Raw genomic sequence first — 72,089 nt, 5'->3', positions numbered from 1 at the left:
AAGTAATAAGTCTTTACTAAAGTACCTTAAGTCAAAGGATGGTCTTTAAAGTTTAATTTCAGTAACTTAATTTATTTAAAGTCCTTAAAAAAATTTTATACTTTTGGTTTTAAGTTTAAGTTTTCTAATTCGAAGAAAATAAAAGTGTAGTTCACTTACGAACCATTTGAATAATATACTATATCACTTGGAATACTTTTAAGTTTGGAATAATGAAAGTAAAGGCAAAGAATAATAAACTAAGGCATACGGGTTCTTATACAGCTATAAGATTGGGTATCCTGCGGGCGGTACAGATTGTCGTAGAGTCATGTACATGTACTTAGACTAGGACTTCGCACTGCGTGGTAAGACGTGTCCTATTATAGCTTGTTGTCTAGTGAGCGAACTTGGAGTTGGTCACCTTTGCGTGACACTGAGTTCCCGAAACTAGTGTAAGATGCTGCGGTGTCAAGGAGTATAGCTATATCTAGCCTGAACTATATTATTCCCATTCTATCATTTGAGGAATTTTGCTTTTAAGCATGCAGCACGTTGGTTAACGTGATTTGGTAATCATATTTTGTTACTTATGTTTTATAACGTTTCAATTTACTTTGATATATTATTTGCATCTGTAACATTTATATCATGTGATATGCCGGGAGAACGTCGAGTTACTCCCCATCGATTGTGGGTTTATTATGTTTATAACATGACGGTATTAGCTTTGTTTGGGATTCTCTGTGTGAGCTAGCGAGTAGTTTGCAGATCCTACTCTGTTTTCTGCTTTCTTTTATGGTTTTTAGTTTTAACACTTTTGAGGAATTTTATTTTCGCCCTTTTTATAAAAGTGGCGTTTGTTTAGACTTAACCATTTAATTTTGTCCTTGAGAATTTTATACATTCTCAATTTATAACAGTTAGAACTTTTATCTTTGTGTATTTAATCCCATTCGACAGTGTTTCTGCCACTGTTTTGCACTAGATTTTATAGGGGATTACAAAGTCTCATATCAACTTTCATGCTATACAACTAATGCCACCATGTTACTCAACAACGTGATTCGATTACAATTCATTGCACCATAACTATTTCTTCATGACCGCCCATTGAAACTGTAACACCCCTGATTTTCGGCTAAATTAAAATTAACTTTTACATACAAAAATGGCCGAAATACAGAGATATTATAATTAATATACAAAGTCTCTATTACAAAATTTCTTTTATACAAATGAAAACAAAATGGAACAAATCTTTTACAAAGTCTTTAATTAAAAACTTGACTCGAAATCAAATCCTTTTGAATAGCCAAATGAAGCAACTCGAAAATAAGATCGAGAAGGAAAAGGAACTACCCCCATGACGAGTAGCCCCGAAGGGAGAAAACACGTCAGCCGGAAAGCTGAGTAACAGATAATACCTCAATATAAGCAGAATAGTTTTTGGTCATGGCGTGGAAACACAGACATGTAAAAATAAAAATAAACACAGAGAATAATAAAAACACTCCCCGTTAACTAACTAGTAACCCAAACCAACTCCGTTCTATTTCCACAAAATAACACGCTCTCTTATCTCAATAATTAGCTCAATCTCAACTCAATACTCCATCTCACTCATTACTCTGTCTCACAATATTATACTCCAAAGTAACCAAGTATCATATTCTCATCGTCGAACCTAAGCCAGGGACAAGGGGTGAGTGAACTGGCGGATAAAAACCGCGAAACAATACTTCCATCTCAATATCGATTTCAAATTCAAATAACTCAATAACCATGGTCACTCAGACCGCAAACACAAGATGGCACAACGGCCCCATAACTCAATACCAGTAACCAATTTTCATCTCAATTTCAATATCGATATTGTCAAAGATTCAAAGAACCGTGCTCAACACTTAAAGTATAAAACTTTAAGCTACTCACCCGCAAGTCAAGGTCAAAGAAAACGACGACAAAAACACAATACGAACTTTTCACAAGATCCATTCAAAATAATGTTCGCTGACAATAGCGCGTCGTCGCACTAACCCAAATACGCAGCAAACCGACATACTCACACTAATATGCGCACCAACTCGTGAATCCCATATGAAACTAGCTAATTTACATAGCCATGCATCCACTCATCCTTAAATATTCATTATATAAATAAGAACCCACAAAGGCCCAAAGCTTATGTCTTTAAGCGTGAGATTTAATTGCTTTCAGAACAACAGACACACCAAATCCAACTTCGTCTTCGCAAACCCGCTAATAAACCAAACCCATCTCACAAACAATGATAAAGAATAATTATTACTATTATGATGAATTCATATATTATAGCACAAATTAGCATCAAATACAAAAAAATAGCACCATATAGTTTCAAATACGAAAAACAGTTTAACACATATTTCATACAACCCCGAACAATAATAATTATAATAGGATCGGTAGAATCGTGTTACCTTGAAATTTGGTTAGACCGACTTAAAGTATTGAATGATAATCTACAACAGCGAAAGAAGCAGACGACGACGATCTACGATAACTAAGGACGCATGATGGGTAATTGACCAATATCAAGAGGCAGCCGCAGGGAAGCAAATAGCAAAGGGATGATGAAAGGGTTTCTCATTGTTTTATAAATAGATCATGGAAATATGGGTTTTGTTTCACAAACAACATAATGCAAGTTGGGCCCCCAAATCAAATTAATTCTAGCTTTTACGGCTTAGCAACAAAGGACTAAGATTTTAATATAAAAAAAATCAAAATTAAATTATTAGTCAACTTTATTATTACCAAATAGTAATTATAAATACGTTTGCTAAAATATCGCATATTTTGGGATATTACAGAAACATACAACACATTCACTTTAAAGAACTAAAGTAATCACATATACCTCGGAAATTTTGTAATTAAAGCAAAACATAATACCAACAAAACATTATAAACAAGCAAAACATAATTCAAAACAGCCTTTTCCTTTCGCGACATTACTCTTCCCCTCTAAAAAGGAACTTCGTCCCCGAAGTTCACCGTCAAAATCACAAGTCACATTACCTATTACTTGTAGCATTACATTAGTTAAAAGCTATATTATTTGTTATGGACATTACTTACTAACTATGTGCTCGATAACCTAGAAATCATACACAAATCACCGGAATAACTAGTCGCCGTTGATAAAGCATGTTAACATTGTATGTCCAAATGTAAGAAAGGATGTAACTTCAAAGGATAGATGGAAATACGGCATATGTAATATTAAAAACAACAAGAAATCGTCATCACTTCACTACTTGTTACAAATAGGCACTTAGAAAACTCAAGCACGGCCTCCAACATATAAAATTAACGGTTCCCAGATGTTATTAAGCACTAACAACCACGTTAAATATCAAACTTGTAATTATAAAACAATTGCACACTTTTAATTTTGAAAACCTCCCCAGTAATAGTGCTACTCGATCGAGTATGTGAGGGTACTCGATCGAGTGCCTTGCTACTCGATCGAGTGTCTTGGCTACTCGATCGAGTAGCCCGAGTTCAGAATGCTTTCTCTCTTCCTTTCCTGCAGCTACTCGATAGAGTACGGGGTACTCTGTCGAGTACCTACAGGCCAAGTTCCTTACACAACCTGTCATAAACCAACATATATATACATGACTGTCACATAAATTGAGTCGGGATGATGCCCCGACTCCCAATCATCCTGCAATAAGGTCAAATTAGCAAATCCGGCCTTATGGCCAACAATACAAGTTCATGAACCGTGTCTCAAAAAAAACAACTACGAACATCTAACAATACTACCAACATCAACTACCATAAACAAAGATAAGAATAAGGAGTATCACTCCTCCTGCTGCTGCTGCTGCTGCTGATCAACCATCACCTCATCATCACTCCCACCACCTCCAGGCATACCCACACCCGATGAACCAACACCCGCATCAACTCCCCGCTGCTCCGCTCCCGTGGCTCACATACCATGGGGTCAATCCACCGTAGGCGAAGGACTGAGGTGTCCCCCACGTCGACTGTTCCACCCCGTAGGAATGGAAAACCCCTGTGTAGTCCCCAACTCCACTCCACCAAACCGGATGCGGCCCCTCGGTCCCTATCCCCTGAGTGTACGCCATCTCGTGCATGTTCCTGAGTGTCAAGGTAGATGACACTCGCTCTGCTAAGTAGCTGGATCGCGTCTCCGGGGTGTCGAGGTAAGGGTAGCACGGGAAGGGATGCTGCTGCTGCTGTGGCGCTATCGGCTGTGGCCTAGTCTCCGAGGCCCTCTCCCTCACTCGACGAGGTCCTCTCTCTGCCTGACGTCGACAAAAACAACATCGGGGTACTCCGAAACTGCGGGTACCACAGGTCTACTACCCTCTCCAGGTTCGGGCTGTGAAGCCCTTCCCCGTTTACTCGACGGTTCCCTGTGGTCGGTCTCGGCATCTGTTTCGGCACATGATGTAAACAACTTTGTATAAAACATGTAAACATATACTTCATGCAATTTGAGTTCTATATATACTCAGCAAAGTTCACTAACTCATCAACCAGTTTGATATTTGAAGCACATAATTCATGCCATTAAACTTGAATGCTCAACTAGATATACACATTTCACCAATAGTTTCCTCAATTTTGACATATAGTTTCAGTTTGTAGTCACTTATAAACCGTAGTTATGAAAATTTGGCTTGTGAACACATTTACTCAGCAAATTCGGGTATCCTAGCATGACTCTAAGGTTGTTCCAACACACTCCTAAACACATGTGAGGCAATTATACAAATTCATGGAGAAATAACTTAGAAGATATGATCATCATCTTCAATATTAGAAAAAGAAATTAACTCAGGTAAGCTTGTCAGACGGTCTCTCTACAAATTGATTATTTTGGCATGTTCTTCATCATTTATCATCACTACTATCATATTGAAGTTCAACCTACACTTAAACATTCATATACTACACTGAATTCCAATTATAAATCACGAATTTCCACTTAAGGCACTTTTAAGACGGAGTTTTAAGGTAACTTTTTAAGGTGAAAATCATCAAGATTCATCCTTCAACATGATATAAACAGTACATAAGACTCAATTCCATCATCTAATCATTGTAAAACAATAAAAAAAAATCAATTTCAATTTTGTAACCCTAGAAATTTCGGCCCCTAATTGTAAATTTCTAGTCTAATTTACAGCAATTAATCACCAACAAACAAGGAAAGAAGGCATGTGAATCGTATTTCAACCATTAAAAGTAACAATCTATCCATATAAATCGAAAATTTCAGATTACATAACCATCCTCAACAAGTTTAAAACATAAAAACATAGAAATAGAGAAGAAATCATACCTTGAATAAGTAATAAAGTAAAGGAACGAAATTAAACAAGAAAATCAACCCCCAAGAATCACTACTAACCCAAGAGTTTGAGAGATTTTGAGAGGAATGAAGGTTTAGGTGTGTCGAAACATAGAGGAAGAATGAGGAGAATGGGAAAGAATTGGGGCTTTAAGAAACCCGTATGTCTCACTGTACAGTAACCTACTCGATCGAGTGCCTAGGGTACTCGATCGAGTACCACCCTACTCGATCGAGTAGGAGCCATTTCATCGAGTGTCTGCAGAAATTTCCACATCCCGACGTCATAGCTTCCTAACTAGATCAAGTGAGGTCTACTCGGTCTAGTAAGCACTCGCACTCGGTCAAGTGTAGTTAAGTACTCGGTCAGAAGAACTAAGTAACTTTGAAGATACCTGCAAAACAACACTACGTGTCGATTCCAAACTAAGTTCGAGATTTGGCACTAATTATTACATTCAATCACGTTTTACAATCATTACTCACGCATAACATATCGCCTTACTAGTAAGGTGTATGCCACACTACGCTACACAATTACCCAACTTGGTTTACCCGCGGCCGAGTCATTCATAAACATAATCATGCCATCATGTTATACTTGAACTTACCTTATACATTACTACCCATTTGCGTTCATTCAACTTGAAACATGTAAATAACATTAATTCATTCTTTCACATGACATATAATTGCATATACTTCATAACAAATTAATCTATCACTTTCCACATTCAATCATAAATAAATCATCTTACACAAATCAATTATTACACAGCGGAAAATTTCAACCAATAAACAAGATACTAACGCATTACTATATGCCATGCTTCAAATTACAACTCGACTATTCTATAACTATCATCATAGCAATTACGGTATAACTCATAAGCTCGTATATGACTACCGTAAACTTATAACATATACTAACACTTTCACTTTTCATGTCCCGACATTCACTTCCACATTCTCGCGCATCTCTACTACGTAACTTTCATCACGTATCTTATAACTATTATGTAAGCTTACTAATCACGCTAAGAACTTTACGAATGCCACCAAAGATTACTTGACACGGCCCAAATGCCACTATCACACTTATTAACTCTAGCAACGACTTAACCAGAGGTAACTCCGGCTCAGTTATCATACATATCACACATACACACACGGACTCCACATTCCCATACCATGTGACTGGCTTAAGTGTCACGGGGCCAAGATTTTGAAATGAGGGCGCCTACTCACCCAAAATCTAGCATCAACGGGGCTCCCATTACACATACACCAGGTTCATTTTATTAGACTCACTACGTTCGTTATTTTCATTTGTTACAGGTTCCAAAATCGTCGCTCTGATACCACTTTGTAACACCCCCATATACAGAGGAGCCTTAACTAGGCCTTCCTTAGCATATAAAGACGTTACCATCTCGGTTGCCCGAGGGCAGTAATAATCAAGTGTCGATAAAAGAACTATTAAGTTACTTTACAAGCCATCTATCCAACTAGTAATATAAAAGGTACAACTCAAAGACTACTTGCTATAACTATTAAATCTCGTGGCGACTCATCCCCGCCCGACTCCGGCTAGCAACCACATCAACACCGCTAAGACAGATTTGCTCACCATAGGGGATCACGGCGGATACATAAACAAACAAGACAACCACACAAGGTCGATCGAGATAAGACACAACCAAGTTAACCACAACTAACAAAACAACACCACACAATCAATCACAATCGGTACTCCACTCCATCTCCGTCACCGACCGTCCACCGGACCACCACGCCATGGAGGACCGCAGCCGTTCCCACCTAAGCCCCGCTCATCATACCGAGCGATAACCCTGTCCCATTAATGTGCACATCCCCTTCCGTGACGGGTTCCACGAAGGGCAAAACTAGGGCGTGAAGCCACTCCCGCAAGTGACTCCACTCAGCCGAGAACGCATCTCGAGAACCACAGACAAACAATCACAATCACAATCACAATCGTCTACATACCGTCACCCAACCGCAATCACAACACAACAACAACGATACAACGATCGACACACTAGACTATCTACAGAAACTGAGTAGGCGAACCTACCTTTACGCAACCGCAACCAATCCACGCCGACACATGTCGTAACCAGCAACCAAGCAAAGCCTATAAGGGCAAAACAACTATCTATTACTATCAAGCAAACCCTAATCACAACGATGGGAAAAGTGATGATGATTATGACATACCTATAAGGAGAAACCCGGCAAAAGACCGCTACCCGACTCAAGCTACGCTCTCCTAAGGCACAAGGACCTTAAAAGGGCTTCCATGGAGGTTTTGTGGTGAAGGGAAGGGAAAGAGGCGACTAAAGGATGGAAGGAATGAGGCGGAAATGATTTGCGGATTTAACAAAACGCGATATAAAACCCTCGCTGCAAACTCGATACTCGATCGAGTACCCAACCTACTCGATCGAGTAGCCCCATACTCGATCGAGTAACTAAGCTACTCGACCGAGTAGCCTCTACTCTATCGAGTACCACTCCCAACTCGTAACCCAAGATAACTTTGGTACGTCTTTCTAAGACTATTCCCGCTCCCAAGGTCGGTCAACACTGGTCAAAGGGTCTCTAAAAGGACGGGTATTACATAACATACTAAGAACTACACAATTTTATATATGTACAAATTATATGAAATCTATACGCTAATGATAGTATTTTTACCACGAATCAAATTATGTTATTTTCATAATTTTCTTAACGATATTATTTTGCGAAATGAAATGTAAAAGTTTTTATATAAAAATTAGAAACATCACTTGAATATAATATAGGAAATAATATTATAATAATTAAAAGATTATCCACTTTATTTTTTACATCAAAAAATATTATTTATGATACTTTCCTAAATTAATTTTTAGGATACTCCACCTTATGATAATTTTCTGATGTGGGATAATTCAACTATTTATATGTAGTATATTTACCACACCTACATTATTTTTCCAATGTGGGACAAATAACACACAAAAAAGTACACCATATTTTTTGCACCTATTTCGATATCCAACCCGATTTAATAATGAGAAAATACTATACTATCTATTATATTCGTACGTTTTTTTTCCATTTTTTGTCATAATTAAAATATGTACAAATGATATGATTTAAATTACATTTTTTTTCCTAACACGATTTTTAAGATGTAATTGAGGGAGCAATAAAATGTATAAACAAATGTAAAATATTTTCTTTTCTGGTGCAATTTTGATTAATGGTTAAAAATTATGATGTGTTTTAGTTACTCAAATGTAATGAGGCATAATTATTACCTATATTTGAAAGTTATAAAGATTTAATTCTACTATTTATCAAAGTAAAAAAGCTACTTACATTATTTTCCAATGTGGGACAAATAACATACTTAGAAATATATCATATTTTTCGCACCTAATTCTATATCCAACCCAATTTAATAATGAACAAATAATATACTATCTATCACTATTCGTACGTTTTTTCTCCTATTTTTTATCATAATTAAAATATGTGCAAATGATATGAAACATATATATACTCTAGTGATAACATTTTTTTTACCACGAATCTAATTATATAATTTTCATAATTTTTTTTACGATACTTTTTTGTCAAATAAAATGTATAGGTTTTATATAAAAATTATAAAGATCACTTGAATTTAGTATAGAAAATATATATCATGTTCTGGAGATAATGATAGAAACTCTTAAGAGTTATCTAGGACAATATTTAAGAGACTCAAAAGATGTTGGATTGATAGTTAAGTTCCAAGGATGTCTTCTATTTATAATCATATGATCACCACATCTTATGCTAATCTTTCGATGTGGGACAATTCTATTATTTTTATGTAGTATATTCACCACACCTATATTATCTTTCAATGTGAGATACTGTATATAACATACTAAGAAGTACACAATCTTATATATGTACAAATTATATGAAATATATACTCTAATGATAGCCTTTTTTTACCACGAATCAAATTTGTTATTTTCATAATTTTCTTAATGATATTTTTTTACTAAATAAAATGTAAAAATTTTTATATAAAAATTAGAAACATCACTTAAATATATTATAGAAAATAAATATTATAATAATTAAAAAAAAATTCACTTTATTTTTTAAAATATTATTTATGATACTTTCCTAAATTAATTTTTTGGATCACCTCACCTTATGATAATCATTTGATGTGGGACAATTCAACTATTTTATATGTAATATATTTACCACACCTACAATATTTTTCAATGTGGGACAAATAACATACGAATAAGTACACCATCTTTTTTGCACCTATTTTGACATTAAACCCAATTTAATAATAAAAAAATATTATACTATCTATTAATTAGATCCTTTGAAAGCAACCTCTTATAGTTTTTAGCGAGGTCGAGAGGTTTGGTGTACATGCTAACATGCATCGCCCATAGTGCGAGTTTTATGGCCATAAATCCCTAAGGCCCTAATTTAATAAAGTCGGGTAATTCCTTTACCTATTTATATGTTGATTTGTTACCTTGCAAACCTAAACAAATTGATGCAATGTCAGGGCAAGTTCGTGAAAATTCGACATAGTTGAGCACTTGAGCATTCATATCAATATATCATATCTAAGCATGAAATTACTAAGGGAGGGGGAGAAAAATGAATACGTGTAGCACAAGTATACAACTAATTGCTTCTAAGAGTGGAACATGTTTCAAACCGGAAGAAGGCGACCTAACATAGTATCCATATTCCATAATATGTAACCGCCTTTGTAAATGTTTACGTGATTAATATTTGTATGGTATTGTTGTAATTAAGGCGTATCGTTAAACAAAGTCTTATAAGAGCTCTTTAAGACAATACTTAAGAGATTAAAAAGATTTTTGGTCGTTGATACCTAAGTTCCAAGGATAATCATGTGATCACCTCACTTCATGATAATGTTATAATGTCGGACAATTCAACTATTTAGATTTAGTATATTTACCACAACTACACTATTTTTCAATGTGGGACAAATCACATATTTAGAAATACACCATCTTTTTCGTACCTAATTCGACATCCAACCCAGTTTAATAACAATGAGCAAATACTATACTATTTATTAATATTCGTATGTTTTTTTTTATTTTTTATCATAATTAAAGTATGTGCAAATGTATTGAAACTTATACTCTAATGATAACATTTTCTTTACCACGAATTTAATTATATAATTTTCATAATTTTTTTATGATATTTTTTTTTTGTCAAATGAGATGTATAAGGTTTTCTATAAAGATTATAAACATCACTTGAATATAACATATAAACTCTAAAGAGCTCTCTAAGACAATACTTAAGAGACTCAATAGATTTTGGGTTGGTACCTAGGTTCCAAAGATGCCTCCTATTTATAATCATATGATCATCCATCTTATGCTAATCTTTCGATGTGGGACAATTTCAATGTGTGAAATATAACATATTAAGAAGCTAAATACACCATATTTAATATATGCAAATAATATGAAATTTATACTCTAATGATAGCATTTTTAACCACGAATCTAATTATATTATTTTCATAATTTTTTTAACGATATTTTTTTTGCCAAATGAAATGTAAAAGTTTTTATATAAAAATTAGAAACATCACTTAAATATAATTTTAGGAAATATATATTATAGTAATAATTAAAAGATTCCCCACTTAATTTTTTTATATTAAAAATATTATTTATGATACTTTCCTAAATTATTTTTGATGATGTGGACGCTCTAGAATCGCTCGAAAAAACTCTCTTTTATATATATATATATATATAGATTGTCAATGTATATAACATATGGTTATTTATTGATTATTATATATTATATGATAACGTCACGGGTTTGAATATTTGACGATTTGTCTAAATCACTTTAAATGTGTATGGGTCAATTATCATTTTTGTCGCGTTTCAATAATTAACAATACTCTCTCATTTATCATATTCTTTACATTTGCTTTTGATACGAATTTTTATGACATCACATGCATGTGACTTTCAAAGATACTTACGTTGAATTAATCAAACACAGACTTGGAAAATAAAACATAAAGAATTGGTTAAATATACCAAAAAAGGAAAAATGTAAACAATATGATACATGACATTTTGAGAGTATGTATTCAATGAAAAACGAGTTAAAATTATCATTTTAAACGTACACTGGTCCAAATTATCATTTTGTGCGTGCATGAGTATACAAACGTGCACAAGTTAGATAAAAAATAGGCTCAACCATTTTCACGGGTTTGCAATTATTTTGTGGCAATTTTACTAGCTAATTTGTGTTAATTTTCATCCGAATAAATTTTTTTTCCATATATAAGTCAAGTTCAGATGAAGCCGCCTAAGTTTTCCATGACGAACTAATCAAAAACCATATTTCAAATATCCGAATAATTATCTAACATAAAATTCCAACTTTTTATTTTATGATAATAATGTTTAAAACTGCATACACGTTATAAAATTATCCGGGTTTAAGACAATGTAATTTTTACTTCAAAACTAAAATCCAAAAAACAACCCAATGTAAAACTTGATTATAATATCTACAATTATAATAATATCTAAAATAACATACCCGTGCAATTTGCACGGGTTTAAGACTAGTAATTTTTTTCAACCACACACCTTCTTCATTTCCCTTTCTTTCGTTTCTTTTTATGTTGGTGGAGAATTTAATTATCTTATCTCTAACCGCATAGAATACGATACTCGCGATTTTGGTACCTTAAAATTGAAGTATTAGACTATTAGATAGTGACATCGTTGTTGCCTAGGCGAACTCGGATATTAATCATTTATCGTAAGTTAAAAGTTGTGGGAAGTTGTTATTATATTAGATGTTGACGGCAAGGGGATGTAGGTTGATGGGTGTCAGACCGGTCAACCGGCCGGGTTATCGGTTTCGTGGATTTGAGGTTTGCGTGAGTTTTCAATAGCTAATTGTTGGAATTTTTTAAGTTGGTCTCGGCGCCTGGTGGACCATAGAGGGGCGGTCCACCGGTTAGGTCGACTAATTTAATGACTAGTGGACGATCAAGACGTTAAATTATTTATACATACAGATGGACGGTCCAGATTAAACGATCCAAAATTACCACAAGGGTATTTTGGGAATGTATAATATTTCGCATGTGTTGCAAAAGCGAGTGACGACACAATGAAAGAGCTGGAAAATACTGAGTATTTAAGATCCGCCATTGATTATTTGGAATTACAGTCGGATCTGAAGGCTCTTGTTCGTGGAGCTCATACCGTGACATGTCCTAACCTTCGGGCTAATTCTTGGGCTAGGTTGTCTTTATCTGAAGCGGAATTTGGATAGGGTAAACCCGACTGATCTATTGGGCTAGGTGAAATTAATTCTGAAGGTCAAACAAAGATAGTACCGAGCAGGGACGAAGCTAGGGTAAGATAATGACCCGGGCCGCTTTTCACTTCGTCCGCGTCAATACACATTTATTATAGACTTCATATCAATATTTTAGCATTTTCCGATAATAATTAAGATTCTAGATTAGGTTATACAGGAAACATACAAATTAATATTTTTTTTATGTAAATATTAAATTATACATTGATTTATTCAATATGCTTACTCCATATTTTATAGAGCGTTTTTTATTTACATGATGAAACAAATCGAAAATATAAATGATAATAACCAGTTCTATTATAAATCACGATGCGACTAAAATCATAAGACAATCACTAATAATAGCAATATTCTTCACTAAATAAGGACAATGGTTTCCTACTTTCTCATTACAAGAATCCTTGTTAACTTCAAAATATAATATTTAAGGGACATAATGTATAATAATCTAACTAATCTAGGCTAAATAAGAAATTTGTAAAAGAAAAAAAAAAAGCAAATTATGAAAACCATAAGGGACATAATGTATAATAATCTAACTAATCTAGGCTAAATAAGAAATTTGTAAAAGAAAAAAAAAAGCAAATTATGAAAACCACCGCTTCCATGCCTCGAACACATGACTTCAAAGACTATGTTCTTAAAAATTGAATGAAGCGTTTACCACTATGCAACTACAACAATACTACTACATGTTACCACTATTTTATACTTATCCTTGAAATCCTTACCCGGGCCATGGCCCATTCGGCCAAACCCCTAGCTTCGTCTCTGGTACCGAGCCTAAGTAAAGATAAAAGTATTTATGTTGGTACTAGATTATTTACACCTCACATGGGTCTCTTTCGAAAATGTTTCTAAGAGTTCCCAATAAAAATGATTAACACAAACTCTTGTAAGTTGCAACGCTTGTAAGGTTGTATATAAATCGTCGATTGTTAGTCGTTATTGTCTTTCCTTAGTAATTTCATTTGATTTTTGTTTTAAAGGTATTGATTAATGTTTTTTTTTTATCATCTTTTTACTCTTTGGGGTATAGAGGATAAGACTGTTTTTGGGTTAGCTTTGTTGCTTGCCTTTTGCCAATCATTTTTACACCCTCATTAGTACAAACTTCCTCCAAGTTTCTTAAATTTTCTCCTTTTGTTCGGATACAAGAAATAAGAAAAATAATAAAAAATGAATAAAGTAATGTAAGTTGTAAATTTACACAATGAAAAAAAAAATAAAGAATGAATAAAGCTATGGAAGTTGTTGATTTTTTAAGAAAAAAATAATAAAAAATGTATAAAACTTACCAAAAAGGGAATGGAAAGATAAGCAAACTAGAGTCAAAAAGAAAAAGAGAAGATATAAGAAACTTAAAGGGTGTATTATTATGGAAATATGGGTAGTTAGAAACGAGCCCAATTTCTCTCCATTTCCTAAAAAAACAGAGAGATAACTTCCTATTAACGATCCGATCGCATTTTGGCAACATCTAATGGAGAGAAAGGAAATGGAGAAGATCCATTTCTGTTAGAAACCAACTACCGAAGTTGTTAGAGAAGTTGTTAAGTTAGTTAGTTAGAAGTGCAACCAACTTCCCTATATAAACACAATTGTTTCTATCAATTCATTAATCAAATTCACTTTTTGTCAAAGTTAAGGGCTTGATTATTACAATTGAATAAAAGGCTTAATTTTACATTGAACAGAGTTAAGGGGGCAAATTACCACTTTTGTCAAATTCCTCATCAAAATCATTCATAATATAAAAAGGTAAACAAATGAACGAGAAACCTAAAAAAAAAAAAGGTAAACAAATAAACGGAACTCAGAAACTATAATGATTCAAGTTTGCATTCATGTCCACAAGGAGCCTCATCGAGGGCTGGGATTCCAATGACACGGATAATATCTGTTTATTAGACCACCAAGCAAACTGTTTAACAGGGTCGAGTTTGTTCGGATATGCCATTTCGTACGTGTTATATATACTCTGGTTAGATCGTGTTATTAGTTTGCTTCGAATGTGTTGTTGCAGGAAAAGGTGACAATCGAGTGACTCGGGTCTGCTATGGTACAGCTGAAAGCGGGTCAGATCATATATGTTTTGGTCATGCTGAGTCAATGACGGGTTCAGGCCCGTTATAATTCATGTCGAGTCATCATCCGATAACAAGTCGAGTCGGGTTCAGTTCTTGTCAGTATCAAATCAGGTTTTGAGCATATATTTTACTGTTAAGAATTTGTGCCTTGAATTTGTGTCAAAGATGAGCTAAGCTATGGTAACAAGCAAAAAGAGGCGTTGAAGCTATGTGTGTGTCTAATGCTACGGACGGTCTAATTGAACGACTAGTGCGTGTAATTTCATGGTTCTGCCTAGCTTAAGAAACATAGTGGGACCATATGGAGTTTACTAAGTCTACGTGGTCTTTGCCTTAATTGTTTGAGTACTGTGCGTTTTGTACGTATTTTGTTTAGGAAATTATTATTATAATTTCCTAATTGTCTTTGTTGTCTAATTAGTCTAGATATTTTATCCCGGGTGAAATAAGTATATAAAGACCCAAGTTTTATTCTAGGTTAACTAAGGAGGTGGAGATAGTATTTGTGAGCGCAATCTTATGAGAGTCGATTTGTGAGGTTTCCTCCGGGGAGGAAGCTTCTGTTTATTCCGGGCTCAGGTAGATTGGCGTTCTTCTGTCTTTGGTGAAATATTTGTTTTTAATCAAAATGAAGTATGTGTAGATGGGAGGGAAAAAATGTTGTAGTGGTTATTGTTTTATTATTTAGTATAGATAGATTCTCTACAATTCCATGTTTTTTTGTCTATCTTTTTTCACTTATGCAATCAACGGCTTGTGAGTTATATTTCTTTATCTATTGATGGTGATCATGACCTTTTTAATAAGTTAGCCATATGCATACTTGTGCTCAGAAGAGTTGCACACCTCCGCTTTTGTTCAATGGCGTGCTTGAAGAACGCTTCTGTTGCTGTTGAGTACTCAACATACTTAGTACTATTGGCACCAGGTATGACCCTTTACTCTTCGTATTCATTTAATTCAAAACGATATTTTTCACTATTTGATTCTTACATTGTTGCGGAGTTGGTGAACAACAGCTAAAAATGAGAATTTGAGATTGATATGAATAGTGGTCAAAGGGATTGTTTCAGTTTGATTCATGGATAGTCTTGCTAAATTTACAAGATCAGTTTTGGAATTGGTGACAGTGGTGAAACGGGTATGTTAAGTTGTGGCAAGTTAGTTTCATGGAATTAGTTGTAGTCTGAAATATTAACCTTAAAAGAGAGTGAATTACGATTCTGTTAGGAGATGTCTGTGCGCTAAGTATTTTATTGCGCAAACTACTCGATAGATAAAGTTAATTCGAAAAATCGAATTATTATGTCAAGAGTTTTATGTAATTGAAATCGATTTGGGTGGTGGAATAGAGTTGTATTAAAGTTGATGAGACTATATCTGTTTTGGGGCTATGTAATTTTTTGTAATTGGAAGGAACTTAGTAGGGATTCATTATTTAAGTACCAATTTCAATAGGTTTATGATCATATATTTGCTATTCAACCTTGCTAAGTGCCATTTTCGGTAAGTCTGTGTTTCTCATCTGATGTGTTAACAGTTTGCTGACTTATGTTTTTTTTTCCCTGCTATTCACTAGAGCCTTTTACCGTCTCCTCAAATTAGTCGAGATAGACTTGTATTTAGTATTCCCTATGCCTTCTCAAGCAGTCAAACTATTGATAAAGCAAAAAGTTCCCAAGTTATTTACATATTGAATATCTATGGACTGACCTTATTTCTATTAGCATTGTCATATATGCTCAACCAAACATGGTTGCCTTACTTGTTTGATTGCTTGTCTTATGCAATGAACTTTTGAGAAAATCAATCTAGAACTTGTATGATTATTTTGTTTCTATAAATTTAAGGTTTGATGCAGTATTGTTGGTTTTATTGCAGGTGGATCTACTACTATAATTTTGTGTAGAAATGCAGTTGTTGTTGGTTACACTAGTCGGCCAGGATGATGAGCTCACTTGCTAATGAGATCGTTTGCATGTCTTTGCAAATGTGAGTATATCTATCTGCTTGATTCAATATTTTATTAGAATGACTTGAGTGATGTTGCTCATCATCTTTTGGATTTATTGAATGACTTTTTGGTGAGTACTTGAATGGGTGTCTTGCACGATCAGTACTCAGATTATTCCTACCTATGGTGAACCAGGTATGCATGGCTAGTCCCAACTCGTTCCTCATATGAAAAGGCGGTGGCCCCGATACGAATAATCTTGCCTATGAACAAGTCGAGGGCTATAATGCCTAGTGGGTATTGACACCAGGCTCATGTTGTCATATTTATCCAAACTCGGATGGACTTGTCATGTAAAGCCGGAAATTGGTCTTACAAAGAGTGCACCCGCTCTAGAAGTCAAGCGGATGTCGGTAAACCTGGTTATGATCACTCGAGTGCTCAGACTGGTGCTTTTACAGATGTCGCACCCAAGCCCCTTTAAAACCAGGTCTAGCGCGTGTATTTTCAGTAGTAGGATGCATCGAGCAAATGTAAGCCCGTCCCCGCTAGATAGTACTACTACTAAAAGCTCTAGAATAAGACCGGTTTTAATTTGAATAACATGATTATTGTATCGTAATGTAGCTAGTTCACTACTAGTGATTGGATTTGAAGAAATGTATATGATGTATTGGATTTTAATCTGAATAACATTGGTATGCATTGAGCAGTTAACAATTTAATTTTGGTATTCGGATTGTGAGTTTTATGTAATTTCGGTGTCAAATTTTTATATATATAAAAAAAAAGCATTAATAAATTGCGTTGGTTCTAGAAAGAAATGATGCAAATGAGAAAAATGAATTGGCCCTAAAACAAAATATGAATTGCATCAGTTATGATAACAAATGACGCAAAAAATCAAGAAAATACATCGGTTTTATAAAGAACTGACGCTAATGTTGCTTTATTTGCGTCAGTTGTACATATTTTTGCGTCGGTTTTTAAAACACAAATGACAATTTTTTGCATCGGTTTTTAAAGCACAACTGACGCAAATGTTGAACTTTTTGCGTCAGTTCCACAACTGACGCATAGCAAATACGACCCCTCGATATACGTCAGTTCAAAACTGACGCAAAAGATGATAATTTGGAGATTGTATAACTTATATTGCATCAGAATCAATTCAATTGTGTTTTACATGGTAAGGAATTAGCTATTTATACAAGATAAGTAAGCTATGTAATCTATCCTATTTCCGGCAAATATTCACAACAGCTATAATATATCACAAAGTAGGAAATAATAGAATTTCCTTGATTGCATGATAAGAGCCAACGGCTCTATTGGGGTTGGTGGCAACAGCTAGGTGTTGCGTAATATCCGAGTTGTTATTACCCCCCCTCAAGGAGCGTGTAGTTTGGAAACGCCCAACTTGGATAGAAGCTCGTCAAAAGATATGCGCCCGAGGGCCTTCGTAAATATGTCTGAGAGCTGGGATTTTGTATGCACATATTTGGTTGTGATTGTGCCTTTTTGTATTTCGTCCCGGATGTAGTGACAATCAACCTCGATATGTTTTGTCCGTTCGTGGAAGACCGGATTGTTTGCTATGTGGAGGGCGGATTGATTGTCGCAATGTAAGTGAATAGGCTCGGCGTGAGAGATGCCCATGAAGTTGATTAAGCCCTTGAGCCATTTTAATTCACATGTCGTATATGCTATAGCGCGATATTCGGCTTCGGTAGATGACAGAGAGACAGTGGTCTGTTTCTTTGTTTTCCATGATATAGGCGATGAGCCAAGAAAAACGATGTAGGCCGAGAGAGAACGGCGGCTTGTTGGACATGCTGCGTAATCTGAATCACAATAGGCATTGAGTCGAAGATCAGAGTCGGAACGAAGTAAAATGCCTTGACCCGGAGAACCCTTTAGATAGCGAACGACTTGGAGCGCAGCGGCCCAATGATCCTGCGTGGGGGCATGCATAAATTGGGCCAAAATATGGACGGAATAGATGAGTTCCGGTCGAGTAATAGATAGATAAACCAGTCGGCCCACAAGGCGACGATATGGTTGTGGGTCAGTCAAAAGAGCGGCCTTGGAGAGTCCCAACTGATGATTTGGTTCCATGGGGATATGAGCGGGTTTTGCCCCTAGGAGACCTGTTTCTGTAAGGATATCAAGTGCGTACTTGCGTTGAGACACAAAAATTCCCAAACTGTTTCTTGCGATTTCAAGACCAAGAAAATATTTGAGGAGTCCTAGGTCCTTCATGTGAAAACATCGGCGTAGATAATCTTTAAAGTTCGTAATTACCTCGTTATTGTTGCCACAAATGACGAGGTCGTCAACATAAACAAGAACATGGATTTCTGAGTTGGATGTGGTCATCGAAAAAAGAGAGTGATCGCTCGGACACTGTTTGAAGCCATATTTAATTAAGGCGGAAGCAAGCTTAGCGTACCAGCACCGTGGAGCTTGGCGTAGCCCGTATAACGATTTTTGGAGACGACATACCAAGCCATCTTTAGGTGCGTTGAGCCCCGGAGGTAATTTCATGTAAACTTCTTCGTGAAGATCACCGTGAAGGAATGCGTTGTGAACGTCCATTTGATGGAGAGTCCATTGTTTGGCGAAAAGAATAGCAAGTAGGGTCCGAACCGTAACAAGTTTGACTGTGGGAGCAAATGTTTCGTTGTAATCGACCCCTTCAACTTGACGATTCCCCATAACAACCAATCGGGCTTTGTATCTTTCGATTGTACCGTCGGCGTTATATTTAATCTTATATACCCATTTGGAGCCTATTGCCTTTTTGTTGGGAGGCAACGGCTCTAGAGTCCAAGTACGATTTTGTTCGAGAGCATTCGATTCGATTTGCATAGCTTGTTGCCATTCGGGAACCCTGCTGCATCTTTAAAAGAACTAGGCTCGTGATGTTTAGTCACGGCCGACAAGAAAGCTTGATGTTTAGGAGAAAACTTAGCATAATTAATATAGTGAGAAATAGGATACTTAGTACCTGACGGTGTTGGTGACACGGTGAGCACATGAGAAGATGGGCATTTTGGTTGAACAAAATCTTTAAGGTTGGAATTCGGAATTTTGAGGCGATGGCCGCGGCCCATTATGGGAGGTTTGGTGGTGGTTGGAGCGTCGGTGTGGGGGGGGGGGGGTTGATGCGGAAGGAGTATCGGTGGTCGGACTAGAAGTAGTCGAAGGTGGAGAAGTGGTGTTCGTCGAGGGTGGTTGGATAACGGTGGGTGATGGTTGGCTTATGATCACAGCTTGATCAATGGGTTGTAAAGTGTCATGAAGAAAAGAAGAAGGATGTTCATTATCGTGAATGTCAAGAGCCTTGTATGGAAATTCATTTTCAATAAAAACGACATCTCGAGACTCGAAATAAGATCCGGTGTCTAAGTCATAAAGACGCCATCCCTTCTTACCAAACGGGTATCCAATGAAAACACATTTTCGACTTTTAGAAGCAAACTTGTCGTGGGTACGATTTAGAGTTTTGGCATAACAAAGACAACCGAAAATACGAAGATTCTCCATAGGTGGAGATTTATTAAATAACATTTCGTATGGAGTTTTTTCGTCAAGAAGAGGAGTTGGGGTGCGATTAATTAAATGAACCGCAGTAAGAACACATTCACCCCAAAAATATAAAGGTAAACTTGCTTGGAATAAAAGGGCACGAGCAACGTTTAAAATGTGTCGATGTTTTCGTTCAACCCGACCGTTTTGTTGTGGGGTGCCCACATTAAAAGTTTGAAAAACTCCACCATTTTGATTGAAAAATTTTATAAGACATCGAAATTCACTTCCATTATCGCTTCGTAAAATTTTAATTTTCTTGTTAAATTGCCTTTCAGCCATAGCAAAAAAATTGAGAAGAGTTTGTTGAGTGTCACCTTTGTTACGTAAAAGATAGACCCATGTGGATCGAGAAAAGTCGTCTACAATTGTTAAAAAATAGGTGGAGCCACACGAAGCATTTTCGGAGTATGGTCCCCAAAGGTCGCAATGAATTAGATCAAATATAGAAGAGGCTTTATTCGTGCTTAAATGAAATTGTTCCCGTGTTTGTTTCGCGCGAAGACAAATGTCGCAAGTTCGAGTATGAAAATGTTTACTAGAATTATTGTCAATAAAAGGTAAAAAACGAAAAACATGTGAGGAAGGGTGCCCCAACCTTCGGTACCATAACTCGGAGGAGTCAGCCTTTCCCACCATACAAGCTTTGGCCGACTCATTCCGAATTCCTGTCAAATAATAGAGCCCTTCTCGTTGCTCACCCGCACCAATCACTGTCTTCGAGGAACGGTCCTGAATAAGACATAATTGGTGAGAAAATTGTATAGTAAGAGTATCATCCATTAGTAACTTTGAGACGGAAATTAAATGACAACTTAAATTTGCAGCGTAAAGAACATTTTTTAATATTAAACGATTTGATAATTTAATATCGCCGCATTGAGTGGCGAGAGTAAGGTCACCATTTGGTAACCCGACGGAGATAGGAGCAATAGATCGAATATTAGAAAAATGAGTGAGTGAACCTGACATGTGGTTAGAGGCTCCGGTATCGATAATCCAAGATAAAAGCGGAATGTTAGAAATATTACCGTGACTGGTAGACGAAGCAGATTGGTGTTCCTGCCATAAACGCGTGATTGTGGCCAGGTCCGTGGGATTTAATGAGTTGAAATCTACACTATCCATTACTGGCAGAGAGCGTGAAGATGGAGCAATAAGAGCTGGAGTTCCTTGCTGACCAGAGACCATATGGGCTCTCGGTTGAACAGACCCATTATTATTCTGACGATTTCTTTCATAGGCAGCCCGACCTTGAACATCCGGAACAAAAATTGCTCGACTAAGGTCTGTGTCACCTGGGTTGATATAAATTCGGTCTCGGGGACGATCGCCCCACCAGTCGGGGAATTTTCCCGTTACCCGATAACAAATTTGAAATTTATGACCATGTCGCTTACAAGCAATACAGTATGGTCTCGGGTTTTCGGTCTGATGATTGGTCGAATTAAAATTCATCACAGCAGTATTTGAATTATTATGCGCATGACCAGAACCCCGTCCTCCCCCATTGTTTCGGTCAGAGTTTCGACTATAACTACGGTCAGAATTTCGATGGGAATCAGAGACACGAGTTGCAAAGGCCATAACATCGGGGTTGGACTCAGTATTAGAACGAGATAAAGATCGTAAACCTTCTTCCTGCAAAAGTCTATTATATATAAGATCTAAATTAGGAAGAGGGGTGATACCGATAATTTGTGAACGTGCGTTATCAAACCGTGCATCCAGACCCATGAGAAAATCCCGAGCCCGTTTCTTCTCCCGTTGAGCATCCATTTTGGTTACCCAATTGCAGTGGCAGGGACTACAATCACATGTAGGCAGGGGATCAAACATGAGGATATCGTCCCATATTTTGATCATTCGACCATAGTACGACATCAAAGTTTCAGTCGGGCCTTGACGGCACGCAATTAAATCGGCTTCTAAATGAAAAACGTGTGGATCATTGCCCTGACAGAAACGATTCTTGATATCGAGCCATATTTGCTTCGCTTCTGGTCGAGTCGAAATGGTGCGTCGTGTGTTTGCTTCGATGGAATTGAATATCCATCCTGTGACCAGTGCATTCGTGGCCCTCCAGGTGGAAAAATTAGCAGCGGATTCGGCAGGTTTTACGGTGGTTCCGTCGATGTATCCCTCCTTCCCTTTTGCGATGAGTGCAAGATGGAAAGAACGGGACCATTCATCGTAATTAGACCCATTGTAAGCGATTTGTGTGATATTCGAACCGGTATTTTCGACTTGAATGACTGAAAATTGTTGTTGTTGAGCAGAATTGATAACTTCCGGTATTTCGGAATTCGTCATTGTGTGAGAAAGAGTCGAGTAGTACTTTTTTTTTTTTTTTGATTTGAATCAAGAGGCAGAGGAACAATATTTCTAGCCTGATACCATGATAATTTGGAGATTGTATAACTTATATTGCATCAGAATCAATTCAATTGTGTTTTACATGGTTAAGGAATTAGCTATTTATACAAGATAAGTAAGCTATGTAATCTATCCTATTTCCGGCAAATATTCACAACAGCTATAATATATCACAAAGTAGGAAATAATAGAATTTCCTTGATTGCATGATAAGAGCCAACGGCTCTATTGGGGTTGGTGGCAACAGCTAGGTGTTGCGTAATATCCGAGTTGTTATTAAAAGACCTTCTACAACTGACGCAATAAGGGTTTTTTCCATTAGTGGAGAAAGAGTGGTCCGTCTCTCCCCCATTGAGGTAAGGCCCATGCCCATTTTGTATGATTTAACAAGAGATGAGAGGGATATACTTAGAATAAGGGGGAAAAATGTGCGGGATTTAGTAAAATGGTGTGCGGGATTTAACATGTCCTAAAATAAAATGGCATGTTTGGTTTTGAATGGAGGGAGGTTCGTGCTCATTTGGTAGTTAATTTTAAACCGAATCAACAATATTGATAGCAATTTTTAAACAAATTTTACTTTGGTAGCAGATAGTAACTGCTGTCAAAAAACCCTAAAATAAAATCATAGTATTTGTAATTTTTATGTTGAGTTGAGGAGAGGAGAGAGTAATTAAATGGTACATAAAACATGGGGGACCCATATGCAACCAATTTTCTAAAACTCATCCGCCAATAGAAAGCCAAAAAAAACTTGACTTTTATACTATGTAGATTTGTAAAATTTAAAAAAAAAATACTCTAATCATTAAAAAAGTTGGAAACTAGCTCGATATAGATGAGTCGGCACAATGCTCAAATCTTTCGGACAGAAATAGCATGCCTACTGTAAAGCTTCTCCGTTTCGGTTATTTGTTTACCCATATTTTTTGCACAAAGACAAGGAAAGAGGAGGGGATCATTTATGGTTATTCATATTGAATGGCAAGTGGAAATAAGATATATATATAGATGGTCGAATTACTCATCAAAATCATTCATATAATAGAAAGGTAAACAAATGGACGAGAAACTAAAAAAAGAAATAGGTAAACAAATGATCGGAACTAAGGTTCAAATTTGGATTCATGTCCACAAGGAGTCTCATCGGGGATCCCGGGCCAGTGAGCCCTCGAGATTCCAATGACACGGATTTTTGTTTATTAGACAAGGCAAAGTGTTTAACAGGGTCGAGTTTGTTCGGATCTGCCATTTCGTACGTGTTATATACTCTGGTTAGATCGAGTTATCACTTTGCTTCGAATGTGTTGTTACAGGAAAAGGTAACAATCGAGTGGCTCGGGTCGGTTATGGTTGGGCTGAAAGCGGGTCAGATTATATCTGTTTTGGTTATTATGTTGAGTCAATGACGAGTTCAGGCTAGTTATAACTCATGTCGAGTCATCATCAGATAAAATTCGAATCGGGTTCGGTTCTTGTCAGTACCGAGTCAGGTTTTTATCATATATTTTACCTTATGTATTTGATTTTTGGATAGGTAACTTCAAGTAAAAGCAATGTTTTCCGTACAAGAGTATTTATTTTATCTCTAGGTGAAAACAATTGAGATGAATGTTAATTTGGGAGTAATAGGTAAGATAAGGGACTCAACTATGAGTTTTTTTTTACAGATAAGGGACTCAACTTTTAAATAGTACAGTTAAGGGACTCAAGGGTTAAAAGTAACGGAATGTTCACATTCATTGACAAAAAAGTTGACAGTTAGCTACATAATTATCAAATAAATCCTTCTTGTCCAAAATACATGTATCCCGAAAGACAAAAATGCATTTCACACTCGTCAAAGTGGAGTAATATTATGAAGTGCTTCCTTGGTTCTTCTTGCACTGACAATATTCTCCCTTCGTGATCTATGGTTTGCCCTTTGCCCAACTCCGAAAAAACAAACCTAATTGGCTAACAATGCATACACAAAGCACACATTATGCCGGCATAATAACGAAACTAGGTACGTTAAAATTAACAAATTACCTTGCCATGTGCGACTTGTAACACAATTTCTTCCGCTAGAGTCCATTAAAGTGGGCATGCCCGTAGATGTTGTGCTAGTTTGAGATTGGTCGTAAAAAGTGAAATCACGCATTGTAGCAATGCCACGTAATGTTTGTTGACCTTCAAAATTGGAATAATATGCAACTTGGTTGGCCTCTACCATATCATCCGCCAAATGATTTAATAGAAAAACATGTAATAACTTTACGAAAACAAAAAAACGTATACAAAAACAAAATTTCAGTCATAATCTATGAATATGAACATGTGAAAGAAAATAAGACAAGCATCAATATTTGACAAAAACGTATACAACACAAAATTCGATAAAAATGTATACAACACAAAATCAAGCTCCAGTTAATATGAGTTCTAATATATGAAATTAGTAAACATCTATGAACAACCAAGCTTTTTTTTTTTTTTTTTTTTGGCAACGAGAAAGAAAGTTTCCTTACGCAGTACCTACCCGACTTTCCAAGTCGGACCTTATTATTACATTATTTGAAAAGGAAATTAAACTAAGGATGGAGTTAGCAAATAGAATAGGTTTCTTGAGGGGGCGATCTGAACTTGTCAAATGAGCGAAGCCTTCTTTTCTCTTCTTTATCAATTGAGCTTCAGAGGAGTACCTGCAACAAGACACACTTACGCCTCGAGGACGTAGAAATTTACGGGAGAAGGATCTACTTGTAGTGAAAGTAGATAAATTGTGTCTCGGAGATTCATCCCCTTGGCTATGGTTCTTCTTGGTGATAATAATTCTCTTTTTTTTCGCTCAGATGACGATTAGGAGGGTACCTGCAAGACATACCTGTAACAGGGGCACATGATAATTTGCCAAACGAGGAAGTCTTGCACTTTTTAGGGCTGGCTGAGAAAAGAAACAGTGGATAATCATTTGAATTATCATACTTCATCTAGTTTTGGGTTTACGCTAAAACTATGGTTAACCCTTACAAATTTAACACATGGATTTTTGTATATTTGATTATAAAACCATACATAATTATTGTTGAATAAAAAAATTGTTACTTGAGAAGAGATGAAGAAATTTAAGAAACCACCATCCTGACAACTCCATATACAATAAGGTATTCATGCAAAAAATAATTGAAATAGATTAATATCACAAGAGAAAATTTAAATTGAACAATTAATTAGGAGTAATTAGTATCACTTACTTGGTTGTTTCTCCAGAAAGGATGCCCTGATTTTTGATTTTGGGGAAGATGGAGAGGGTTTTGTATATCACTTTAGATTTGATCTAAGTGATTTCTAGAATTTAATTATTTTATTTCCTTTTTTTAATAAAATATACTTGCAGCACACATTGGCGCCATTTTTTTCGTGGACATATCAAGGATTGAACAATATGGGATAACGGCGTTATAACGGAGTCCCTTAACTGTACTATTTAGAAGTTGAGTCCCTTATCTGTAAAATAACCCATAGTTGGGTCCCTTATCTTACCTATTCGTTAATTTGGTCTTACTTTCATCATTGTTAAGTTAACTAGTTGGAAAGCCCGTGCGATGCACGAGGCTCCTATTAGGATTAGCTGTAAAAATATATTCTTAAGTTAACAAAAAAGTTTAACTATGTTGAATCATTGATGGAAAAAAAATCATGGTTGGTATAGTTGATTGATGAATTATTAGTGCTTTTACCATAAATTTTTTGCATTCAATAGTACTTATAACATCAAGTGATTTAGTTATAATATGTACTTTGCTTTTACATTGTCGCAAGCACAACTGGTTTTTAATTCAATAAAAAATGCTCTCTCTGTCAATATGGTGGAGCTCACCAAAATGAATCCTTAATAACGGAGACAGATCTTTATGAGTCTTGTAAATTATTTTAATCTACAACAACTATGTAAAACTGAATGATGTTACATAAAACAACAATTATCATAATTATATATAGTGTGTTCAAAGAAAATGTAAAATCTCTTAAACATAGTTTTATCTTGATTATATATATATATATATATATATATATATATATATATATATATATATATATATATATTATATATATATATATATTTACAATTAATAGTATTTGCTCCTTATAAACTTCTCACAACCTCAAATCCAAACTGAATTCCAATAGAATTATTAGTTTCTAAACAACAATAAAAAAAATATATGTGATTCTATTGCATAGAATGCACATAGCAACATCATTTATTAGTTTTATGACATCATTTAAAACTGTTGAGTTACCAAGTTAATATTTTATGGCAACGCTGAAACGTTGGTTTACCTTACCATGGTCTAGTAATAGAAAACTATTAAATTTAACAAAAAGTCAACCATGTTGAAAATGAGAGCAAACAAAATTTTGGGAGTTGATTAATTAGATGAGTGATTAATCATCAGTTTCCCTCACAAAAACACAACAAAAATGTTGGCATTTGGTATTGGCTATATCAGTTGTATACCATCCACAGATATAATTAGTTTGTAGAGTTATTATTCTTATTATCTCGCGCGTCATCGATTTTTAACAGAAATAGTCTTTGACTATTTACAATGAAGACTACTTGTACTTAAAACTTCATGCAAAATATATAATACGACACATAATTTGATAAATTTGTGAAAACTTCTTTGTAAATAATGTCCTTCGTTTGGCCTTGATACATTTGGTCTCTATCACGATAAGAACCTTAATCCCTTGAATGACGTTGTTCTTGACGCTTCTACATAAAGGTGGTCATTACTAAAAACTCGTTTCAGCACATAAATTCCAACATGATTAAGTGATTGTCCCTGACTCTTGTTTATTGTCTAGCGTAGTATAGCCTTAATGTATATTGTCTTCGCTTAAGAATGAAAAGAATTTTTATATCCGAGGAAGTAATTCCTATGCTCGGTTCATTACTTTTTGCCAACTTTGGCACCCGTAATTATCTTTCTTTCTATTTCGAATTTCCCAAGGCGATTGATAATAAGACAATGTATCTTTAGATAGTACTCTTACGGAGTTGATGTTCCTCAACAACATAATCGACATACCACACTTGGTAGAACATACCATTATGAGTTATGTTAAAAAATTCATCATGTATACTCCCTCCCCTTCTTAATAAACATCTTTCCATCAATTGCTTCTCAAGGGTCAAACGTCGTTGATAACTTTGATTATTAATATGTCAAAAATCATGGTCAAACTAATGTATTGACGACTCTGCAAAAGCAATCCATAGGATCATTGCGAAGAGGATGACAAACACTTAGTGTCAAATTATTAAAAGATAATGAATTTTGCTCCAAAGTCTAACGGGACTAAAATACTCTACCAAGTCTCGAATAATAGGAAAAAAAAAGACTCCTAAAAACAAGGATGTTATACGGGCGAAGGGTCAGGACGAATGTAGGCTTTCTCATACCCATATTAATTAGAAAAATTACATGCCCTTAGTTGTCATAAGTAAAATTTTTCAAAACCATAGATCAACTTGTGTAGATCTTAAAATAGGTCGTTCTATATAAATGTTATATTCTCGCTTATTCTATAGTTTTCAAATATTTCTGATATTTTATTTACCCATGTCTAGCTAACAGTTATGATTGACATGATTTAAAATTCAGTTTGAGTCTGAAACTTTATTTATATTCGCTGTATCCAAGACAAAAAAGATATAATTGGACAATTGTGATAGATTTTCCTTTAATTAAAGTTGTTTTTTTCTTATTGTAGAGTTAAAATTTTTCTTATATGGAACGCTATTTATTTTGAACCAATTGTTTATTTATTCTATTTCTCATGATTATGATATATACGTACTTTGTGGTACAAAGTCTCATTGCTAATATTTATTCTGAACCAATAACTATTTATTTTATTAATCAAGTTTATAAAATTAAAAATGGAACATGAGATTAACTCCTAACAATAGGTTAAAAAGTAAGTAAACAAGGGCCACAAAAATATCAAAAAGAAATTAATTTGGTATTATGAAGGTCAAGAGATCATGAAATTAAAAATATCATATTTAGGCTCTGTTTCGAAAAAAATAAGCTTAAATTTATCTGAACAAAATTTCATTTTTCTTTTTTGTTGTAAGCATGTGAGAAATAAGCTACCTATTTTTTTTTTTAATACTTCAATTTATAATATCACAAAAATATGGAGTATTTACTATGTTCTTTTATGTCATATTATCCAAAAAAGCTATCTTTCGGTTAGTTTAAAAAGTAGTTTTTATTTAATCGGTTAACTGATCGGTTCCGAATTTTCAGTTATCTTTTAAGCTCGTTTTTTAGGTTTCAGATAATTTTTATAATGAAATCTGAGATATAGTATATGAATAAGGTGTATTGACATTAATATACCATATAATTAGTTACATAGTGTATTTTGAGTATGTAGTACCTACTATTTCGTAATGGTTAGATTACTTGGATATATGCTGGTGATATATATGAAATTTTGTAGTAGATGAAATTAAGTAATACTACTAATGCGTGAGTCTAGAACCGATCATCAATTCATCATATGAATAACACTTGAGTTGTTTCATTGTTACACAAAAGCTTCGAGTTGTTTAAACCCCAAATTCTACTTGATTTTTCTCGATTTCATTCCTCCATCTAATGATCTTCACATTCTTATAGAAAGTAAATTAGTTAAACAAAAATAGTAACATATATAGATTAGTGAAATGTTTTATGTATTTATAATTTGAATGTATATGAAGGCATTTATGTTTATGATTTCTATACACACACTCCAATGATTATTTAGTGATTACATTTTGATGAAATCGTAATTTATACTTCGTGTAATTACATAAGATTAAACTACATCATCTTAGCATAACACTTTAATAAATAAATTCATCTTTTATTCGCCAACTTCTTGAATTTTAATGCGAGAATACAAACTAAAAATGTATGAGACCATAAGTGGGGAAAGTAAATGTGATAACTTGAACTATTATGAATTTCTATTATATATTTGATAATTTTAATCTACTTATATTAGGATAATTTTATTAAAATATTAGGATAATTTTATTAAAATATATTTGATCTACTTATATTAGGATAATTTATTAAAATTTGTTTTAAATACTAAGAAATCTACTTTTATTAGGATAATTTTATTTATTTAGCTTTTTTCGAAATCTACTCTTGTTATGATTTCTTAAAAAGTTGGACTCTCTAATATCGCTCGAAAAGTTTCTACTTTATATATATGTATGTATTGATTCATTATCAAGTCATTCATCGGGTTCGATCAATATTGGATCACGAGTCGGTCAGTCCGGTTCAATAAACAATGCTTTGATAAATTATATATATAGTCTCGGTTAGATTAGGTCGGTTTTTGATTCACCCAAATTTCGAGTTCTATCGGATCGGGTTTTATAATATTTACTTGAAAATACTACTCCCTTATTTCAAGTCAATTTCATACGTTTGTTCAAATTAGGTGAAAAGAATTTGGAACAAACGTATTATGACAATGACTTAAACGAAGTAAGTATTATCTTATGAACTACAAACTCATACAAATCTAAAGGTAATAGAAATAACGCTTAATGGTATATATACTGTAAGAGGCTAAGAACCCCAACCATGCATTACATTGTTTTCATAACCATAATAAGGTGGTAGTATATATAGTAGAAATAAAACGTTAAGTAACCAAGTAAGCCTGATTATGTCGCAATACCCATGATTCAGAGGAAAAGTGGCATTCTGAAACAAGAATTTGTGTTTATTTATTTATATAGTATATATACTTGGTTGTTTCATTGTCTTAGCCGCTTACGATTGTCCGAAGTTTGCCTTGAGGGAATTGATGCCACGATGGAACGAATGAGTCAGATTGGCGTTAATAGTGGCCTTGGTGATTGGGTCGGTGTGTGAATCGTCGGGCGAAATTGATTCATTCAGTTTCTTAAGAATTTCATCGTCGGTCATCCTTTCAATAATGTAATTAGGCCCGCAGGTAACATAAACCTACGAAAAAAAGCATATGTATAATTATAAAGTATCGATTCATGAATGTTAGTAACGCTCGTAATAAAATCGACAAAAAAAAAAAAAAAAAAAAAAAAAAATCAACAATAGCAATAATAATAGGTATGTTTAGTACCTTGTTGGGAATGGGAGGGATGACCGTGTAACCAGTTGTGTCCCAAGCTAGGACCCAAGCCGGCGATAAACCGGGTATTCCATTATTAGGGCTGGGTGGAGCATACACTACTGCTCCTTTCTTCACAAACCCGTTAAATGTCACTTCCTCACCGGCGTCAATAGTAGGTGGGTCAGGGCCTGTCTCGGACTTGGAATAGTTAATGTAACGTTCCGAATGAATCTAAGTTTCGGTTTGGTTGTTCAGGTTGGCGGACACTTGGTTTTCCAATTGCATCGAAGCCATTCTTTGTTTGATTTCTGTTGGTAAAAAGTAAATCAAACAAACATTAAAACGTTCTTAAGCAAAACATACTATTCACCGACACAAATTCTTGGTTAAAACCGTCCTAAATTAAGATACTGTAATATTTACTAGTAAAAGGAAAATTATGAGACATTTAATTTAAAATGGTTTTAATAAACAAGATATACGATACTACTTTACAAAGTAAAACGCAAACATACCTTGAGTCTTTGACTAGTACAACACTCTAATTCTTATGAGGTTATGTGTTGCTATGCTATAAAAAAAACATTCATCCATTCATCCTATTTATAGGGAGTTCTGCTCTCTATCTATATTTCACGTTATTCCACAATGTGCACATATCATATCATAGAATATGATGCCCTCTACCTTTGTTTTTACTCAAATTCTTGTTTAAGACGGACATTATCTGTCTTAAACTTAAGACGAGTCGATTACATATCAAATTACATTGCAAGTTGCCTAAGAAATACCAAAATTTTGTTCGTATGACCGCCAAATGGTACTCCATATTTAACCCGTTTTAAGATTTAAGACGGATAATCCACAATTCATGGATTATACAACCAGTTGTACGGTATAAAATCCGAGGTTTATAATAAAGTATCCGAGCTTTATGTTAAAGAATATGAACTTTATTAGAAAGTATCTGAACTCATCCATTTACACATTAAAAATATGAAATTTGAAATTAGCTCAGAAAAAAATACATATAAACTCGGATTCTTATACTTTGGTTGTACAATGCTCTATATACAACTGGATGTATAATCATATTTATGGATAATCCATATTAACCAAGACTTAACGTTCTTTTTATCCTATTTATTAAAAGAACAACCACAGAGCCTACGTGTCGCTCTGTGGTTGAAAGTAAGCAAGTCAAAGCCTATATTTAGTTTCCTGATTTTTAGGTCCACGTTCAACATTAGAATTAATTACAAAGTATGGAGTACTTGCTCTCTCTTCACTGTACAATTGTTCCATTATAATATAATGACTTATATAACCATATGACTTATATATAATAAATATACAAATATTCTATTAATAAAATACATCACATTAAATTAAATATTGGGTAAAATTGTGGACTATTTTCCCTCGGACAACTAATGATATGGAAATATTAATCATCTAAATTCACTTAATACATTAAAATCCATAAAATTAATGTCTACGATATTTATAATATCTCTATTAAGACGGAAAATAAAACGTAAAATTATTTTAAAAAAAGCAAAAGAACATCCTGAAAACGAAAAAATTAATGTCGTATTGAATTACAGTAAGAGGCGGTTATTATACTATTTACTATCAATATTAATTAACAATAAAAATATCAACAGTAGAGGACGATTAGTAGTTACAAATTACAAAGATCGTAGAATTAAAAAGAGACGGAATTTTAAATATTTATATATATAAAAAAAAAAGAGAGAAAAATGAATTCAAACCGGAAAATAAAAATAAATTGCTTCGAAACGGATTGGAGGATGATATTTATCAATAAATCGATCACTAAATATACAAATTTGAAGGTCTTCACTCTCAACTCATCAACCCAATTTCTATGGATTGTCAATTTGTCACACATGCTATAATTCCCCAATACTTCATTAAATATATTTTGGAGTACCTTGACTATCAACTTAATCAGCTTAATTATTACTCCGTAATATATATTGTGGGTTATTGGGATTTGGGGTAATTGATAATTTAATAGAAATAATTCAGGTTTTTGAATAAGTAAAAATAAAGGAAAGTGCATAGGAGGGTGGAAAAAGATAAAAGGATAAAAATAGATGGAAAATGGAGTCGAAAGTTAACAGCGGAAACGAGGGTTTCTAAGCATATTGTTCTTTATTATGGGCTAAATTGTTCTATATAATTGGTGGCCTTTATAGCTGAATTTTTATGGACTAGGGAGTTACGAGCAGCGGCGGATCTATGAAGGACTTTCCGGGGTGCGCGGACACCGGAAACAGAATTTTTTTTGCTTATTTTGTCTAATTTTCAGGCTAAATAAATAAATTTATAACTTTTTTATGTGTATATAGATTTTAAATATTAATCCGGACCCCGGAAAGAAATTTTTCTGTATTCGCTATTGGTTACGAGTCTTATTACGAGTCAATTTACCAATCAACAATTCTCCCTTGTGACAGGTATATCCGTCATAAGCTTGCGAAAGATCTAAGTACTACCTATGTGGGTAAATAAGACAAAATAGATTGTTACTCCGTATGCACTTTGTTATTGTCTTATCTATCCCATATGGGTATACTTAATCCGCCGCAAGCTTGTGATGAATATGCCCTTCACAAATAAGAATTTGTATTTACCAAATATTGTATGTAGATTTTTTATGGGTCACTTCAATTTTTTTTGGAGAAATAGTAATTTTGTCAATTATTTTAATTGTCGGTTTAGGTAGGGTGAATATGAATATTTACATACAATTTTTTATACATATTTTTATTAATAAAGTGTCTTATATTTTAATAAAACTAGTTTGGATGCCCGTGCGTTGCAACGGGGTAATTGACTTAGTAACAAAAAATGGTTATAAGGTCTTAATATTTACATCTTATGTCTAATCATTTATTTAGATATGATCAAAAGTCAAAACATCTTATTTAAGAGACGCAAAAGATGCTGGGTTGATACCTAAGTTCCAAGGATGCCTCATATTTATAATCATAAGACCACCACATCTTATGTTAATTTTTCGATGTGGGACAATTCTATTATTTTTATATAATTCTACATTATTTTTCAATGTCGGACATATAACATGTAACACCCCCATATACAGAGGAGCCTTAACTAGGCCTTCCTTAGCATATAAAGACGTTACCATCTCGGTTGCCCGAGGACAGTAATAATCAAGTGTCGATAAAAGAACTATTAAGTTACTTTACAAGCCATCTATCCAACTAGTAATATAAAAGGTACAACTCAAAGACTACTTGCTATAACTATTAAATCTCGTGGCGACTCATCCCTGCCCGGACTCCAGCTAGCAACCACATCAACACCTGCTAAGACAGACTGCTCACCATAGGGGATCACGGCAGACACATAAACAAACAAGACAACCACACAAGGTCAGTACTGAGATAAGACACAACCAAGTTAACCACAACTAACAAAACAACACCACACAATCAATCACAATCAGGTACTCCACTCCATCTCCGTCACCGACCGTCCACTGGACCAGCCCTGCCAGTGGGGGACCGCAGTCGTTCCCACCTAAGCCCCGCTCATCATACCGAGCGATAACCCTGTCCCATTAATGTGCACATCCCCTTCCGTGACGGGTTCCACGAAGGGCGAAACTAGGGCGTGAAGCCACTCCCGCAAGTGACTCCACTCAGCCGAGAACGCATCTCGAGAACCACAGACAAACAATCACAATCACAATCACAATCGTCTACATACCGTCACCCAACCGCAATCACAACACAACAACAACGATACAACGATCGACACACTAGACTATCTACAGAAACTGAGTAGGCGAACCTACCTTTACGCAACCGCAACCAATCCACGCCGACACATGTCGTAACCAGCAACCAAGCAAAGCCTATAAGGGCAAAACAACTATCTATTACTATCAAGCAAACCCTAATCACAACGATGGGAAAAGTGATGATGATTATGACATACCTATAAGGAGAAACCCGGCAAAAGACCGCTACCCGACTCAAGCTACGCTCTCCTAAGGAACAAGGACCTTCAAAGGGCTTCCATGGAGGTTTTGTGGTGAAGAGAAGGGAAAGAGGCGACTAAAGGATGGAAGGAATGAGGCGGAAATGATTTGCGGATTTAACAAAACGCGATATAAAACCCTCGCTGCAAACTCGATACTCGACCGAGTACCCAACCTACTCGATCGAGTAGCCCCCTACTCGATCGAGTAACTAAGCTACTCGATCGAGTAGCCTCTACTCTATCGAGTACCACTCCCAACTCGTAACCCAAGATAACTTTGGTACGTCTTTCTAAGACTATTCCCGCTCCCAAGGTCGGTCAACACTGGTCAAAGGGTCTCTAAAAGGACGGGTATTACAGTCTTCCCCCCTTAAAACAACTTCGTCCCCGAAGGTCAACTCACCTATCCCAACATATAAGACACGGAAAAACACGACACTGCTATTCTTCCCACTCAAGTCATGACTCCCCAGAAATACCATCCCCCCATGTCATCATCATCACTGTCTACGCTCTACTCGTAACGACTCTTACTACTATCATACGCACATTATCACCGTCAACCGTTACTCTATATATCATATAAAACATCAATCTCGCAAGGCGAAGCACAATCCATGATCACCTAGCATATGGTAACAACTATCAAACTATCAGACCGGAACACGTTTCTCATCAACTTTCCAACTAAGTCTCATATCAACTTTCATGCTATACAACTAATGCCACCATGTTACTCAACAACGTGATTCGATTACAATTCATTGCACCATAACTATTTCTTCATGACCGCCCATTGAAACATACAACACATTCACTTTAAAGAACTAAAGTAATCACATATACCTCGGAAATTTTGTAATTAAATCAAAACATAATACCAACAAAACATTATAAACAAGCAAAACATAATTCAAAACAGCCTTTTCCTTTCGCGACATTACTCTTCCCCTCTAAAAAGGAACTTCGTCCCCGAAGTTCACCGTCAAAATCACAAGTCACATTACCTATTACTTGTAGCATTACATTAGTTAAAAGCTATATTATTTGTTATGGACATTACTTACTAACTATGTGCTCGATAACCTAGAAATCATACACAAATCACCGGAATAACTAGCCGCCGTTGATAAAGCATGTTAACATTGTATGTCCAAATGTAAGAAAGGATGTAACTTCAAAGGATAGATGGAAATACGGCATATGTAATATTAAAAACAACAAGAAATCGTCATCACTTCACTACTTGTTACAAATAGGCACTTAGAAAACTCAAGCACGGCCTCCAACATATAAAATTAACGGTTCCCAGATGTTATTAAGCACTAACAACCACGTTAAATATCAAACTTGTAATTATAAAACAATTGCACACTTTTAATTTTGAAAACCTCCTGTAATGGTGCTACTCGATCGAGTATGTGAGGGTACTCGATCGAGTGCCTTGCTACTCGATCGAGTGTCTTGGCTACTCGATCGAGTAGCCCGAGTTCAGAATGCTTTCTCTCTTCCTTTCCTGCAGCTACTCGATAGAGTACGGGGTACTCTGTCGAGTACCTACAGGCCAAGTTCCTTACACAACCTGTCATAAACCAACATATATATACATGACCGTCACATAAATTGAGTCGGGATGATGCCCCGACTCCCAATCATCCTGCAATAAGGTCAAAGTAGCAAATCCGGCCTTATGGCCAACAATACAAGTTCATGAACCGTGTCTCAAAAAAAACAACTACGAACATCTAACAATACTACCAACATCAACTACCATAAACAAAGATAAGAATAAGGAGTATCACTCCTCCTCCTGCTGCTGCTGCTGCTGATCAACCATCACCTCATCATCACTCCCACCACCTCCAGGCATACCTGCACCCGATGAACCAACACCCGCATCAACTCCCCGCTCCCGCTCCCAGGCTCACATACCATGGGGTCAATCCACCGTAGGCGAAGGACTGAGGTGTCCCCCACGTCGACTGTTCCACCCCGTAGGAATGGAAAACCCCTGTGTAGTCCCCAACTCCACTCCACCAAACCGGATGCGGCCCCTCGGTCCCTATCCCCTGAGTGTACGCCATCTCGTGCATGTTCCTGAGTGTCAAGGTAGATGACACTCGCTCTGCTAAGTAGCTGGATCGCGTCTCCGGGGTGTCGAGGTAAGGGTAGCACGGGAAGGGATGCTGCTGCTGCTGTGGTGCTATCGGCTGTGGCCTAGTCTCCGAGGCCCTCTCCCTCACTCGACGAGGTCCTCTCCCCAACCTAGGTCTCTCCACCACCGCAACTCCCGCATTCTCCCCCTTCGTCGGCTCCGGCATCACCTCGAGAATGGTGTCGTCGATGAGATAGGTCTTCAGCTGGCGGGGTCTATCCTCATCCTCCTCCTCTTCCTCCTCATCGTCCACATCCACAGCCACTACCGCCGGCTCTAAGGGCTCCGTCGGTGGGAGGTGCTCAGGAGCTGGAATTTTCATCCAACTCATGCCCCACACCCTCCACGCTAGGCTACCGTCAGCCAAGGTCCTCAACCACTTCAGGTCGAGATAGTAGTCACGGTCCATGGTAGGCACTGGAGTAGCTAGAGGCACGTACTCAGAAGAAGTCTCAAAAGAGGTTAGCTTTTCATTCTAACCGAGTGGCGATAGCGCCACAACTCGGTGCACCGGGAAGAGGCGAGAAGCCATCAAGGCAAGGGCAAAGACAAACCATAGAAGGAGCATTAAAGACCACTTTCCTGGCCCGCTCCGGGTTGAGGTAAGACATCGAAGCAAGACCTCATGATTATTCGGTTTGATATCCTTTCTGTCATAAAGGAGGTTCGAAAGAGAACGGAGAAAGACCCTCAAGGTAACATGCAACGTCATTAATCGGCATGTTGCTCGAGGTGGGAGCTTGCTTTCCAATCGAGACAAGGCATCGGGCGCGGACACCACACTCGGCTGGGATATCGGTGATAGAGTCCTTGGGAGACTTGGCCAACCCAAGGTGCGAGGCAAACAAATCCATAGTCAACAGAAAATTGGTATTCATCAACCTAAACTCAACGGTCTGGCCCGATGGGTCATAGCTAAAGGAGCTCATAAACTCCAAAGTGAGGAAAGGATAAGAATGTTTCCTCAGCCTATACAAACCCGTAAAACCCAAAGTCTCGAATATGTGACGGACATCCGTCTCTATTCCCAAATCCTCCAACAAAGTAGTGTCTATACACCTCGTAGGTCTCATTTTGCGTTTTTGTAAAGCTACAAAACACTCTCTCTGCCTGAAGTCGACAAAAACAACATCGGGGTACTCCGAAATCGCGGGTACCACAGTCTACTACCCTCTCCGGGTTCGGGTGAAGCCCTTCCCCGTTTACTCGACGGTTCCCTCGTGGTCGGTCTCGGCATCTGTTTCGGCACATGATGTAAACAACTTTGTATAAAACATGTAAACATATACTTCATGCAATTTGAGTTCTATATATACTCAGCAAAGTTCACTAACTCATCAACCAGTTTGATATTTGAAGCACATAATTCATGCCATTAAACTTGAATGCTCAACTAGATATACACATTTCACCAATAGTTTCCTCAATTTTGACATATAGTTTCAGTTTGTAGTCACTTATAAACCGTAGTTATGAAAATTTGGCTTGTGAACACATTTACTCAAAGAAATTCGGGTATCCTAGCATGACTCTAAGGTTGTTCCAACACACTCCTAAACACATGTGAGGCAATTATACAAATTCATGGAGAAATAACTTAGAAGATATGATCATCATCTTCAATATTAGAAAAAGAAATTAACTCGGGTAAGCTTGTCGACGGTCTCTCACAATTTTGTGATTATTTTGGCATGTTCTTCATCATTTATCATCACTACTATCATATTGAAGTTCAACCTACACTTAAACATTCATATACTACACTGAATTCCAATTATAAATCACGAATTTCCACTTAAGGCACTTTTAAGACGGAGTTTTAAGGTAACTTTTTAAGGTGAAAATCATCAAGATTCATCCTTCAACATGATATAAACAATACATAAGACTCAATTCCATCATCTAATCATTGTAAAACAATAAAAAAAAATCAATTTCAATTTTGTAACCCTAGAAATTTCGGCCCCTAATTGCAAATTTCTAGTCTAATTTACAGCAATTAATCACCAACAAACAAGGAAAGAAGGCATGTGAATCGTATTTCAACCATTAAAAGTAACAATCTATCCATATAAATCGAAAATTTCAGATTACATAACCATCCTCTACAAGTTTAAAACATAAAAACATAGAAATAGAGAAGAAATCATACCTTGAATAAGTAATAAAGTAAAGGAACGAAATTAAACAAGAAAATCAACCCCCAAGAATCACTACTAACCCAAGAGTTTGAGAGATTTTGAGAAGAATGAAGGTTTAGGTGTGTCGAAACATAGAGGAAGAATGAGGAGAATGGGAAAGAATTGGGGCTTTAAGAAACCCGTATGTCTCACTGTACAGTAACCTACTCGATCGAGTGCCTAGGGTACTCGATCGAGTACCACCCTACTCGATCGAGTAGGAGCCATTTCATCGAGTGTCTGCAGAAATTTCCACATCCCGACGTCATAGCTTCCTAACTAGATCAAGTGAGGTCTACTCGGTCTAGTAAGCACTCGCACTCGGTCAAGTGTAGTTAAGTACTCGGTCGGAAGAACTAAGTAACTTTGAAGATACCCGCAAAAAACAACACTGCGTGTCGATTCCAAACTAAGTTCGGGATTCGGCACTAATTATTACATTCAATCACGTTTTACAATCATTACTCACGCATAACATATCGCCTTACTAGTAAGGTGTATGCCACACTACGCTACACAATTACCCAACTTGGTTTACCCGCGTCGAGTCATTCATAAACATAATCATGCCATCATGTTATACTTGAACTTACCTTATACATTACTACCCATTTGCGTTCATTCAACTTGAAACATGTAAATAACATTAATTCATTCTTTCACATGACATATAATTGCATATACTTCATAACAAATTAATCTATCACTTTCCACATTCAATCATAAATAAATCATCTTACACAAATCAATTATTACACAGCGGAAAATTTCAACCAATAAACAAGATACTAACGCATTACTATATGCCATGCTTCAAATTACAACTCGACTATTCTATAACTATCATCATAGCAATTACGGTATAACTCATAAGCTCGTATATGACTACCGTAAACTTATAACATATACTAACACTTTCACTTTTCATGTCCCGACATTCACTTCCACATTCTCGCGCATCTCTACTACGTAACTTTCATCACGTATCTTATAACTATTATGTAAGCTTACTAATCACGCTAAGAACTTTACGAATGCCACCAAAGATTACTTGACACGGCCCAAATGCCACTATCACACTTATTAACTCTAGCAACGACTTAACCAGAGGTAACTCCGGCTCAGTTATCATACATATCACACATACACACACGGACTCCACATTCCCATACCATGTGACTGGCTTAAGTGTCACGGGGCCAAGATTTTGAAATGAGGGCGCCTACTCACCCAAAATCTAGCATCAACGGGGCTCCCATTACACATACACCAGGTTCATTTTATTAGACTCACTACGTTCGTTATTTTCATTTGTTACAGGTTCCAAAATCGTCGCTCTGATACCACTTTGTAACACCCCCATATACAGAGGAGCCTTAACTAGGCCTTCCTTAGCATATAAAGACGTTACCATCTCGGTTGCCCGAGGACAGTAATAATCAAGTGTCGATAAAAGAACTATTAAGTTACTTTACAAGCCATCTATCCAACTAGTAATATAAAAGGTACAACTCAAAGACTACTTGCTATAACTATTAAATCTCGTGGCGACTCATCCCTGTCCGGACTCCAGCTAGCAACCACATCAACACCTGCTAAGACAGACTGCTCACCATAGGGGATCACGGCAGACACATAAACAAACAAGACAACCACACAAGGTCAGTACTGAGATAAGACACAACCAAGTTAACCACAACTAACAAAACAACACCACACAATCAATCACAATCAGGTACTCCACTCCATCTCCGTCACCGACCGTCCACTGGACCAGCCCTGCCAGTGGGGGACCGCAGCCGTTCCCACCTAAGCCCCGCTCATCATACCGAGCGATAACCCTGTCCCATTAATGTGCACATCCCCTTCCGTGACGGGTTCCACGAAGGGCAAAACTAGGGCGTGAAGCCACTCCCGCAAGTGACTCCACTCAGCCGAGAACGCATCTCGAGAACCACAGACAAACAATCACAATCACAATCACAATCGTCTACATACCGTCACCCAACCGCAATCACAACACAACAACAACGATACAACGATCGACACACTAGACTATCTACAGAAACTGAGTAGGCGAACCTACCTTTACGCAACCGCAACCAATCCACGCCGACACATGTCGTAACCAGCAACCAAGCAAAGCCTATAAGGGCAAAACAACTATCTATTACTATCAAGCAAACCCTAATCACAACGATGGGAAAAGTGATGATGATTATGACATACCTATAAGGAGAAACCCGGCAAAAGACCGCTACCCGACTCAAGCTACGCTCTCCTAAGGCACAAGGACCTTCAAAGGGCTTCCATGGAGGTTTTGTGGTGAAGGGAAGGGAAAGAGGCGACTAAAGGATGGAAGGAATGAGGCGGAAATGATTTGCGGATTTAACAAAACGCGATATAAAACCCTCGCTGCAAACTCGATACTCGATCGAGTACCCAACCTACTCGATCGAGTAGCCCCATACTCGATCGAGTAACTAAGCTACTCGACCGAGTAGCCTCTACTCTATCGAGTACCACTCCCAACTCGTAACCCAAGATAACTTTGATACGTCTTTCTAAGACTATTCCCGCTCCCAAGGTCGGTCAACACTGGTCAAAGGGTCTCTAAAAGGACGGGTATTACATAACATACTAAGAACTACACAATTTTATATATGTACAAATTATATGAAATCTATACGCTAATGATAGTATTTTTACCACGAATCAAATTATGTTATTTTCATAATTTTCTTAACGATATTATTTTGCGAAATGAAATGTAAAAGTTTTTATATAAAAATTAGAAACATCACTTGAATATAATATAGGAAATAATATTATAATAATTAAAAGATTATCCACTTTATTTTTTACATCAAAAAATATTATTTATGATACTTTCCTAAATTAATTTTTAGGATACTCCACCTTATGATAATTTTCTGATGTGGGATAATTCAACTATTTATATGTAGTATATTTACCACACCTACATTATTTTTCCAATGTGGGACAAATAACACACAAAAAAGTACACCATATTTTTTGCACCTATTTCGATATCCAACCCGATTTAATAATGAGAAAATACTATACTATCTATTATATTCGTACGTTTTTTTTCCATTTTTTGTCATAATTAAAATATGTACAAATGATATGATTTAAATTACATTTTTTTTTCCTAACACGATTTTTAAGATGTAATTGAGGGAGCAATAAAATGTATAAACAAATGCAAAATATTTTCTTTTCTGGTGCAATTTTGATTAATGGTTAAAAATTATGATGTGTTTTAGTTACTCAAATGTAATGAGGCATAATAATTACCTATATTTGAAAGTTATAAAGATTTAATTCTACTATTTATCAAAGTAAAAAAGCTACTTACATTATTTTCCAATGTGGGACAAATAACATACTTAGAAATATATCATATTTTTCGCACCTAATTCTATATCCAACCCAATTTAATAATGAACAAATAATATACTATCTATCACTATTCGTACGTTTTTTCTCCTATTTTTTATCATAATTAAAATATGTGCAAATGATATGAAACATATATATACTCTAGTGATAACATTTTTTTTACCACGAATCTAATTATATAATTTTCATAATTTTTTTACGATACTTTTTTGTCAAATAAAATGTATAGGTTTTATATAAAAATTATAAAGATCACTTGAATTTAGTATAGAAAATATATATCATGTTCTGGAGATAATGATAGAAACTCTTAAGAGTTATCTAGGACAATATTTAAGAGACTCAAAAGATGTTGGATTGATAGTTAAGTTCTAAGGATGTCTTCTATTTATAATCATATGATCACCACATCTTATGCTAATCTTTCGATGTGGGACAATTCTATTATTTTTATGTAGTATATTCACCACACCTATATTATCTTTCAATGTGAGATACTCCCTCCCATCCACACCAAAGGTTACATTGACTTTATCACACTTGTCGAGACGCGTTTTGTAACGTGACTATTTTTAGTTATACATTATTAAAAATTAAAAAAATTTGACATTCTTATAGCATTCATGACGATAAACCAAACAAGATCTCACATGACTATATTTTCTCTTATAAATTATGAATAATATCAAATATTCTCTACGAGCATGAATAGTGCCAAAAAGTCAATGTAACCTTTGGTCTGGATGGGAGAGAGTATATAACATACTAAGAAGTACACAATCTTATATATGTACAAATTATATGAAATATATACTCTAATGATAGCCTTTTTTTACCACGAATCAAATTTGTTATTTTCATAATTTTCTTAACGATATTTTTTTACTAAATAAAATGTAAAAATTTTTATATAAAAATTAGAAACATCACTTAAATATATTATAGAAAATAAATATTATAATAATTAAAAAAAAATTCACTTTATTTTTTAAAATATTATTTATGATACTTTCCTAAATTAATTTTTTGGATCACCTCACCTTATGATAATCATTTGATGTGGGACAATTCAACTATTTTATATGTAATATATTTACCACACCTACAATATTTTTCAATGTGGGACAAATAACATACGAATAAGTACACCATCTTTTTTGCACCTATTTTGACATTAAACCCAATTTAATAATAAAAAAATATTATACTATCTATTAATTAGATCCTTTGAAAGCAACCTCTTATAGTTTTTAGCGAGGTCGAGAGGTTTGGTGTACATGCTAACATGCATCGCCCATAGTGCGAGTTTTATGGCCATAAATCCCTAAGGCCCTAATTTAATAAAGTCGGGTAATTCCTTTACCTATTTATATGTTGATTTGTTACCTTGCAAACCTAAACAAATTGATGCAATGTCAGGGCAAGTTCGTGAAAATTCGACATAGTTGAGCACTTGAGCATTCATATCAATATATCATATCTAAGCATGAAATTACTAAGGAGGGGGAGAAAATGAATACGTGTAGCACAAGTATACAACTAATTGCTTCTAAGAGTGGAACATGTTTCAAACCGGAAGAAGGCGACCTAACATAGTATCCATATTCCATAATATGTAACCGCCTTTGTAAATGTTTACGTGATTAATATTTGTATGGTATTGTTGTAATTAAGGCGTATCGTTAAACAAAGTCTTATAAGAGCTCTTTAAGACAATACTTAAGAGATTAAAAAGATTTTTGGTCGTTGATACCTAAGTTCCAAGGATAATCATGTGATCACCTCACTTCATGATAATGTTATAATGTCGGACAATTCAACTATTTAGATTTAGTATATTTACCACAACTACACTATTTTTCAATGTGGGACAAATCACATATTTAGAAATACACCATCTTTTTCGCACCTAATTCGACATCCAACCCAGTTTAATAACAATGAGCAAATACTATACTATTTATTAATATTCGTATGTTTTTTTTTTATTTTTTATCATAATTAAAGTATGTGCAAATGTATTGAAACTTATACTCTAATGATAACATTTTCTTTACCACGAATTTAATTATATAATTTTCATAATTTTTTTATGATATTTTTTTTTGTCAAATGAGATGTATAAGGTTTTCTATAAAGATTATAAACATCACTTGAATATAACATATAAACTCTAAAGAGCTCTCCAAGACAATACTTAAGAGACTCAATAGATTTTGGGTTGGTACCTAGGTTCCAAAGATGCCTCCTATTTATAATCATATGATCATCCATCTTATGCTAATCTTTCGATGTGGGACAATTTCAATGTGTGAAATATAACATATTAAGAAGCTAAATACACCATCTTTAATATATGCAAATAATATGAAATTTATACTCTAATGATAGCATTTTTAACCACGAATCTAATTATATTATTTTCATAATTTTTTTAACGATATTTTTTTTGCCAAATGAAATGTAAAAGTTTTTATATAAAACTTAGAAACATCACTTAAATATAATTTTAGGAAATATATATTATAGTAATAATTAAAAGATTCCCCACTTAATTTTTTTATATTAAAAATATTATTTATGATACTTTCCTAAATTAATTTTTGATGATGTGGACGCTCTAGAATCGCTCGAAAAAACTCTCTTTTATATATATACTAGTTTGAATGCCCGTGCGTTGCAACGGGGTAATTAACTTATTTATAATACAAAAAAAATGTTATAAGGGTTTAATGTTATTATGTCTAATGATTTGTTTACATATTATTAAAATATCTCTTTCAAAAAAAATAAAATTAAAGTTTAATATTTATGAGACTTAAAAAATTTTGGGTGGATACATAAGTTACAAATATGCCTCATATTTATAATCATAGGGATCACATCACCTTATATTAATCTTTCGAAGTGAGACAATTCTACCATTTATATGATGAAATCTATACTCTAATGATAGCATTTTTTACCACGAAGCTAATTATATTATTTTAATAATTTTTTTAATAATTTTTTTTGCCAAATGAAATGTAAAAGTTTGATATAAAAATTGGAAATATCACTTGAATATAATTTAGGAAATATATATATTATAATAATAATTAAAAGATTCTCCACTTTAATTTTTAAGTCAAAAATTATTATTTATGATACTTCCCTAAATTAATTTTTTAATGATGTGGGTTAACTCTTATTTATAATCATATAATCACCCCACCTTATATAAATCTTTCGATGTGGGACAATTCTACTATTTATAAGTAAAATATTCACCAAACTCGGATTATTTTTATGATGTGGGACAATTCTACTATTTATACGTAATATATATTCATCAAACATGCATTGTTTTTCAATGTGGGACAAATAACATACTCAGAATTACACCATCTTTTTTGCACTTAGTTCGACATCCAACCAGATACCGAATACCAAATACGGACAATTGCTACTTATTATATCTAATAGTTATATTTAAATTTAATAATAAGATAAAGTACTCTCCGTTAATATTTACGTTGTTTTTCTTCAAAAAAAATTTTATCATAATTGAGATACAGAAATTTCCCGTTGTACCCCTTAATTTTGTCAGATTTTCCATATTACCCCTACTTTTAAGAATCTCCTATGGTACCCTTGAGGTTCCATTTTTTTCCCCATGATACCCCTAATATAAAGGCTGTAAGGGCAAAACAACTATCTATTACTATCAAGCAAACCCTAATCACAACGATGGGAAAAGTGATGATGATTATGACATACCTATAAGGAGAAACCCGGCAAAAGACCGCTACCCGACTCAAGCTACGCTCTCCTAAGGCACAAGGACCTTCAAAGGGCTTCCATGGAGGTTTTGTGGTGAAGGGAAGGGAAAGAGGCGACTAAAGGATGGAAGGAATGAGGCGGAAATGATTTGCGGATTTAACAAAACGCGATATAAAACCCTCGCTGCAAACTCGATACTCGATCGAGTACCCAACCTACTCGATCGAGTGGCCCCTACTCGATCGAGTAACTAAGCTACTCGATCGAGTAGCCTCTACTCTATCGAGTACCACTCCCAACTCGTAACCCAAGATAACTTTGGTACGTCTTTCTAAGACTATTCCCGCTCCCAAGGTCGGTTAACACTGGTCAAAGGGTCTCTAAAAGGACGGGTATTACAGTCTTCCCCCCTTAAAACAACTTCGTCCCCGAAGGTCAACTCACCTATCCCAACATATAAGACACGGAAAAACACGACACTCGCTATTCTTCCCACTCAAGTCATGACTCCCCGAAATACCATCCCCCCATGTCATCATCATCACTTTCTCGCTCTACTCGTAACGACTCTTACTACTATCATACGCACATTATCACCGTCAACCGTTACTCTATATATCATATAAAACATCAATCTCGCAAGGCGAAGCACAATCCATGATCACCTAGCATATGGTAACAACTATCAAACTATCGACCGAACACGTTTCTCATCAACTTTCCAACTAAGTCTCATATCAACTTTCATGCTATACAACTAATGCCACCATGTTACTCAACAACGTGATTCGATTACAATTCATTGCACCATAACTATTTCTTCATGACCGCCCATTGAAACATACAACACATTCACTTTAAAGAACTAAAGTAATCACATATACCTCGGAAATTTTGTAATTAAATCAAAACATAATACCAACAAAACATTATAAACAAGCAAAACATAATTCAAAACAGCCTTTTCCTTTCGCGACATTACTCTTCCCCTCTAAAAAGGAACTTCGTCCCCGAAGTTCACCGTCAAAATCACAAGTCACATTACCTATTACTTGTAGCATTACATTAGTTAAAAGCTATATTATTTGTTATGGACATTACTTACTAACTATGTGCTCGATAACCTAGAAATCATACACAAATCACCGGAATAACTAGCCGCCGTTGATAAAGCATGTTAACATTGTATGTCCAAATGTAAGAAAGGATGTAACTTCAAAGGATAGATGGAAATACGGCATATGTAATATTAAAAACAACAAGAAATCGTCATCACTTCACTACTTGTTACAAATAGGCACTTAGAAAACTCAAGCACGGCCTCCAACATATAAAATTAACGGTTCCCAGATGTTATTAAGCACTAACAACCACGTTAAATATCAAACTTGTAATTATAAAACAATTGCACACTTTTAATTTTGAAAACCTCCTGTAACAGTGCTACTCGATCGAGTATGTGAGGGTACTCGATCGAGTGCCTTGCTACTCGATCGAGTGTCTTGGCTACTCGATCGAGTAGCCCGAGTTCAGAATGCTTTCTCTCTTCCTTTCCTGCAGCTACTCGATAGAGTACGGGGTACTCTGTCGAGTACCTACAGGCCAAGTTCCTTACACAACCTGTCATAAACCAACATATATATACATGACCGTCACATAAATTGAGTCGGGATGATGCCCCGACTCCCAATCATCCTGCAATAAGGTCAAAGTAGCAAATCCGGCCTTATGGCCAACAATACAAGTTCATGAACCGTGTCTCAAAAAAAACAACTACGAACATCTAACAATACTACCAACATCAACTACCATAAACAAAGATAAGAATAAGGAGTATCACTCCTCCTCCTGCTGCTGCTGCTGCTGATCAACCATCACCTCATCATCACTCCCACCACCTCCAGGCATACCTGCACCCGATGAACCAACACCCGCATCAACTCCTGCTCCTGCTCCCAGGCTCACATACCATGGGGTCAATCCACCGTAGGCGAAGGACTGAGGTGTCCCCCACGTCGACTGTTCCACCCCGTAGGAATGGAAAACCCCTGTGTAGTCCCCAACTCCACTCCACCAAACCGGATGCGGCCCCTCGGTCCCTATCCCCTGAGTGTACGCCATCTCGTGCATGTTCCTGAGTGTCAAGGTAGATGACACTCGCTCTGCTAAGTAGCTGGATCGCGTCTCCGGGGTGTCGAGGTAAGGGTAGCACGGGAAGGGATGCTGCTGCTGCTGTGGCGCTATCGGCTGTGGCCTAGTCTCCGAGGCCCTCTCCCTCACTCGACGAGGTCCTCTCCCCAACCTAGGTCTCTCCACCACCGCAACTCCCGCATTCTCCCCCTTCGTCGGCTCCGGCATCACCTCGAGAATGGTGTCGTCGATGAGATAGGTCTTCAGCTGGCGGGGTCTATCCTCATCCTCCTCCTCCTCCTCCTCATCGTCCACATCCACAGCCACTACCGCCGGCTCTAAGGGCTCCGTCGGTGGGAGGTGCTCAGGAGCTGGAATTTTCATCCAACTCATGCCCCACACCCTCCACGCTAGGCTACCGTCAGCCAAGGTCCTCAACCACTTCAGGTCGAGATAGTAGTCACGGTCCATGGTAGGCACTGGAGTAGCTAGAGGCACGTACTCCGAAGAAGTCTCAAAAGAGGTTAGCTTTTCAGCTAACCGAGTGGCGATAGCGCCACAACTCAGGTACCGGGAAGAGGCAGAAGCCATCAAGGCAAGGGCAGCACAAACCATAGAAGGAGCATTAAAGACCACTTTCCCGGCCCGCTCCGGGTTGAGGTAAGACATCGAAGCAAGACCTCATGATTATTCGGTTTCTCGATATCCTTTCTGTCATAAAGGAGGTTCGAAAGAGAACGGAGAAAGACCCTCAAGGTAACATGCTGAACGTCATTAATCAGCATGTTGCTCGAGGTGGGAGCTTGCTTTCCAGTCAGACAAGGCATCAGGCGGCAGACACCACACTCGGCTGGGATATCGGTGATAGAGTCCTTGGGAGACTTGGCCAACCCAAGGTGCGAGGCAAACAAATCCATAGTCAACAGAAAATTGGTATTCATCAACCTAAACTCAACGGTCTGGCCCGATGGGTCATAGCTAAAGGAGCTCATAAACTCCAAAGTGAGGAAAGGATAAGAATGTTTCCTCAGCCTATACAAACCCGTAAAACCCAAAGTCTCGAATATGTGACGGACATCCGTCTCTATTCCCAAATCCTCCAACAAAGTAGTGTCTATACACCTCGTAGGTCTCATTTTGCGTTTTTGTAAAGCTACAAAACACTCTCTCTGCCTGAAGTCGACAAAAACAACATCGGGGTACTCCGAAACTGCGGGTACCACAGGTCTACTACCCTCCCCAGGTTCGGGCTGTGAAGCCCTTCCCCGTTTACTCTGACGGTTCCCTGTGGTCGGTCTCGGCATCTGTTTCGGCACATGATGTAAACAACTTTGTATAAAACATGTAAACATATACTTCATGCAATTTGAGTTCTATATATACTCAGCAAAGTTCACTAACTCATCAACCAGTTTGATATTTGAAGCACATAATTCATGCCATTAAACTTGAATGCTCAACTAGATATACACATTTCACCAATAGTTTCCTCAATTTTGACATATAGTTTCAGTTTGTAGTCACTTATAAACCGTAGTTATGAAAATTTGGCTTGTGAACACATTTACTCAAAGAAATTCGGGTATCCTAGCATGACTCTAAGGTTGTTCCAACACACTCCTAAACACATGTGAGGCAATTATACAAATTCATGGAGAAATAACTTAGAAGATATGATCATCATCTTCAATATTAGAAAAAGAAATTAACTCAGGTAAGCTTGTCAGACGGTCTCTCTACAAATTTGTGATTATTTTGGCATGTTCTTCATCATTTATCATCACTACTATCATATTGAAGTTCAACCTACACTTAAACATTCATATACTACACTGAATTCCAATTATAAATCACGAATTTCCACTTAAGGCACTTTTAAGACGGAGTTTTAAGGTAACTTTTTAAGGTGAAAATCATCAAGATTCATCCTTCAACATGATATAAACAGTACATAAGACTCAATTCCATCATCTAATCATTGTAAAACAATAAAAAAAAATCAATTTCAATTTTGTAACCCTAGAAATTTCGGCCCCTAATTGCAAATTTCTAGTCTAATTTACAGCAATTAATCACCAACAAACAAGGAAAGAAGGCATGTGAATCGTATTTCAACCATTAAAAGTAACAATCTATCCATATAAATCGAAAATTTCAGATTACATAACCATCCTCTACAAGTTTAAAACATAAAAACATAGAAATAGAGAAGAAATCATACCTTGAATAAGTAATAAAGTAAAGGAACGAAATTAAACAAGAAAATCAACCCCCAAGAATCACTACTAACCCAAGAGTTTGAGAGATTTTGAGAAGAATGAAGGTTTAGGTGTGTCGAAACATAGAGGAAGAATGAGGAGAATGGGAAAGAATTGGGGCTTTAAGAAACCCGTATGTCTCACTGTACAGTAACCTACTCGATCGAGTGCCTAGGGTACTCGATCGAGTACCACCCTCCTCGATCGAGTAGGAGCCATTTCATCGAGTGTCTGCAGAAATTTCCACATCCCGACGTCATAGCTTCCTAACTAGATCAAGTGAGGTCTACTCGGTCTAGTAAGCACTCGCACTCGGTCAAGTGTAGTTAAGTACTCGGTCAGAAGAACTAAGTAACTTTGAAGATACCTGCAAAACAACACTGCGTGTCGATTCCAAACTAAGTTCGGGATTCGGCACTAATTATTACATTCAATCACGTTTTACAATCATTACTCACGCATAACATATCGCCTTACTAGTAAGGTGTATGCCACACTACGCTACACAATTACCCAACTTGGTTTACCCGCGGTAGAGTCATTCATAAACATAATCATGCCATCATGTTATACTTGAACTTACCTTATACATTACTACCCATTTGCGTTCATTCAACTTGAAACATGTAAATAACATTAATTCATTCTTTCACATGACATATAATTGCATATACTTCATAACAAATTAATCTATCACTTTCCACATTCAATCATAAATAAATCATCTTACACAAATCAATTATTACACAGCGGAAAATTTCAACCAATAAACAAGATACTAACGCATTACTATATGCCATGCTTCAAATTACAACTCGACTATTCTATAACTATCATCATAGCAATTACGGTATAACTCATAAGCTCGTATATGACTACCGTAAACTTATAACATATACTAACACTTTCACTTTTCATGTCCCGACATTCACTTCCACATTCTCGCGCATCTCTACTACGTAACTTTCATCACGTATCTTATAACTATTATGTAAGCTTACTAATCACGCTAAGAACTTTACGAATGCCACCAAAGATTACTTGACACGGCCCAAATGCCACTATCACACTTATTAACTCTAGCAACGACTTAACCAGAGGTAACTCCGGCTCAGTTATCATACATATCACACATACACACACGGACTCCACATTCCCATACCATGTGACTGGCTTAAGTGTCACGGGGCCAAGATTTTGAAATGAGGGCGCCTACTCACCCAAAATCTAGCATCAGCGGGGCTCCCATTACACATACACCAGGTTCATTTTATTAGACTCACTACGTTCGTTATTTTCATTTGTTACAGGTTCCAAAATCGTCGCTCTGATACCACTTTGTAACACCCCCATATACAGAGGAGCCTTAACTAGGCCTTCCTTAGCATATAAAGACGTTACCATCTCGGTTGCCCGAGGACAAGAATAATCAAGTGTCGATAAAAGAACTATTAAGTTACTTTACAAGCCATCTATCCAACTAGTAATATAAAAGGTACAACTCAAAGACTACTTGCTATAACTATTAAATCTCGTGGCGACTCATCCCTGTCCGGACTCCATTAGCAACCACATCAACACTGCTAAGACAGACTGCTCACCATAGGGGATCACGGCAGACACATAAACAAACAAGACAACCACACAAGGTCAGTACTGAGATAAGACACAACCAAGTTAACCACAACTAACAAAACAACACCACACAATCAATCACAATCAGGTACTCCACTCCATCTCCGTCACCGACCGTCCACTGGACCAGCCCTGCCAGTGGGGGACCGCAGCCGTTCCCACCTAAGCCCCGCTCATCATACCGAGCGATAACCCTGTCCCATTAATGTGCACATCCCCTTCCGTGACGGGTTCCACGAAGGGCAAAACTAGGGCGTGAAGCCACTCCTGCAAGTGACTCCACTCAACCGAGAACGCATCTCGAGAACCACAGACAAACAATCACAATCACAATCACAATCGTCTACATACCGTCACCCAACCGCAATCACAACACAACAACAACGATACAACGATCGACACACTAGACTATCTACAGAAACTGAGTAGGCGAACCTACCTTTACGCAACCGCAACCAATCCACGCCGACACATGTCGTAACCAGCAACCAAGCAAAGCCTATAAGGGCAAAACAACTATCTATTACTATCAAGCAAACCCTAATCACAACGATGGGAAAAGTGATGATGATTATGACATACCTATAAGGAGAAACCCAGCAAAAGACCGCTACCCGACTCAAGCTACGCTCTCCTAAGGCACAAGGACCTTCAAAGGGGCTTCCATGGAGGTTTTGTGGTGAAGGGAAGGGAAAGAGGCGACTAAAGGATGGAAGGAATGAGGCGGAAATGATTTGCGGATTTAACAAAACGCGATATAAAACCCTCGCTGCAAACTCGATACTCGATCGAGTACCCAACCTACTCGATCGAGTAGCCCCATACTCGATCGAGTAACTAAGCTACTCGACCGAGTAGCCTCTACTCTATCGAGTACCACTCCCAACTCGTAACCCAAGATAACTTTGATACGTCTTTCTAAGACTATTCCCGCTCCCAAGGTCGGTCAACACTGGTCAAAGGGTCTCTAAAAGGACGGGTATTACATAACATACTAAGAACTACACAATTTTATATATGTACAAATTATATGAAATCTATACGCTAATGATAGTATTTTTACCACGAATCAAATTATGTTATTTTCATAATTTTCTTAACGATATTATTTTGCGAAATGAAATGTAAAAGTTTTTATATAAAAATTAGAAACATCACTTGAATATAATATAGGAAATAATATTATAATAATTAAAAGATTATCCACTTTATTTTTTACATCAAAAAATATTATTTATGATACTTTCCTAAATTAATTTTTAGGATACTCCACCTTATGATAATTTTTTGATGTGGGATAATTCAACTATTTATATGTAGTATATTTACCACACCTACATTATTTTTCCAATGTGGGACAAATAACACACAAAAAAGTACACCATATTTTTTGCACCTATTTCGATATCCAACCCGATTTAATAATGAGAAAATACTATACTATCTATTTATATTCGTACGTTTTTTTTTCCATTTTTTGTCATAATTAAAATATGTACAAATGATATGATTTAAATTACATTTTTTTTCCTAACACGATTTTTAAGATGTAATTGAGGGAGCAATAAAATGTATAAACAAATGCAAAATATTTTCTTTTAAATTTTGCAATTTTGATTAATGGTTAAAAATTATGATGTGTTTTAGTTACTCAAATGTAATGAGGCATAATAATTACCTATATTTGAAAGTTATAAAGATTTAATTCTACTATTTATCAAAGTAAAAAAGCTACTTACATTATTTTCCAATGTGGGACAAATAACATACTTAGAAATATATCATATTTTTCGCACCTAATTCTATATCCAACCCAATTTAATAATGAACAAATAATATACTATCTATCACTATTCGTACGTTTTTTTTCCTATTTTTTATCATAATTAAAATATGTGCAAATGATATGAAACATATATATACTCTAGTGATAACATTTTTTTACCACGAATCTAATTATATAATTTTCATAATTTTTTTACGATACTTTTTTGTCAAATAAAATGTATAGGTTTTATATAAAAATTATAAAGATCACTTGAATTTAGTATAGAAAATATATATCATGTTCTGGAGATAATGATAGAAACTCTTAAGAGTTATCTAGGACAATATTTAAGAGACTCAAAAGATGTTGGATTGATAGTTAAGTTCCAAGGATGTCTTCTATTTATAATCATATGATCACCACATCTTATGCTAATCTTTCGATGTGGGACAATTCTATTATTTTTATGTAGTATATTCACCACACCTATATTATCTTTCAATGTGAGATACTCCCTCCCATCCACACCAAAGGTTACATTGACTTTATCACACTTGTCGAGACGCGTTTTGTAACGTGACTATTTTTAGTTATACATTATTAAAAATTATAAAAAATTGACATTCTTATAGCATTCATGACGATAAACCAAACAAGATCTCACATGACTATATTTTCTCTTATAAATTATGAATAATATCAAATATTCTCTACGAGCATGAATAGTGCCAAAAAGTCAATGTAACCTTTGGTCTGGATGGGAGAGAGTATATAACATACTAAGAAGTACACAATCTTATATATGTACAAATTATATGAAATATATACTCTAATGATAGCCTTTTTTTACCACGAATCAAATTTGTTATTTTCATAATTTTCTTAACGATATTTTTTTACTAAATAAAATGTAAAAATTTTTATATAAAAATTAGAAACATCACTTAAATATATTATAGAAAATAAATATTATAATAATTAAAAAAAAAATTCACTTTATTTTTTAAAATATTATTTATGATACTTTCCTAAATTAATTTTTTGGATCACCTCACCTTATGATAATCATTTGATGTGGGACAATTCAACTATTTTATATGTAATATATTTACCACACCTACAATATTTTTCAATGTGGGACAAATAACATACGAATAAGTACACCATCTTTTTTGCACCTATTTTGACATTAAACCCAATTTAATAATAAAAAAATATTATACTATCTATTAATTAGATCCTTTGAAAGCAACCTCTTATAGTTTTTAGCGAGGTCGAGAGGTTTGGTGTACATGCTAACATGCATCGCCCATAGTGCGAGTTTTATGGCCATAAATCCCTAAGGCCCTAATTTAATAAAGTCGGGTAATTCCTTTACCTATTTATATGTTGATTTGTTACCTTGCAAACCTAAACAAATTGATGCAATGTCAGGGCAAGTTCGTGAAAATTCGACATAGTTGAGCACTTGAGCATTCATATCAATATATCATATCTAAGCATGAAATTACTAAGGGAGGGGGAGAAAAATGAATACGTGTAGCACAAGTATACAACTAATTGCTTCTAAGAGTGGAACATGTTTCAAACCTAAGAAGAAGCGACCTAACATAGTATCCATATTCCATAATATGTAACCGCCTTTGTAAATGTTTACGTGATTAATATTTGTATGGTATTGTTGTAATTAAGGCGTATCGTTAAACAAAGTCTTATAAGAGCTCTTTAAGACAATACTTAAGAGATTAAAAAGATTTTTGGTCGTTGATACCTAAGTTCCAAGGATAATCATGTGATCACCTCACTTCATGATAATGTTATAATGTCGGACAATTCAACTATTTAGATTTAGTATATTTACCACAACTACACTATTTTTCAATGTGGGACAAATCACATATTTAGAAATACACCATCTTTTTCGCACCTAATTCGACATCCAACCCAGTTTAATAACAATGAGCAAATACTATACTATTTATTAATATTCGTATGTTTTTTTTTATTTTTTATCATAATTAAAGTATGTGCAAATGTATTGAAACTTATACTCTAATAATAACATTTTCTTTACCACGAATTTAATTATATAATTTTCATAATTTTTTTATGATATTTTTTTTTGTCAAATGAGATGTATAAGGTTTTCTATAAAGATTATAAACATCACTTGAATATAACATATAAACTCTAAAGAGCTCTCCAAGACAATACTTAAGAGACTCAATAGATTTTGGGTTGGTACCTAGGTTCCAAAGATGCCTCCTATTTATAATCATATGATCATCCATCTTATGCTAATCTTTCGATGTGGGACAATTTCAATGTGTGAAATATAACATATTAAGAAGCTAAATACACCATCTTTAATATATGCAAATAATATGAAATTTATACTCTAATGATAGCATTTTTAACCACGAATCTAATTATATTATTTTCATAATTTTTTTAACGATATTTTTTTTGCCAAATGAAATGTAAAAGTTTTTATATAAAACTTAGAAACATCACTTAAATATAATTTTAGGAAATATATATTATAGTAATAATTAAAAGATTCCCCACTTAATTTTTTTATATTAAAAATATTATTTATGATACTTTCCTAAATTAATTTTTGATGATGTGGACGCTCTAGAATCGCTCGAAAAACTCTCTTTTATATATATACTAGTTTGAATGCCCGTGCGTTGCAACGGGGTAATTAACTTATTTATAATACAAAAAAAATGTTATAAGGGTTTAATGTTATTATGTCTAATGATTTGTTTACATATTATTAAAATATCTCTTTCAAAAAAAATAAAATTAAAGTTTAATATTTATGAGACTTAAAAAATTTTGGGTGGATACATAAGTTACAAATATGCCTCATATTTATAATCATAGGGATCACATCACCTTATATTAATCTTTCGAAGTGAGACAATTCTACCATTTATATGATGAAATCTATACTCTAATGATAGCATTTTTTACCACGAAGCTAATTATATTATTTTAATAATTTTTTTAATAATTTTTTTTGCCAAATGAAATGTAAAAGTTTGATATAAAAATTGGAAATATCACTTGAATATAATTTAGGAAATATATATATTATAATAATAATTAAAAGATTCTCCACTTTAATTTTTAAGTCAAAAATTATTATTTATGATACTTCCCTAAATTAATTTTTTAATGATGTGGGTTAACTCTTATTTATAATCATATAATCACCCCACCTTATATAAATCTTTCGATGTGGGACAATTCTACTATTTATAAGTAAAATATTCACCAAACTCGGATTATTTTTATGATGTGGGACAATTCTACTATTTATACGTAATATATATTCATCAAACATGCATTGTTTTTCAATGTGGGACAAATAACATACTCAGAATTACACCATCTTTTTTGCACTTAGTTCGACATCCAACCAGATACCGAATACCAAATACGGACAATTGCTACTTATTATATCTAATAGTTATATTTAAATTTAATAATAAGATAAAGTACTCTCCGTTAATATTTACGTTGTTTTTCTTCAAAAAATTTTTTATCATAATTGAGATACAGAAATTTCCCGTTGTACCCCTTAATTTTGTCAGATTTTCCATATTACCCCTACTTTTAAGAATCTCCTATGGTACCCTTGAGGTTCCATTTTTTTCCCCATGATACCCCTAATATAAAGGCTGTTAAATGGATGTTAAGTGTGTGGTAAGTTCGAAATATGCCTCCTATTTATAAATTATAATAATAGGATCACATCACCTTATACTAATCTTTCGATGTGGGACAATTCTACTATTTATATGTAGTATATTCACCACACACTTATTTTCCAATGTAGGACAAAACATACTAAAAAGTACACAATTTTACGTATTAAGAAGTACACCATCTTTAATATGTGCAAATAATATGAAATCTATACTCTAATGATAGCATTTTTTACCACGAATCTAATTATATTATCTTCATAATTTTTATAACGACATTTTTTTGCCAAATGAAATGTCAAAGTTTTTATATAAAAAATGGAAACTTCTCATGAATATAAAATAGGAAATATACATATTATAATAATTAAAAGATTCTCCACTTTATTTTTTATGAAACTTTCCTAAATTAATTTTTGATGATGTGGACGCTCTAGAATCGCTCGAAAAAACTCTCTTTTATATATAGATATAGATAGATATATATATAGATTGTCAATGTATATAACATATGGTTATTTATTGATTATTATATATTATATGATAACGTCACGGGTTTGAATATTTGACGATTTGTCTAAATCACTTTAAATGTGTATGGGTCAATTATCATTTTTGTCGCGTTTCAATAATTAACAATACTCTCTCATTTATCATATTCTTTACATTTGTTTTTGATACGAATTTTTATGACATCACATGCATGTGACTTTCAAAGATACTTACGTTGAATTAATCAAACACAGACTTGGAAAATAAAACATAAAGAATTGGTTAAATATACCAAAAAAGGAAAAATGTAAACAATATGATACATGACATTTTGAGAGTATGTATTCAATGAAAAACGAGTTAAAATTATCATTTTAAACGTACACTGGTCCAAATTATCATTTTGTGCGTGCATGAGTATACAAACGTGCACAAGTTAGATAAAAAATAGGCTCAACCATTTTCACGGGTTTGCAATTATTTTGTGGCAATTTTACTAGCTAATTTGTGTTAATTTTCATCCGAATAAATTTTTTTTCCATATATAAGTCAAGTTCAGATGAAGCCGCCTAAGTTTTCCATGACGAACTAATCAAAAACCATATTTCAAATATCCGAATAATTATCTAACATAAAATTCCAACTTTTTATTTTATGATAATAATGTTTAAAACTGCATACATGTTATAAAATTATCCGGGTTTAAGACAATGTAATTTTTACTTCAAAACTAAAATCCAAAAAACAACCCAATGTAAAACTTGATTATAATATCTACAATTATAATAATATCTAAAATAACATACCCGTGCAATTTGCACGGGTTTAAGACTAGTAATTTTTTTCAACCACACACCTTCTTCATTTCCCTTTCTTTCGTTTCTTTTTATGTTGGTGGAGAATTTAATTATCTTATCTCTAACCGCATAGAATACGATACTCGCGATTTTGGTACCTTAAAATTGAAGTATTAGACTATTAGATAGTGACATCGTTGTTGCCTAGGCGAACTCGGATATTAATCATTTATCGTAAGTTAAAAGTTGTGGGAAGTTATTATATTAGATGTTGACGGCAAGGGGATGTAAGTTGATGGGTGTCCGACCGGTCAACCGGCCGGGTTATCGGTTTCGTGGATTTGAGGTTTGCGTGAGTTTTCAATAGCTAATTGTTGGAATTTTTTAAGTTGGTCTCGGCGCCTGGTGGACCATAGAGGGGCGGTCCACCGGTTAGGTCGACTAATTTAATGACTAGTGGACGATCAAGACGTTAAATTATTTATACATACAGATGGACGGTCCAGATTAAACGATCCAAAATTACCACAAGGGTATTTTGGGAATGTATAATATTTCGCATGTGTTGCAAAAGCGAGTGACGACACAATGAAAGAGCTGGAAAATACTGAGTATTTAAGATCCGCCATTGATTATTTGGAATTACAGTCGGATCTGAAGGCTCTTGTTCGTGGAGCTCATACCGTGACATGTCCTAACCTTCGGGCTAATTCTTGGGCTAGGTTGTCTTTATCTGAAGCGGAATTTGGATAGGGTAAACCCGACTGATCTATTGGGCTAGGTGAAATTAATTCTGAAGGTCAAACAAAGATAGTACCGAGCCTAAGTAAAGATAAAAGTATTTATGTTGGTACTAGATTATTTACACCTCACATGGGTCTCTTTCGAAAATGTTTCTAAGAGTTCCCAATAAAAATGATTAACACAAACTCTTGTAAGTTGCAACGCTTGTAAGGTTGTATATAAATCGTCGATTGTTAGTCGTTATTGTCTTTCCTTAGTAATTTCATTTGATTTTTGTTTTAAAGGTATTGATTAATGTTTTTTTTTTTTATCATCTTTTTACTCTTTGGGGTATAGAGGATAAGACTGTTTTTGGGTTAGCTTTGTTGCTTGCCTTTTGCCAATCATTTTTACACCCTCATTAGTACAAACTTCCTCCAAGTTTCTTAAATTTTCTCCTTTTGTTCGGATACAAGAAATAAGAAAAATAATAAAAAATGAATAAAGTAATGTAAGTTGTAAATTTACACAATGAAAAAAAAAATAAAGAATGAATAAAGCTATGGAAGTTGTTGATTTTTTAAGAAAAAAATAATAAAAAATGTATAAAACTTACCAAAAAGGGAATGGAAAGATAAGCAAACTAGAGTCAAAAAGAAAAAGAGAAGATATAAGAAACTTAAAGGGTGTATTATTATGGAAATATGGGTAGTTAGAAACGAGCCCAATTTCTCTCCATTTCCTAAAAAAACAGAGAGATAACTTCCTATTAACGATCCGATCGCATTTTGGCAACATCTAATGGTTCTAAATTTATGCATAAAAATAAAGGGGAAATGAGAGAGAATGAGGTAATTATTATTTAAATAGATTATGAGAGAAAATTGAGAGAAATAAAATGAAGAAGATCCATTTCTGTTAGAAACCAACTACCAAAGTTGTTAGAGAAGTTAGAGAAGTTGTTAAGTTAGTTAGTTAGAAGTGCAACCAACTTCCCTATATAAACACAATTGTTTCTATCAATTCATTAATCAAATTCACTTTTTGTCAAAGTTAAAGGCTTGATTATTACAATTGAATAAAAGGCTTAATTTTACATTGAACAGAGTTAAGGGGGCAAATTACCACTTTTGTCAAATTCCTCATCAAAATCATTCATAATATAAAAAGGTAAACAAATAAACGAGAAACCTAAAAAAAAAAATAGGTAAACAAATAAACGGAACTCAGAAACTATAATGATTCAAGTTTGCATTCATGTCCACAAGGAGCCTCATCGAGGGCTGGGATTCCAATGACACATAAGTATATAAAGACCCAAGTTTTATTCTAGGTTAACTAAGGAGGTGGAGTTAGTATTTGTGAGCGCAATCTTATGAGAGTCGATTTGTGAGATTTCCTCCGGGGAGGAAGCTTCTGTTTATTCCGGGCTCGGGTAGATTGGCGTTCTTCCTGTCTTTGGAGATTGAAGGAGTCATTCGGATCTTGCTTGATCTCAAGATCGTTTGTCAATTTACGTAGGTTCTACAAAACACGACGCAAAAGGTGCTCAATTTTGGCGGGAATGCAATTTCGCCCTATAAGTAAAGCTTAATGCGTCGGTTTTTTGGAAGAAACTCTCAAAGAAATCGATGTATTTGATCAAATACTTGATTATATTACTAAACCGACTTATTTAATATTAAGTTTTTGTATCGATTGTACCAAAAACCGATGCAATTGATATTAATTAAAATAGAACCCACAGTTTCTATTTTTCGCTCATTCACACACCAATTCAACGAGCCCAATTTCTCTCCATTTCCTAAAAAGAAATGGAGAGGCAAGTTCTTATAAATGGTTCGGATCGCATTTTGGTAATATCTAACGGTTCTAAATTTACGCATAAAAATAAAGGGGAAATGAGAGTGAAGGGGTAATTATTATTTAAATAGATTGTGAGAGAAATGGAGAGAAAGGAAATGGAGAGGATCCATTTTGCAATTCAACTCAGTTACATTTTTTCTCTCTCTTATCTACGCCTACCCAAAACGCACCCTCACGCCGCTATTGTTCGACCACCCTGCCGCCATCAATCGCCGACAATCTCACCTTCCGGCGACTAGTGTACTACATGTCGATATCCCCATTCTTTTCTCCATGTGAAAGGTATTTGACCAAATTTTATTAGTAGAAAGTATTAATTTTGAATAATTATACAAATAATATTTGTGTTTGTTTGTTATACAGCATATAATAATTATTATTTGATGATGAAAATGATAGAAGTGGTGGTTGTGTTTATGATTTAGTTGAAACTAGATAATTTATGATTAGGGTTTGGGATAAAAAAATGGGGAATTTGGAGTAGAGTCCGATTTTGAGTTAAACAGCGGTGAAATGTGTATAATTAAATTCATAAATTTGGTGTTTCGTGGGTTTTTATTGCATTTCAATGCGCATAAATCTTAAAGATGAGTTCATGAAGTTGAAGGAGGAACATAGCATTGATAACATGGTCACTATGCAGGCAGCCTAGATTGTTCTGTGGCCATGTTTTCAGTTGTCCATGGATTTTTCTTCTTCTTCTTCTTCTTCTTCTTGTTTAAAGGAACGAAAAGTTGATGCTCTTGCTATCTTCCCTTCTTCTAGCACTCACCAGGTCTCCCATTCTTTTTTCACTCCTGGCCTCTTATTTCAATGTTTTCTGGTTTATAGGACAATTAAAAGCTAAAGATCTAACATGTAGTTACTTAATTTGATCATGTCTTCATCATTTATACTACTTATTTAATTGATTTTCTGTTTAAATTATGAGTTATGATAATTTATTATAAAACTATACTGCTTGTAAAACCTTATTCATTAAAGAATTACCACATCTATGGGAGAATCTCAAGATAAATTGTGAGACGGTCTCACTCGAACTATATACTTGTATCTAAGAGACTTGTATGCATGGTAATATGGTGTGCCAAATAGTATTAGATTAACTTTGTAGTGCCATTCTATCCTAATACTCAAGTGTATTTCTTTCTTATTATAAACTTGGTCAATTTTGTTATTAACCCTAAACTAGTTTAAACCCGTGCAAAGTGCACGAGTATATATAAAACTATTTACAAATATGACTTACAAATTTATTATATGAGTTAAAACTTTCCATCTGTTTTAAATGTCTAACTTTTGAAAATGTCTTTGTCATCTGTCTAGTTAATAGTTTGCATTTGCATTATTTTTCGCTCACAAAATAAATCAAATCTAAACTATTCACGGGGACAGGGGGAGTATAATTTTGTGCGTAAGTCGTTTAAAACCAGCAATCATGCGTTACAATAAGACCTATCAAACTTTAACTCAATCCAACCTCTAAACCCGAATGTTTAACCCGTTTTATGGTCAAAACCCCTAAATTTTAACATGGAGTCCAAACGATCCACGACTCTAAATGAGCCGTCATTTTAGAGTCAACCCGACACGTTCGGCCTAAGGGGTGATAATAAGTTTATATTAAATATATATTTAAATTTTCCTAAAAAAATTAATAATTACTCTGTATATTATTATTATTATGAAAATATTAAATTTCTATGTATTAAAAATTAAATAATAAAAAACAGTGTTAACTTGCGGTATTTTAAATCATAAACATGATTAAAAAATAATTATCATAATAAAATTAATTTTTTACAACTCTTTCAATGTAAGAACTAACTATAACTGTGAGCGATGAATATGATTAAACTATTTGTATCAAATACTTCGCATGAATTAATTTAAAATATATTATTTAATTATGATAAAAAAAGCGTTAAAAATTTATTTTAACCCATATTCTAACTAAATCTGACCCGTGGGCCGTGACCCGTATAACCTTACTCGTAGACCCGACCCATTTTATAAACTTATCGATGTCCTTTTAGATAACGATAAGTATTTATTAAATGTATAATTTTTTTAAATATATAGTCCTAACAATTAGACTAAAAATAATTCTCACTATAGACTTAGCGTTAATTATTTTTTTTCTACTGTATGTAACATGTAAGGTTAGATAATTGTCTAATAAACACAAAGAACGTCAAAAGCCATCAATAGTCCAAGTTACAGATTACTACTCGTATTTCATAAATTATTTGCCTATATATAACTTTAAAATATTGAAAATATATGTTTTTTTTAATGAGGAAACAAACTTAAGTGAACTTTTCATTATATAATGCTTTAATTTAGGAGTTGGTTTAGGAAATATTAGTTTTTAATCAAAATGAAGTATGTGTAGATGGGAGGGAAAAAATGTTGTAGTGGTTATTGTTTTATTATTTAGTATAGATAGATTCTCTACAATTCCATGTTTTTTTGTCTATCTTTTTTCACTTATGCAATCAACGGCTTGTGAGTTATATTTCTTTATCTATTGATGGTGATCATGACCTTTTTAATAAGTTAGCCATATGCATACTTGTGCTCAGAAGAGTTGCACACCTCCGCTTTTGTTCAATGGCGTGCTTGAAGAACGCTTCTGTTGCTGTTGAGTACTCAACATACTTAGTACTATTGGCACCAGGTATGACCCTTTACTCTTCGTATTCATTTAATTCAAAACGATATTTTTCACTATTTGATTCTTACATTGTTGCGGAGTTGGTGAACAACAGCTAAAAATGAGAATTTGAGATTGATATGAATAGTGGTCAAAGGGATTGTTTCAGTTTGATTCATGGATAGTCTTGCTAAATTTACAAGATCAGTTTTGGAATTGGTGACAGTGGTGAAACGGGTATGTTAAGTTGTGGCAAGTTAGTTTCATGGAATTAGTTGTAGTCTGAAATATTAACCTTAAAAGAGAGTGAATTACAGTTACAGGAGATGTACTGGCTAAGTATTTTATTGCGCAGAACTACTGATAGATAAAGTTAATTCGAAAAATCGAATTATTATGTCAAGAGTTTTATGTAATTGAAATCGATTTGGGTGGTGGAATAGAGTTGTATTAAAGTTGATGAGACTATATCTGTTTTGGGGCTATGTAATTTTTTGTAATTGGAAGGAACTTAGTAGGGATTCATTATTTAAGTACCAATTTCAATAGGTTTATGATCATATATTTGCTATTCAACCTTGCTAAGTGCCATTTTCGGTAAGTCTGTGTTTCTCATCTGATGTGTTAACAGTTTGCTGACTTATGTTTTTTTTTCCCTGCTATTCACTAGAGCCTTTTTACCAGTCTCCTCAAATTAGTCGAGATAGACTTGTATTTAGTATTCCCTATGCCTTCTCAAGCAGTCAAACTATTGATAAAGCAAAAAGTTCCCAAGTTATTTACATATTGAATATCTATGGACTGACCTTATTTCTATTAGCATTGTCATATATGCTCAACCAAACATGGTTGCCTTACTTGTTTGATTGCTTGTCTTATGCAATGAACTTTTGAGAAAATCAATCTAGAACTTGTATGATTATTTTGTTTCTATAAATTTAAGGTTTGATGCAGTATTGTTGGTTTTATTGCAGGTGGATCTACTACTATAATTTTGTGTAGAAATGCAGTTGTTGTTGGTTACACTAGTCGGCCAGGATGATGAGCTCACTTGCTAATGAGATCGTTTGCATGTGCTGCAAATGTGAGTATATCTATCTGCTTGATTCAATATTTTATTAGAATGACTTGAGTGATGTTGCTCATCATCTTTTGGATTTATTGAATGACTTTTTGGTGAGTACTTGAATGGGTGTCTTGCACGATCAGTACTCAGATTATTCCTACCTATGGTGAACCAGGTATGCATGGCTAGTCCCAACTCGTTCCTCATATGAAAAGGCGGTGGCCCTGATACAGCATAATCTTGCCTATGAACAAGTCGAGGGCTATAATGCCTAGTGGGTATTGACACCAGGCTCATGTTGTCATATTTATCCAAACTCAGATGGACTTGTCATGTAAAGCCCGGAAATTGGTCTTACAGTAGTGCACCTGCTCTAGAAGCTGAAGCAGATGTCGGTAAACCTGGTTATGATCACTCGAGTGCTCAGACTGGTGCTTTTACAGATGTCGCACCCAAGCCCCTTTAAAACCAGGTCTAGCACGTGTATTTTCAGTAGTAGGATGCATCGAGCAAATGTAAGCCCGTCCCCGCTAGATAGTACTACTACTAAAAGCTCTAGAATAAGACCGGTTTTAATTTGAATAACATGATTATTGTATCGTAATGTAGCTAGTTCACTACTAGTGATTGGATTTGAAAAAATGTATATGATGTATTGGATTTTAATCTGAATAACATTGGTATGCATTGAGCAGTTAACAATTTAATTTTGGTATTCGGATTGTGAGTTTTATGTAATTTCGGTGTCAAATTTTTATATATATAAAAAAAAGCATTAATAAATTGCGTTGGTTCTAGAAAGAAAAGATGCAAATGAGAAAAATGAATTGGCCCTAAAACAAAATATGAATTGCATCAGTTATGATAACAAATGACGCAAAAAATCAAGAAAATACATCGGTTTTATAAAGAACTGACGCTAATGTTGCTTTATTTGCGTCAGTTGTACATATTTTTGCGTCGGTTTTTAAAACACAAATGACAATTTTTTGCATCGGTTTTTAAAGCACAACTGACGCAAATGTTGAACTTTTTGCGTCAGTTCCACAACTGACGCATAGCAAATACGACCCTTCGATATACGTCAGTTCAAAGCTGACGCAAAAGACCTTCTACAACTGACGCAATAAGGGTTTTTTCCATTAGTGGAGAAAGAGTGGTCCGTCTCTCCCCCATTGAGGTAAGGCCCATGCCCATTTTGTATGATTTAACAAGAGATGAGAGGGATATACTTAGAATAAGGGGGAAAAATGTGCGGGATTTAGTAAAATGGTGTGCGGGATTTAACATGTCCTAAAATAAAATGGCATGTTTGGTTTTGAATGGAGGGAGGTTCGTGCTCATTTGGTAGTAACTGTCAAAAAACCCTAAAATAAAATCATAGTATTTGTAATTTTTATGTTGAGTTGAGTTGAGGAGAGGAGAGAGTAATTAAATGGTACATAAAACATGGGGGACCCATATGCAACCAATTTTCTAAAACTCATCCGCCAATAGAAAGTCAAAAAAAAACCTGACTTTTATACTATGTAGATTTGTAAAATTTTAAAAAAAATTACTCTAATCATAAAAAAAGTTGGAAACTAGCTCGATATAGATGAGTCGGCACAATGCTCAAATCTTTCGGACATAAATAGCATGCCTACTGTAAAGCTTCTCCGTTTCGGTTATTTGTTTACCCATATTTTTTGCACAAAGACAAGGAAAGAGGAGGGGATCATTTATGGTTATTCATATTGAATGACAAGTGGAAATAAGATATATAGATGGTCGAATTACTCATCAAAATCATTCATATAATAGAAAGGTAAACAAATGGACGAGAAACTAAAAAAAGAAATAGGTAAACAAATGATCGGAACTAAGGTTCAAATTTGGATTCATGTCCACAGGAGTCTCATCGGGGATCCCGGGCCAGTGAGCCCTCGAGATTCCAATGACACGGATTTTTGTTTATTAGACAAGGCAAAGTGTTTAACAGGGTCGAGTTTGTTCGGATCTGCCATTTCGTACGTGTTATATACTCTGGTTAGATCGAGTTATCACTTTGCTTCGAATGTGTTGTTACAGGAAAAGGTAACAATCGAGTGGCTCGGGTCGGTTATGGTTGGGCTGAAAGCGGGTCAGGTTATATCTGTTTTGGTTATGTTGAGTCAATGACGAGTTCAGGCTAGTTATAATTCATGTCGAGTCATCATCAGATAAAAGTCGAATCGGGTTCGGTTCTTGTCAGTACCGAGTCAGGTTTTCATCATATATTTTACCTTACGTATTTGATTTTTGGATAGGTAACTTCAAGTAAAAGCAATGTTTTCCGTACAAGAGTATTTATTTTATCTCTAGGTGAAAACAATTGAGATGAATGTTAATTTGGGAGTAATAGGTAAGATAAGGGACTCAACTATGAGTTTTTTTTACAGATAAGAGACTCAACTTTTAAATAGTACAGTTAAGGGACTCAAGGGTTAAAAGTAACGGAATGTTCACATTCATTGACAAAAAAGTTGACAGTTAGCTACATAATTATCAAATAAATCCTTCTTGTCCAAAATACATGTATCCTGAAAGACAAAAAAATGCATTTAACACTCGTCAAAGTGGAGTAATATTATGAAGTGCTTCCTTGGTTCTTCTTGCACTGACAATATTCTCCCTTCGTGATCTATGGTTTGCCCTTTGCCCAACTCTGAAAAAACAAACCTAATTGGCTAACAATGCATACACAAAGCACACATTATGCCGGCATAATAACGAAACTAGGTACGTTAAAAACTTAAAATTAACAAATTACCTTGCCATGTGCGACTTGTAACACAATTTCTTCCGCTAGAGTCCATTAAAGTGGGCATGCCCGTAGATGTTGTGCTAGTTTGAGATTGGTCGTAAAAAGTGAAATCACGCATTGTAGTAATGCCACGTAATGTTTGTTGACCTTCAAAATTGGAATAATATGCAACTTGGTTGGCCTCTACCATATCATCCGCCAAATGATTTAATAGAAAAACATGTAATAACTTTACGAAAACAAAAAAACGTATACAAAAACAAAATTTCAGTCATAATCTATGAATATGAACATGTGAAAGAAAATAAGACAAGCAGCAATATTTGACAAAAACGTATACAACACAAAATTCGATAAAAACGTATACAACACAAAATCAAGCTCCAGTTAATATGAGTTCTAATAAATGAAATTAGTAAACATCTATGAACAACCAAGCTAAAACAAATGAAATTGACAAATTATCATACTTCATCTAGTTTTGGGTTTACTGCTAAAACTATGGTTAACCCTTACAAATTTAACACATGGATTTTTGTATATTTGATTATAAAACCATACATAATTATTTTTGAATAAAAAAATTGTTACTTGAGAAGAGATGAAGAAATTTAAGAAACCACCATCCTACAACTCCATATACAATAAGGTATTCATGCAAAAAATAATTGAAATAGATTAATATCACAAGAGAAAACTTAAATTGAACAATTAATTAGGAGTAATTAGTATCACTTACTTGGTTGTTTCTCCAGAAAGGATGCCCTGATTTTTGATTTTGGGGAAGATGGAGAGGGTTTTGTATATCACTTTAGATTTGATCTAAGTGATTTCTAGAATTTAATTATTTTATTTCCTTTTTTTAATAAAATATACTTGCAGCACACATTGGCGCCATTTTTTTCGTGGACATATCAAGGATTGAACAATATGGGATAACGGCGTTATAACGGAGTCCCTTAACTGTACTATTTAGAAGTTGAGTCCCTTATCTGTAAAATAACCCATAGTTGGGTCCCTTATCTTACCTATTCATTAATTTGGTCTTACTTTCAATTTTCATCATTGTTAAGTTAATTCATTATCAAGTCATTCATCGGGTTCAGTCAATATTGGATCACGAGTCAGGTCAGGTCCGGTTCAATAAACAATGCTGCGATAAATTATAAGTATAGTCTCGGTTAGATTAGGTCGGTTTCAGTTCACCCAAATTTCAGGTTCTATCGGATCGGGTTTTATAATATTTACTTGAAAATACTACTCCCTTATTTCAAGTCAATTTCATACGTTTGTTCAAATTAGGTGAAAAGAATTTGGAACAAACGTATTATGACAATGACTTAAACGAAGTAAGTATTATCTTATGAACTACAAACTCATACAAATCTAAAGGTAATAGAAATAACGCTTAATGGTATATATAAGAGGCTAAGAACCCCAACCATGCATTACATTGTTTCATAACCATAATAAGGTGGTAGTATATAGTAGAAATAAAACTATAAGTAACCAAGTAAGCCTGATTATGTCGCAATACCCATGATTCAGAGGAAAAGTGGCCGTCTGAAACAAGAATTTACGTTTATTTATTTATATAGTATATATACTTGGTTGTTTCATTGTCTTAGCCGCTTACGATTGTCCGAAGTTTGCCTTGAGGGAATTGATGCCACGATGGAACGAATGAGTCAGATTGGCGTTAATAGTGGCCTTGGTGATTGGGTCGGTGTGTGAATCGTCGGGCGAAATTGATTCATTCAGTTTCTTAAGAATTTCATCGTCGGTCATCCTTTCAATAATGTAATTAGGCCCGCAGGTAACATAAACCTACGAAAAAAAGCATATGTATAATTATAAGTATCGATTCATGAATGTTAGTAACGCTTGTAATAAAATCGACAAAAAAAAAAAAAAAAAAAAAAATCGACAATAGCAATAATAATAGGTATGTTTAGTACCTTGTTGGGAATGGGAGGGAAGACCGTGTAACCAGTTGTGTCCCAAGCTAGGACCCAAGCCGGCGATAAACCGGGTATTCCCTTATTAGGGCTGTGTGGAGCATACACTACTGCTCCTTTCGACACAAACCCGTTAAATGTCACTTCCTCACCGGCGTCAATAGTAGGTGGGTCAGGGCCTATCTCGGACTTGGAATAGTTAATGTAACGTTCCGAATGAATCTGAGTTTCGGTTTGGTTGTTCAGGTTGGCAGTGAGCTGCTCCTTCGCGGACATTTGGTTTTCCAATTGCATCGAAGCCATTCTTTGTTTGATCTTTGTTGGTAAAAAGTAAATCAAATAAACATTAAAACATTCTTAAGCAAAACATACTATTCATGGACACAAATTCTTCGTTAAAACCGTCCTAAATTAAGATACTGTAATATTTACTAGTAAAAGGAAAATTATGAGACATTTAATTTAAAATGGTTTTAATAAACAAGATATACGATACTACCTTACAAAGTAAAACGCAAACATACCTGGAGTCTTTGACTAGTACAACACTCTAATTCTTATGAGGTTATGTGTTGCTATGCTATAAAAAAAACATTCATCCATTCATCCTATTTATAGGGAGTTCTGCTCTCTATCTATATTTCACGTTATTCCACAATGTGCACATATCATATCATAGAATATGATGCCCTTTACCTTTGTTTTTACTCAAATTCTCGTTTATGACGGACAATATCCGTCTGAGGCTTAAGATGAGTCGAATAAATACCTAATTACATGGCAAGTTGCCTAAGAAATACCAAAATTTTGTCTTATGACCGCCAAATGGTAATATTTAACCCGTTTTAAGATTTAAGACGGATAATCCACAATTCATGGATTATACAACCAGTTGTACGGTACAGAATCCGAGTTTTATAATAAAGTATCCGAGCTTTATGTTAAAGAATATGAGCTTTATTAGAAAGTATCTAAACTCATCCATTTACACATTAAAAATATGAAATTTGAAATTAGCTCAGAAAAAAAATATATATAAACTCGGATTCTTATACTTTGGTTGTAACGCCTATATACAACTGGATGTATAATCCTATTTGTGGATAATCCATATTAACCAAGACTTAACGTTCTTTTTATAATTTTTTTCAACCACACACCTTCTTCATTTCCCTTTCTTTCGTTTCTTTTTATGTTGGTGGAGAATTTAATTATCTTATCTCTAACCGCATAGAATACGATACTCGCGATTTTGGTACCTTAAAATTGAAGTATTAGACTATTAGATAGTGACATCGTTGTTGTCTAGGCGAACTCGATATTAATCATTTATCGTAAGTTAAAAGTTGTGGGAAGTTGTTATTATATTAGATGTTGACGGCAAGGGGATGTAGGTTGATGGGTGTCCGACCGGTCAACCGGCCGGGTTATCGGTTTCGTGGATTTGAGGTTTGCGTGAGTTTTCAATAGCTAATTGTTGGAATTTTTAAGTTGGTCTCGGCGCCCGTGGACCATAGAGGCGGTCCCACCGGTCGTCGACTAATTTAACGATTAGCAGACGATCAAGACGTTAAATTATACATACAGATAGGCGGTCCAGATTAAACGATCCGAAATTACCACAAAGGTATTTTGGGAATGTATAATATTTCGCATGTTGTGTTGCAAAAGCGGGTGACTTAAT

The 72,089-nt window shown here is 35.0% G+C and overlaps 2 protein-coding genes and 1 long non-coding RNA gene across 7 annotated transcripts; 1 reads left to right on the top strand and 2 right to left on the bottom strand.

Annotated features, from left to right (window-relative positions):
- Positions 1 to 17,485: 17,485 nt before the first annotated feature.
- Positions 17,486 to 22,762, bottom strand: LOC141648606 (uncharacterized). Its single transcript, XM_074457334.1, has 2 exons — positions 21,048 to 22,762; positions 17,486 to 17,543 (listed from the first exon to the last, which is right to left on the bottom strand). The coding sequence occupies exons 1-2, from the start codon at positions 22,760 to 22,762 to the stop codon at positions 17,486 to 17,488; spliced, it is 1,773 nt and encodes a 590-aa protein (XP_074313435.1).
- A 7,657-nt stretch (positions 22,763 to 30,419) lies between these two features.
- Positions 30,420 to 71,035, bottom strand: LOC141647023 (uncharacterized). 3 transcript variants are annotated; one of them, XR_012545662.1, is made up of 3 exons: positions 70,930 to 70,985; positions 30,998 to 31,296; positions 30,420 to 30,861 (listed from the first exon to the last, which is right to left on the bottom strand). XR_012545662.1 is itself a non-coding variant. In XM_074455055.1 (3 exons), exons 2-3 carry the CDS (start codon positions 70,706 to 70,708, stop codon positions 70,080 to 70,082), a joined length of 498 nt encoding a protein of 165 aa, XP_074311156.1. In that variant the 5' UTR covers positions 70,709 to 70,720; positions 70,930 to 71,035; the 3' UTR covers positions 69,841 to 70,079. The 3 variants fall into 3 exon arrangements, 1 of the variants encoding a protein (XP_074311156.1); XR_012545661.1 differs by lacking the exon at positions 70,930 to 70,985 and adding an exon at positions 31,504 to 31,601; XM_074455055.1 differs by lacking the exons at positions 30,420 to 30,861; positions 30,998 to 31,296 and adding exons at positions 69,841 to 70,274; positions 70,406 to 70,720 and having other exon boundaries at positions 70,930 to 71,035.
- On the top strand, positions 62,061 to 66,349 carry LOC141645872 (uncharacterized). 3 transcript variants are annotated; one of them, XR_012545195.1, is made up of 5 exons: positions 62,061 to 62,222; positions 62,584 to 62,715; positions 64,526 to 64,620; positions 65,571 to 65,680; positions 65,838 to 66,349. It is a non-coding gene; the product is annotated as an uncharacterized LOC141645872 (long non-coding RNA). The 3 variants fall into 3 exon arrangements; XR_012545196.1 differs by lacking the exon at positions 62,584 to 62,715; XR_012545194.1 differs by lacking the exon at positions 62,061 to 62,222 and having other exon boundaries at positions 62,231 to 62,715.
- Positions 71,036 to 72,089: the final 1,054 nt, after the last annotated feature.

The sequence above is a fragment of the Silene latifolia genome, chromosome 3 (genome assembly GCF_048544455.1).
Source record: "Silene latifolia isolate original U9 population chromosome 3, ASM4854445v1, whole genome shotgun sequence".
NCBI lineage: Eukaryota > Viridiplantae > Streptophyta > Magnoliopsida > Caryophyllales > Caryophyllaceae > Silene > Silene latifolia.
Note: the sequence above shows the minus strand (reverse complement) of the source record. Positions and strands in the feature narration are given on the sequence as shown.

What these genes read in the sequence shown, in the direction of transcription:
- LOC141647023 (XM_074455055.1), bottom strand. Translation starts at nt 70,708, where the DNA reads ATGGCTTCGATGCAATTGGAAAACCAAATGTCCGCGAAGGAGCAGCTC. An exon ending in TCCCTCCCATTCCCAACAAG is followed by an intron (nt 70,275 to 70,405) that starts GTACTAAACATA and finishes TTTTTTTCGTAG; the next exon opens with GTTTATGTTACCTGCGGGCC.
- LOC141648606 (XM_074457334.1), bottom strand. Translation starts at nt 22,762, where the DNA reads ATGACGAATTCCGAAATACCGGAAGTTATCAATTCTGCTCAACAACAA. An exon ending in TCCGAGTTATGGTACCGAAG is followed by an intron (nt 17,544 to 21,047) that starts GTTGGGGCACCC and finishes AATGTTATTCAG; the next exon opens with ATTAAAATCCAATACATCAT.